The following is a 72,089-nucleotide window of genomic DNA, read 5'->3' on the forward strand; positions in this document are numbered from 1 at the left end:
GGAGTGTAATGCTGTATGTTCCGGAGGAAATGGGAAATATTCAGCAGAGTCCTGGTATTTCTGGGAGAAGAGGTCTGATGTGGGGGGGGGAAGGTGATGTATCTGTGAGAAAGCTGGTGTTTCTGGGAGAAAATGCCAGGTATTGGTGAGGAAACAGATGCTAGAGAGGGAAAAGGCCATCCCTTTGGGAGAGAAGTGGTATTTCTGGGAGAAAATGCCCCAAATCGGGGAGTAAGTGTCATCCTGAGGCGTGTCATGGAGTAGATTTGGGAGGAAATGGAGGTGTTTCACAGAGTAGCGGCACTTCTGGGAGAAAATGTCCTCAGTGGGAAAGACAATGTCCTCTTGAGGGAAGAAAACGGGTCTTTCTTACAGCAAATGTCATCCAATTGGGAGAAAATCTCCTCTCTTGGGGAGAAAAGTGGTCTTTCTGAGAGAAGGTGTCCTCTTCTTGGCTGCAAGTGTCCCATTTGGCATTGTCATGGAGGCTTTTTGGGGAGAAAGCGTGTGGCAGTTGTAAGAGAAGGGGTATTTCTGGGAGCAAATCTCCTCTTTTTGGAAGAGAAGGTGAAATTTCCAAGGGAAAAGTGGCATTTCTGGGAGGAAATGACATAGCTGGGGGAGAAAAGTGGGAACCGGTGGGAAAGAAGATCTTGTACTGGAGAGCAACGGTGGTCTTTTTGGTGTGCCAAGTGGTCTCTTGGGGAGACAACGTGGTAAATAGGGGAGACAATGTCCTCTGGAGGAGTGTCAAGTAGTATTTGGGAGAGCAAACGTCAGGTATTTCTCGGAAACCGGCTGTTTCTGGGAGATAGTAGCAGACTTGGTTGGAAAATGACAGGTGTTTGTGAGAAAGCTGGTATTTTGGGGAAAAAAGGCCGTTTTTTAAAGAATAAGCTGGCATTTCTGGGAGAATATGTCCCATCTTTGGGAGAAAACGGGTGTATGTGGGAGAAAATGTCGTGTATTTGGGAGAAAGCTGGTGTATGTGGGAGAAAAGGCCATTGTGATGGGAGTCAGTGTGATCTTGAGGAGTGGAAAGCAGTATTCTTGAGATGAAACGTGAGGTATTTCTAAGAGTCCTGGTATTTCTGGGAGAAAATGTCTTGTTTTGGAGAGCCAAAGTCCCATTTTGGGGGCAGAAGCTGGTATTTCTGTGACACTGCCATCTTGATGGGGGTAAGTGTGATCTTGAGGAGTGTAAAGCAGCATTTTGGTTAGAAAATGGGAGCTCTTCCTAAGAGCAGTGCTATTTCTGGGAGAAAAGGAGCTCTACTGGGCATAAAAATGGTGTATCTGTGATAAAATGCCACATTTCTGAAAGAAACTGTCCTCTTGCGGAGTGTAATGCTGTATGTTCCGGAGGAAATGGGAAATATTCAGCAGAGTCCTGGTATTTCTGGGAGAAGAGGTCTGATGTGGGGGGGGGAAGGTGATGTATCTGTGAGAAAGCTGGTGTTTCTGGGAGAAAATGCCAGGTATTGGTGAGGAAACAGATGCTAGAGAGGGAAAAGGCCATCCCTTTGGGAGAGAAGTGGTATTTCTGGGAGAAAATGCCCCAAATCGGGGAGTAAGTGTCATCCTGAGGCGTGTCATGGAGTAGATTTGGGAGGAAATGGAGGTGTTTCACAGAGTAGCGGCACTTCTGGGAGAAAATGTCCTCAGTGGGAAAGACAATGTCCTCTTGAGGGAAGAAAACGGGTCTTTCTTACAGCAAATGTCATCCAATTGGGAGAAAATCTCCTCTCTTGGGGAGAAAAGTGGTCTTTCTGAGAGAAGGTGTCCTCTTCTTGGCTGCAAGTGTCCCATTTGGCATTGTCATGGAGGCTTTTTGGGGAGAAAGCGTGTGGCAGTTGTAAGAGAAGGGGTATTTCTGGGAGCAAATCTCCTCTTTTTGGAAGAGAAGGTGAAATTTCCAAGGGAAAAGTGGCATTTCTGGGAGGAAATGACATAGCTGGGGGAGAAAAGTGGGAACCGGTGGGAAAGAAGATCTTGTACTGGAGAGCAACGGTGGTCTTTTTGGTGTGCCAAGTGGTCTCTTGGGGAGACAACGTGGTAAATAGGGGAGACAATGTCCTCTGGAGGAGTGTCAAGTAGTATTTGGGAGAGCAAACGTCAGGTATTTCTCGGAAACCGGCTGTTTCTGGGAGATAGTAGCAGACTTGGTTGGAAAATGACAGGTGTTTGTGAGAAAGCTGGTATTTTGGGGAAAAAAGGCCGTTTTTTAAAGAATAAGCTGGCATTTCTGGGAGAATATGTCCCATCTTTGGGAGAAAACGGGTGTATGTGGGAGAAAATGTCGTGTATTCGGGAGAAAGCTGGTGTATGTGGGAGAAAAGGCCATTGTGATGGGAGTCAGTGTGATCTTGAGGAGTGGAAAGCAGTATTCTTGAGATGAAACGTGAGGTATTTCTAAGAGTCCTGGTATTTCTGGGAGAAAATGTCTTGTTTTGGAGAGCCAAAGTCCCATTTTGGGGGCAGAAGCTGGTATTTCTGTGACACTGCCATCTTGATGGGGGTAAGTGTGATCTTGAGGAGTGTAAAGCAGCATTTTGGTTAGAAAATGGGAGCTCTTCCTAAGAGCAGTGCTATTTCTGGGAGAAAAGGAGCTCTACTGGGCATAAAAATGGTGTATCTGTGATAAAATGCCACATTTCTGAAAGAAACTGTCCTCTTGCGGAGTGTAATGCTGTATGTTCCGGAGGAAATGGGAAATATTCAGCAGAGTCCTGGTATTTCTGGGAGAAGAGGTCTGATGTGGGGGGGGGAAGGTGATGTATCTGTGAGAAAGCTGGTGTTTCTGGGAGAAAATGCCAGGTATTGGTGAGGAAACAGATGCTAGAGAGGGAAAAGGCCATCCCTTTGGGAGAGAAGTGGTATTTCTGGGAGAAAATGCCCCAAATCGGGGAGTAAGTGTCATCCTGAGGCGTGTCATGGAGTAGATTTGGGAGGAAATGGAGGTGTTTCACAGAGTAGCGGCACTTCTGGGAGAAAATGTCCTCAGTGGGAAAGACAATGTCCTCTTGAGGGAAGAAAACGGGTCTTTCTTACAGCAAATGTCATCCAATTGGGAGAAAATCTCCTCTCTTGGGGAGAAAAGTGGTCTTTCTGAGAGAAGGTGTCCTCTTCTTGGCTGCAAGTGTCCCATTTGGCATTGTCATGGAGGCTTTTTGGGGAGAAAGCGTGTGGCAGTTGTAAGAGAAGGGGTATTTCTGGGAGCAAATCTCCTCTTTTTGGAAGAGAAGGTGAAATTTCCAAGGGAAAAGTGGCATTTCTGGGAGGAAATGACATAGCTGGGGGAGAAAAGTGGGAACCGGTGGGAAAGAAGATCTTGTACTGGAGAGCAACGGTGGTCTTTTTGGTGTGCCAAGTGGTCTCTTGGGGAGACAACGTGGTAAATAGGGGAGACAATGTCCTCTGGAGGAGTGTCAAGTAGTATTTGGGAGAGCAAACGTCAGGTATTTCTCGGAAACCGGCTGTTTCTGGGAGATAGTAGCAGACTTGGTTGGAAAATGACAGGTGTTTGTGAGAAAGCTGGTATTTTGGGAAAAAAAGGCCGTTTTTTAAAGAATAAGCTGGCATTTCTGGGAGAATATGTCCCATCTTTGGGAGAAAACGGGTGTATGTGGGAGAAAATGTCGTGTATTCGGGAGAAAGCTGGTGTATGTGGGAGAAAAGGCCATTGTGATGGGAGTCAGTGTGATCTTGAGGAGTGGAAAGCAGTATTCTTGAGATGAAACGTGAGGTATTTCTAAGAGTCCTGGTATTTCTGGGAGAAAATGTCTTGTTTTGGAGAGCCAAAGTCCCATTTTGGGGGCAGAAGCTGGTATTTCTGTGACACTGCCATCTTGATGGGGGTAAGTGTGATCTTGAGGAGTGTAAAGCAGCATTTTGGTTAGAAAATGGGAGCTCTTCCTAAGAGCAGTGCTATTTCTGGGAGAAAAGGAGCTCTACTGGGCATAAAAATGGTGTATCTGTGATAAAATGCCACATTTCTGAAAGAAACTGTCCTCTTGCGGAGTGTAATGCTGTATGTTCCGGAGGAAATGGGAAATATTCAGCAGAGTCCTGGTATTTCTGGGAGAAGAGGTCTGATGTGGGGGGGGGAAGGTGATGTATCTGTGAGAAAGCTGGTGTTTCTGGGAGAAAATGCCAGGTATTGGTGAGGAAACAGATGCTAGAGAGGGAAAAGGCCATCCCTTTGGGAGAGAAGTGGTATTTCTGGGAGAAAATGCCCCAAATCGGGGAGTAAGTGTCATCCTGAGGCGTGTCATGGAGTAGATTTGGGAGGAAATGGAGGTGTTTCACAGAGTAGCGGCACTTCTGGGAGAAAATGTCCTCAGTGGGAAAGACAATGTCCTCTTGAGGGAAGAAAACGGGTCTTTCTTACAGCAAATGTCATCCAATGGGGAGAAAATCTCCTCTCTTGGGGAGAAAAGTGGTCTTTCTGAGAGAAGGTGTCCTCTTCTTGGCTGCAAGTGTCCCATTTGGCATTGTCATGGAGGCTTTTTGGGGAGAAAGCGTGTGGCAGTTGTAAGAGAAGGGGTATTTCTGGGAGCAAATCTCCTCTTTTTGGAAGAGAAGGTGAAATTTCCAAGGGAAAAGTGGCATTTCTGGGAGGAAATGACATAGCTGGGGGAGAAAAGTGGGAACCGGTGGGAAAGAAGATCTTGTACTGGAGAGCAACGGTGGTCTTTTTGGTGTGCCAAGTGGTCTCTTGGGGAGACAACGTGGTAAATAGGGGAGACAATGTCCTCTGGAGGAGTGTCAAGTAGTATTTGGGAGAGCAAACGTCAGGTATTTCTCGGAAACCGGCTGTTTCTGGGAGATAGTAGCAGACTTGGTTGGAAAATGACAGGTGTTTGTGAGAAAGCTGGTATTTTGGGAAAAAAAGGCCGTTTTTTAAAGAATAAGCTGGCATTTCTGGGAGAATATGTCCCATCTTTGGGAGAAAACGGGTGTATGTGGGAGAAAATGTCGTGTATTCGGGAGAAAGCTGGTGTATGTGGGAGAAAAGGCCATTGTGATGGGAGTCAGTGTGATCTTGAGGAGTGGAAAGCAGTATTCTTGAGATGAAACGTGAGGTATTTCTAAGAGTCCTGGTATTTCTGGGAGAAAATGTCTTGTTTTGGAGAGCCAAAGTCCCATTTTGGGGGCAGAAGCTGGTATTTCTGTGACACTGCCATCTTGATGGGGGTAAGTGTGATCTTGAGGAGTGTAAAGCAGCATTTTGGTTAGAAAATGGGAGCTCTTCCTAAGAGCAGTGCTATTTCTGGGAGAAAAGGAGCTCTACTGGGCATAAAAATGGTGTATCTGTGATAAAATGCCACATTTCTGAAAGAAACTGTCCTCTTGCGGAGTGTAATGCTGTATGTTCCGGAGGAAATGGGAAATATTCAGCAGAGTCCTGGTATTTCTGGGAGAAGAGGTCTGATGTGGGGGGGGGAAGGTGATGTATCTGTGAGAAAGCTGGTGTTTCTGGGAGAAAATGCCAGGTATTGGTGAGGAAACAGATGCTAGAGAGGGAAAAGGCCATCCCTTTGGGAGAGAAGTGGTATTTCTGGGAGAAAATGCCCCAAATCGGAGAGTAAGTGTCATCCTGAGGCGTGTCATGGAGTAGATTTGGGAGGAAATGGAGGTGTTTCACAGAGTAGCGGCACTTCTGGGAGAAAATGTCCTCAGTGGGAAAGACAATGTCCTCTTGAGGGAAGAAAACAGGTCTTTCTTACAGCAAATGTCATCCAATTGGGAGAAAATCTCCTCTCTTGGGGAGAAAAGTGGTCTTTCTGAGAGAAGGTGTCCTCTTCTTGGCTGCAAGTGTCCCATTTGGCATTGTCATGGAGGCTTTTTGGGGAGAAAGCGTGTGGCAGTTGTAAGAGAAGGGGTATTTCTGGGAGCAAATCTCCTCTTTTTGGAAGAGAAGGTGAAATTTCCAAGGGAAAAGTGGCATTTCTGGGAGGAAATGACATAGCTGGGGGAGAAAAGTGGGAACCGGTGGGAAAGAAGATCTTGTACTGGAGAGCAACGGTGGTCTTTTTGGTGTGCCAAGTGGTCTCTTGGGGAGACAACGTGGTAAATAGGGGAGACAATGTCCTCTGGAGGAGTGTCAAGTAGTATTTGGGAGAGCAAACGTCAGGTATTTCTCGGAAACCGGCTGTTTCTGGGAGATAGTAGCAGACTTGGTTGGAAAATGACAGGTGTTTGTGAGAAAGCTGGTATTTTGGGAAAAAAAGGCCGTTTTTTAAAGAATAAGCTGGCATTTCTGGGAGAATATGTCCCATCTTTGGGAGAAAACGGGTGTATGTGGGAGAAAATGTCGTGTATTTGGGAGAAAGCTGGTGTATGTGGGAGAAAAGGCCATTGTGATGGGAGTCAGTGTGATCTTGAGGAGTGGAAAGCAGTATTCTTGAGATGAAACGTGAGGTATTTCTAAGAGTCCTGGTATTTCTGGGAGAAAATGTCTTGTTTTGGAGAGCCAAAGTCCCATTTTGGGGGCAGAAGCTGGTATTTCTGTGACACTGCCATCTTGATGGGGGTAAGTGTGATCTTGAGGAGTGTAAAGCAGCATTTTGGTTAGAAAATGGGAGCTCTTCCTAAGAGCAGTGCTATTTCTGGGAGAAAAGGAGCTCTACTGGGCATAAAAATGGTGTATCTGTGATAAAATGCCACATTTCTGAAAGAAACTGTCCTCTTGCGGAGTGTAATGCTGTATGTTCCGGAGGAAATGGGAAATATTCAGCAGAGTCCTGGTATTTCTGGGAGAAGAGGTCTGATGTGGGGGGGGGAAGGTGATGTATCTGTGAGAAAGCTGGTGTTTCTGGGAGAAAATGCCAGGTATTGGTGAGGAAACAGATGCTAGAGAGGGAAAAGGCCATCCCTTTGGGAGAGAAGTGGTATTTCTGGGAGAAAATGCCCCAAATCGGAGAGTAAGTGTCATCCTGAGGCGTGTCATGGAGTAGATTTGGGAGGAAATGGAGGTGTTTCACAGAGTAGCGGCACTTCTGGGAGAAAATGTCCTCAGTGGGAAAGACAATGTCCTCTTGAGGGAAGAAAACGGGTCTTTCTTACAGCAAATGTCATCCAATTGGGAGAAAATCTCCTCTCTTGGGGAGAAAAGTGGTCTTTCTGAGAGAAGGTGTCCTCTTCTTGGCTGCAAGTGTCCCATTTGGCATTGTCATGGAGGCTTTTTGGGGAGAAAGCGTGTGGCAGTTGTAAGAGAAGGGGTATTTCTGGGAGCAAATCTCCTCTTTTTGGAAGAGAAGGTGAAATTTCCAAGGGAAAAGTGGCATTTCTGGGAGGAAATGACAGAGCTGGGGGAGAAAAGTGGGAACCGGTGGGAAAGAAGATCTTGTACTGGAGAGCAACGGTGGTCTTTTTGGTGTGCCAAGTGGTCTCTTGGGGAGACAACGTGGTAAATAGGGGAGACAATGTCCTCTGGAGGAGTGTCAAGTAGTATTTGGGAGAGCAAACGTCAGGTATTTCTCGGAAACTGGCTGTTTCTGGGAGATAGTAGCAGACTTGGTTGGAAAATGACAGGTGTTTGTGAGAAAGCTGGTATTTTGGGGAAAAAAGGCCGTTTTTTAAAGAATAAGCTGGCATTTCTGGGAGAATATGTCCCATCTTTGGGAGAAAACGGGTGTATGTGGGAGAAAATGTCGTGTATTTGGGAGAAAGCTGGTGTATGTGGGAGAAAAGGCCATTGTGATGGGAGTCAGTGTGATCTTGAGGAGTGGAAAGCAGTATTCTTGAGATGAAACGTGAGGTATTTCTAAGAGTCCTGGTATTTCTGGGAGAAAATGTCTTGTTTTGGAGAGCCAAAGTCCCATTTTGGGGGCAGAAGCTGGTATTTCTGTGACACTGCCATCTTGATGGGGGTAAGTGTGATCTTGAGGAGTGTAAAGCAGCATTTTGGTTAGAAAATGGGAGCTCTTCCTAAGAGCAGTGCTATTTCTGGGAGAAAAGGAGCTCTACTGGGCATAAAAATGGTGTATCTGTGATAAAATGCCACATTTCTGAAAGAAACTGTCCTCTTGCGGAGTGTAATGCTGTATGTTCCGTAGGAAATGGGAAATATTCAGCAGAGTCCTGGTATTTCTGGGAGAAGAGGTCTGATGTGGGGGGGGGAAGGTGATGTATCTGTGAGAAAGCTGGTGTTTCTGGGAGAAAATGCCAGGTATTGGTGAGGAAACAGATGCTAGAGAGGGAAAAGGCCATCCCTTTGGGAGAGAAGTGGTATTTCTGGGAGAAAATGCCCCAAATCGGGGAGTAAGTGTCATCCTGAGGCGTGTCATGGAGTAGATTTGGGAGGAAATGGAGTCGTTTCACAGAGTAGCGGCACTTCTGGGAGAAAATGTCCTCAGTGGGAAAGACAATGTCCTCTTGAGGGAAGAAAACAGGTCTTTCTTACAGCAAATGTCATCCAATTGGGAGAAAATCTCCTCTCTTGGGGAGAAAAGTGGTCTTTCTGAGAGAAGGTGTCCTCTTCTTGGCTGCAAGTGTCCCATTTGGCATTGTCATGGAGGCTTTTTGGGGAGAAAGCGTGTGGCAGTTGTAAGAGAAGGGGTATTTCTGGGAGCAAATCTCCTCTTTTTGGAAGAGAAGGTGAAATTTCCAAGGGAAAAGTGGCATTTCTGGGAGGAAATGACATAGCTGGGGGAGAAAAGTGGGAACCGGTGGGAAAGAAGATCTTGTACTGGAGAGCAACGGTGGTCTTTTTGGTGTGCCAAGTGGTCTCTTGGGGAGACAACGTGGTAAATAGGGGAGACAATGTCCTCTGGAGGAGTGTCAAGTAGTATTTGGGAGAGCAAACGTCAGGTATTTCTCGGAAACCGGCTGTTTCTGGGAGATAGTAGCAGACTTGGTTGGAAAATGACAGGTGTTTGTGAGAAAGCTGGTATTTTGGGAAAAAAAGGCCGTTTTTTAAAGAATAAGCTGGCATTTCTGGGAGAATATGTCCCATCTTTGGGAGAAAACGGGTGTATGTGGGAGAAAATGTCGTGTATTTGGGAGAAAGCTGGTGTATGTGGGAGAAAAGGCCATTGTGATGGGAGTCAGTGTGATCTTGAGGAGTGGAAAGCAGTATTCTTGAGATGAAACGTGAGGTATTTCTAAGAGTCCTGGTATTTCTGGGAGAAAATGTCTTGTTTTGGAGAGCCAAAGTCCCATTTTGGGGGCAGAAGCTGGTATTTCTGTGACACTGCCATCTTGATGGGGGTAAGTGTGATCTTGAGGAGTGTAAAGCAGCATTTTGGTTAGAAAATGGGAGCTCTTCCTAAGAGCAGTGCTATTTCTGGGAGAAAAGGAGCTCTACTGGGCATAAAAATGGTGTATCTGTGATAAAATGCCACATTTCTGAAAGAAACTGTCCTCTTGCGGAGTGTAATGCAAGTATTATGTCCTAAATGGAGTCTAGGTCCCCAGCACTATTTCTCTCTCTATTTGATCCCTAAAAACAACTGTTCTCTTGCCAAAGATTTTGCATCGTTAAATCTCCTTTCTGAAACAATGAATATTGTGTAGTTGCAGGCCACTTTTTCAAACCTGTGGACATTCCCTTTGCTTCTACTTCTTTAAGCAACCTGCAGTTGCAATACACTTTTGCAGTACAGTCTTGAACCTCTTTATTCCCTGTTTTTCAGTCACCATGGGCTGTGTCTGTGCTGTCTTTGTAACCAGGACCAGGGAATGACCTCTTTTCTCCCAGTCAGTTTTCTCAACACATCTACTGGTGTGGATGAAGCAAGCAAAGGCAACAAGAAAAGCAAATACAATTATACTAGCAAGCAGGAGTATCATTTATTATAGATGATAATCACATGTTGGTTTGTCACTAGGTGTGTTTAATCAACAACTTTCTTTTTGAAATAAGAGTGAAGATAAAAGAAAAGTTCAAATAGGATTCCTACATGTCTCGTTTTCATTAAAGATTAGATCTGCTACAACACGATGAACTGAGGATAATATAATGTAACGTCCAAACACTTTTTTTCAAGTAATGTTAACACTGAATGAAAGGTATACAGGCTTCAATGAAATTAGGCAGCTGAGGCCTAGTTGAATGCTATTTGTTGTTGAATGGTATTTGTGACAGTGTTGAAAGAAATGGCTGATGTTATTGTAAAGTTACTGTCTGTCATCTATGAAAAACGGTGTTCTGCACAGGTCTGTGAGTGTTAGAAATGGGCTTTCTTGAAGAGCTGTCTTTATGGAAAAGGAGGCATTGCTTGCAAACTGGTAAATTGGGGAAAAAAAAAAAAAAAAAAAAGTAACATTTCTGATTTCCAATTTAGTTATTAGAAAATCCCCATCATCTCTCTTTATATTATATGAATACTCCATGGTGTCCTTGGGATGACAAGATGCCTGTACTGCTATTTAGATATGCACAAATACAACAAATCCATGGGCAGATCTTTCCCCTACTGCATTTTTTTAATGTATTTCTTTATTGCTAAACTAAAAGGAAAATAATAGTAGAAAAAATTCAATCACCTTAATCAGCACATGCAAGTCTTAAAAATCTTTTTCTTGCTCTGTAATACTGAAAAGACCTGATGGGAAATGTTACCTTCCAAATTTTGCTCTGTGTATATGCATTTCCTATTTAAACCCTCACTCAGCAAGAGAAGGAAAAACACTTCTCAGTTTCAGTGTAAGTGCCCCATGGAATTTTCTACAGGAAAAATATCACTTTAGATCTGTCAGACAATAACATTTTATTACCTCAAGGATGTTATCTGAACCTGAGGTCTAATATCTAAATGAACTGCAGTTCAGATTATTTGAGATTTAGCAGAAAGACAGAGGGATGGAAAGTTTCATAGAAAGATTCTATGGGGAGAAGTCTCATTCATTTATTGTGGATAAATATGATGAAAAGGTATTCATATACCAAGTTTTAATAACTGTATGGTTAACAGGAGGAACAGTAGACAGCTTTGAGCAGTAGCTGACATACAGAACAGGAGAGTTGGAAGAGTAATATTTCCAAGAAGATTAATTTAATTTAAAGGCAGAATGTTTTTTGGCTATTGGAAAGTTCTCTGTTGTGTTGAGCAAAAGGATAGATATACTGGCTGAAAATAAACCTGTAAAAGTGAGGTAATGCATTTACTAAAACAACAATAATTGCTATATCAGGATGGATCATATATTAAAGGCAATAAAACTCTGATTAATAGCTGTCAGGTTATTTCTTTATTTTCTCAAATATTTATTTGAGCGCAACATACTATAAATACTTTAAAGAAAATGTTTATCTTATATTTGTACATGATTGCACTCAGTAATACATGGAAGAGCAGCCACTGAAGTGGGAGGATCATAAGCCCAATGTATGTGAAGAGAGAGAGCAATAAATTTGATTCTTCTCAGCATTTTTCTGTTACAGGTTTTGAGAAACTTGTTAGATTTTAGTACCTGCAAATGTAAATGAAACCAACATAAAATACCATACATAACCTTATTACTTTAAATAACATAGAAAATATGGATTGGAAGACTCGTGTGCATGTTCTTTTTTTCTGTCTTAGACCTGAATAAAGCTGTAAAGAAGAAATTAATGCTCTAGTAAGTCACTGTCAACTCTTGCAAGTCCATTTGGGAGAAAATTTGACACTCCATTTTTTTTTTCTTGTTGTCCTTCTATCTCCTACTCTCCTTTCTGTGTATGTTTATTATTTGCCTCATTTCTGTGAAAACAAATCAGGCTCCATTAATAAAAGCAAAAACTGTTTAAGGCCATCCATCTTACTCTTTCTCCTCAAAGGTTTGCTGCCACTTGTTCTATCACAGAGGACTGCAAAACTTTTTTGCTCCACATTGTTACCCTCTAAAGATAAAATGAATAAATTGCTTAAGAAGATGTTGAAAGACTCTTAATGGTGCATTTATGATCATAACATACGTATTTGTGAGACCTAAGGATTTTTATTCATTCTATTTTTGTTCAATGTAAAATCAAGATTAACTTCTTAGATTTTCTGGACATCCTCGTTGTATAAATTTAATTTTTTACTCCTTTTCCTTGTACAACTTCTGAAATCTGACAGTAAGAACATTTTTATTTTTGTCTCAAACCTCTTTTTTATTCTTTGTCCATCTATTTTTTTTTTCCCCCTATGATGCTTCTTATAACTTTACCAATTACTTTGTGTTCCATTTCATTACGTTATTTATTTTTGCTTTTTCTTTAGGGCAGGATATGTCTACTGCTATGCATCTGCACAGTTCCTACAATGGAGCTTTGATCCTGGCTGGATTGCTTAAGTGCCATTAACATAAACGTGGTTAACAAAAATAGTAGTTTCAGCTTAGTATTTTTCATGCTAAATCAGGTTCAAAACTAGAAGAATAAAAGTTTTTTTGTAAGAAACATAAACATCCATGTTGATTTCATAAGTGAAACTGATTCTGTTTTTGAAGAGCGGAAGAAATTTAAATAATTCATCTGAAAGCAAAGTTCACTTCTGTTTTTATATTCTCAGAAGTGAATCATCAGATTAAACTAGCATGCCACAGTTTAGTGGTAAACCTCTAACACTACCAAATCTACATATGTAGATTTTGCTTTAATGTCACAGTCAACAGAATGTAATCAACTAACAAACAAAACAAGCAAACAGAAAATTCACATCCAAATAAACCAGAAAGAGGAGTTTATAGACACTCTACAGAACTGTTAGCTGTGCTATGCTTTTCAAAAGCTGGAATTTGTCCTACAGACATCTCAGAAGTTGCACATCTGTCCAAGAAGAATCATTGCACTTTATTTCTACTGTACATGTTTATCTTATATCTTATTCTTCATTACTGTTATGTACTATGCAAAATACATAAAGAAAAAAAGCAGTAATCAAACTATACATACTGTGAGCAGGGCTTTGTGAAGGCTGCAGTACTGTACAGAAGAAAGCCTTGAACAGATCTATCTCAAATTCAGGGTAATAATACATTTATTTCCTACCCACATTGCTCATGTAATCCACCAACTATTTTAGGAACGCCTAGATTCTTAAAAATACAGAAATTAAAGTGATTTCCTGATCAACCCTTACAGAAAGACACAAGTTTAAACATGAAAGCAACTATGAATGCTTTGGAGAGAAAAAAATAGAATGTAATGTTAATAATCCCTGTAATGTTAATAAGCTAAATAACAGTTTCAAAGTTTAGTATCTTGATGCTTTACGGAGCTCCCATAAAATGGCTCTGAGCCTTCCCTTTCTAATGATTTTGCACACCCACGCAACTTGCTCTGTGGGGATGGAAGATAACAGGATTTAGATCCTTGACACACTGCAATTGATTTAACAATAAATATTGTCCATCCTAGTTTTGGGTTACTATAAGATGAAAGCAAAAATGTATATACTGATCTACTGGTTTTCTTTTAAAAAACATTCATCTGATGCTGAAGGCTAATTCTGTAAAGCTGAAACTTAAATCCCAGCAGAAACAGGTTCCCAGATATTAAAAACAAACAAACAAACAAACAAACAAAAAATCATAAAAGTATGTATAATGAAATCTTTAGGCATGTGACAAACTTTGTTTTATATATTATATGATTTCAGAACATCTGTCACACACACTCACAAACTTTCCTTAGAAGGAGAAGCAGAAGTTTAGATGATGATAAAGTTATGTTCTTACCACATTAGAAGGTTCCAATTTCTTCCTTCTAGCAAGGTCAGTGATATTATTGCCATTGTAGTTGATGCTCTCCATACAGCCTTTGAAATTTTTTTCTGCTGTTAGAACTTGGCTTCCCAGAAAAAGGCATGCCTCCAAAGGTTATCTTTGAATGTATCAGAAAATGAAAGACAGTTACTGGAGGACAAGGGCTTAGAATTTTTGCTTACTAGAAAAAGAAAGTATCAAACAAGTACTGGAAAAGTAGGAAAAAGTTAAGTTTCAAGGACATTTCCATCAGAAAGAATGGAAATGAAGAAAGAACGGAGCCCCCAGGCTGGTTGTTGAGTGAGAATTACTGCTTACCCAGCATCCGTTTGCTTCATCAAATGTCCCCCATCTGCTCACAGAAACCTCTCTAAGATGCTTTTCTGAAGAATATTTGGCAGCATGTTTCCCAGGGCTGATGCCTAGAGGAGAGGGTTACATGGAGACTTGCTGTCTATCTTGATGGCAAACCCCTCCTAAGTAGGAATCCAGAGCTGGTGACTCACTTTGTAGTCTTGTATAGGTCTGGGGCAAGACAACATTATGGCAGTGGGGAGATATTCATGGTCAGGCTGGACAGGCCTCTGAGGTCTCTGACCTCTGTGGGTGTCCCTGTTCATTACTGGGGAACTGGACTCAATGGTCTGTAAGAGTCCCTTCCAACTCAAAAAAAAATTCTAGTTTTGGGTTACTATAAGATGAAAGCAAAAATGTATATACTGATCTACTGGTTTTCTTTTAAAAAACATTCATCTGATGCTGAAGGCTAATTCTGTAAGGCTGAAACTTAAATCCCAGCAGAAACAGGTTCCCAGATATTAAAAACAAACAAACAAACAAACAAAAAAAAATCATAAAAGTATGTATAATGAAATCTTTAGGCATGTGACAAACTTTGTTTTATATATTATATGATTTCAGAACATCTGTCACACACACTCACAAACTTTCCTTAGAAGGAGAAGCAGAAGTTTAGATGATGATAAAGTTATGTTCTTACCACATTAGAAGGTTCCAATTTCTTCCTTCTAGCAAGGTCAGTGATATTATTGCCATTGTAGTTGATGCTCTCCATACAGCCTTTGAAATTTTTTTCTGCTGTTAGAACTTGGCTTCCCAGAAAAAGGCATGCCTCCAAAGGTTATCTTTGAATGTATCAGAAAATGAAAGACAGTTACTGGAGGACAAGGGCTTAGAATTTTTGCTTACTAGAAAAAGAAAGTATCAAACAAGTACTGGAAAAGTAGGAAAAAGTTAAGTTTCAAGGACATTTCCATCAGAAAGAATGGAAATGAAGAAAGAACGGAGCCCCCAGGCTGGTTGTTGAGTGAGAATTACTGCTTACCCAGCATCCGTTTGCTTCATCAAATGTCCCCCATCTGCTCACAGAAACCTCTCTAAGATGCTTTTCTGAAGAATATTTGGCAGCATGTTTCCCAGGGCTGATGCCTAGAGGAGAGGGTTACATGGAGACTTGCTGTCTATCTTGATGGCAAACCCCTCCTAAGTAGGAATCCAGAGCTGGTGACTCACTTTGTAGTCTTGTATAGGTCTGGGGCAAGACAACATTATGGCAGTGGGGAGATATTCATGGTCAGGCTGGACAGGCCTCTGAGGTCTCTGACCTCTGTGGGTGTCCCTGTTCATTACTGGGGAACTGGACTCAATGGTCTGTAAGAGTCCCTTCCAACTCAAAAAAAAATTCTAGTTTTGGGTTACTATAAGATGAAAGCAAAAATGTATATACTGATCTACTGGTTTTCTTTTAAAAAACATTCATCTGATGCTGAAGGCTAATTCTGTAAGGCTGAAACTTAAATCCCAGCAGAAACAGGTTCCCAGATATTAAAAACAAACAAACAAACAAACAAAAAAAAATCATAAAAGTATGTATAATGAAATCTTTAGGCATGTGACAAACTTTGTTTTATATATTATATGATTTCAGAACATCTGTCACACACACTCACAAACTTTCCTTAGAAGGAGAAGCAGAAGTTTAGATGATGATAAAGTTATGTTCTTACCACATTAGAAGGTTCCAATTTCTTCCTTCTAGCAAGGTCAGTGATATTATTGCCATTGTAGTTGATGCTCTCCATACAGCCTTTGAAATTTTTTTCTGCTGTTAGAACTTGGCTTCCCAGAAAAAGGCATGCCTCCAAAGGTTATCTTTGAATGTATCAGAAAATGAAAGACAGTTACTGGAGGACAAGGGCTTAGAATTTTTGCTTACTAGAAAAAGAAAGTATCAAACAAGTACTGGAAAAGTAGGAAAAAGTTAAGTTTCAAGGACATTTCCATCAGAAAGAATGGAAATGAAGAAAGAACGGAGCCCCCAGGCTGGTTGTTGAGTGAGAATTACTGCTTACCCAGCATCCGTTTGCTTCATCAAATGTCCCCCATCTGCTCACAGAAACCTCTCTAAGATGCTTTTCTGAAGAATATTTGGCAGCATGTTTCCCAGGGCTGATGCCTAGAGGAGAGGGTTACATGGAGACTTGCTGTCTATCTTGATGGCAAACCCCTCCTAAGTAGGAATCCAGAGCTGGTGACTCACTTTGTAGTCTTGTATAGGTCTGGGGCAAGACAACATTATGGCAGTGGGGAGATATTCATGGTCAGGCTGGACAGGCCTCTGAGGTCTCTGACCTCTGTGGGTGTCCCTGTTCATTACTGGGGAACTGGACTCAATGGTCTGTAAGAGTCCCTTCCAACTCAAAAAAAAATTCTAGTTTTGGGTTACTATAAGATGAAAGCAAAAATGTATATACTGATCTACTGGTTTTCTTTTAAAAAACATTCATCTGATGCTGAAGGCTAATTCTGTAAAGCTGAAACTTAAATCCCAGCAGAAACAGGTTCCCAGATATTAAAAACAAACAAACAAACAAACAAACAAAAAATCATAAAAGTATGTATAATGAAATCTTTAGGCATGTGACAAACTTTGTTTTATATATTATATGATTTCAGAACATCTGTCACACACACTCACAAACTTTCCTTAGAAGGAGAAGCAGAAGTTTAGATGATGATAAAGTTATGTTCTTACCACATTAGAAGGTTCCAATTTCTTCCTTCTAGCAAGGTCAGTGATATTATTGCCATTGTAGTTGATGCTCTCCATACAGCCTTTGAAATTTTTTTCTGCTGTTAGAACTTGGCTTCCCAGAAAAAGGCATGCCTCCAAAGGTTATCTTTGAATGTATCAGAAAATGAAAGACAGTTACTGGAGGACAAGGGCTTAGAATTTTTGCTTACTAGAAAAAGAAAGTATCAAACAAGTACTGGAAAAGTAGGAAAAAGTTAAGTTTCAAGGACATTTCCATCAGAAAGAATGGAAATGAAGAAAGAACGGAGCCCCCAGGCTGGTTGTTGAGTGAGAATTACTGCTTACCCAGCATCCGTTTGCTTCATCAAATGTCCCCCATCTGCTCACAGAAACCTCTCTAAGATGCTTTTCTGAAGAATATTTGGCAGCATGTTTCCCAGGGCTGATGCCTAGAGGAGAGGGTTACATGGAGACTTGCTGTCTATCTTGATGGCAAACCCCTCCTAAGTAGGAATCCAGAGCTGGTGACTCACTTTGTAGTCTTGTATAGGTCTGGGGCAAGACAACATTATGGCAGTGGGGAGATATTCATGGTCAGGCTGGACAGGCCTCTGAGGTCTCTGACCTCTGTGGGTGTCCCTGTTCATTACTGGGGAACTGGACTCAATGGTCTGTAAGAGTCCCTTCCAACTCAAAAAAAAATTCTAGTTTTGGGTTACTATAAGATGAAAGCAAAAATGTATATACTGATCTACTGGTTTTCTTTTAAAAAACATTCATCTGATGCTGAAGGCTAATTCTGTAAAGCTGAAACTTAAATCCCAGCAGAAACAGGTTCCCAGATATTAAAAACAAACAAACAAACAAACAAACAAAAAATCATAAAAGTATGTATAATGAAATCTTTAGGCATGTGACAAACTTTGTTTTATATATTATATGATTTCAGAACATCTGTCACACACACTCACAAACTTTCCTTAGAAGGAGAAGCAGAAGTTTAGATGATGATAAAGTTATGTTCTTACCACATTAGAAGGTTCCAATTTCTTCCTTCTAGCAAGATCAGTGATATTATTGCCATTGTAGTTGATGCTCTCCATACAGCCTTTGAAATTTTTTTCTGCTGTTAGAACTTGGCTTCCCAGAAAAAGGCATGCCTCCAAAGGTTATCTTTGAATGTATCAGAAAATGAAAGACAGTTACTGGAGGACAAGGGCTTAGAATTTTTGCTTACTAGAAAAAGAAAGTATCAAACAAGTACTGGAAAAGTAGGAAAAAGTTAAGTTTCAAGGACATTTCCATCAGAAAGAATGGAAATGAAGAAAGAACGGAGCCCCCAGGCTGGTTGTTGAGTGAGAATTACTGCTTACCCAGCATCCGTTTGCTTCATCAAATGTCCCCCATCTGCTCACAGAAACCTCTCTAAGATGCTTTTCTGAAGAATATTTGGCAGCATGTTTCCCAGGGCTGATGCCTAGAGGAGAGGGTTACATGGAGACTTGCTGTCTATCTTGATGGCAAACCCCTCCTAAGTAGGAATCCAGAGCTGGTGACTCACTTTGTAGTCTTGTATAGGTCTGGGGCAAGACAACATTATGGCAGTGGGGAGATATTCATGGTCAGGCTGGACAGGCCTCTGAGGTCTCTGACCTCTGTGGGTGTCCCTGTTCATTACTGGGGAACTGGACTCAATGGTCTGTAAGAGTCCCTTCCAACTCAAAAAAAAATTCTAGTTTTGGGTTACTATAAGATGAAAGCAAAAATGTATATACTGATCTACTGGTTTTCTTTTAAAAAACATTCATCTGATGCTGAAGGCTAATTCTGTAAAGCTGAAACTTAAATCCCAGCAGAAACAGGTTCCCAGATATTAAAAACAAACAAACAAACAAACAAACAAAAAATCATAAAAGTATGTATAATGAAATCTTTAGGCATGTGACAAACTTTGTTTTATATATTATATGATTTCAGAACATCTGTCACACACACTCACAAACTTTCCTTAGAAGGAGAAGCAGAAGTTTAGATGATGATAAAGTTATGTTCTTACCACATTAGAAGGTTCCAATTTCTTCCTTCTAGCAAGGTCAGTGATATTATTGCCATTGTAGTTGATGCTCTCCATACAGCCTTTGAAATTTTTTTCTGCTGTTAGAACTTGGCTTCCCAGAAAAAGGCATGCCTCCAAAGGTTATCTTTGAATGTATCAGAAAATGAAAGACAGTTACTGGAGGACAAGGGCTTAGAATTTTTGCTTACTAGAAAAAGAAAGTATCAAACAAGTACTGGAAAAGTAGGAAAAAGTTAAGTTTCAAGGACATTTCCATCAGAAAGAATGGAAATGAAGAAAGAACGGAGCCCCCAGGCTGGTTGTTGAGTGAGAATTACTGCTTACCCAGCATCCGTTTGCTTCATCAAATGTCCCCCATCTGCTCACAGAAACCTCTCTAAGATGCTTTTCTGAAGAATATTTGGCAGCATGTTTCCCAGGGCTGATGCCTAGAGGAGAGGGTTACATGGAGACTTGCTGTCTATCTTGATGGCAAACCCCTCCTAAGTAGGAATCCAGAGCTGGTGACTCACTTTGTAGTCTTGTATAGGTCTGGGGCAAGACAACATTATGGCAGTGGGGAGATATTCATGGTCAGGCTGGACAGGCCTCTGAGGTCTCTGACCTCTGTGGGTGTCCCTGTTCATTACTGGGGAACTGGACTCAATGGTCTGTAAGAGTCCCTTCCAACTCAAAAAAAAATTCTATGATTCTATGATTCTATGAATATTCCTGGTTTTATTACAAGTACAAATACTGATAAAGCCTACATTCAAATTGTTTATTCCTTGCTTTTGGAGAAGCTAAAACACTAGCACTAAGAGTTTTAATCAACGTAGATAATAGCTTGTCAGTTGTTATGCACAGTGGTACGTGCACCCAGTTTGAAATTTCAGTGCCATTAATGTTTTTAATTTTTTAAGTGATATGACACAGTACATGCAATCAACAATAATGAACATACCATGGTTCAGGACCCCTGATCTCTCAGCTAGTAATTTAAAATATTTTCACGTGTAGAGACAAGACAAGTATTATGTCCTAAATGGAGTCTAGGTCCCCAGCACTATTTCTCTCTCTATTTGATCCCTAAAAACAACTGTTTTCTTGCCAAAGATTTTGCATCGTTAAATCTCCTTTCTGAAACAATGAATATTGTGTAGTTGCAGGCCACTTTTTCAAACCTGTGGACATTCCCTTTGCTTCTACTTCTTTAAGCAACCTGCAGTTGCAATACACTTTTGCAGTACAGTCTTGAACCTCTTTATTCCTTGTTTTTCAGTCACCATGGGCTGTGTCTGTGCTGTCTTTGTAACCAGGACCAGGGAATGACCTCTTTTCTCCCAGTCAGTTTTCTCAACACATCTACTGGTGTGGATGAAGCAAGCAAAGGCAACAAGAAAAGCAAATACAATTATACTAGCAAGCAGGAGTATCATTTATTATAGATGATAATCACATGTTGGTTTGTCACTAGGTGTGTTTAATCAACAACTTTCTTTTTGAAATAAGAGTGAAGATAAAAGAAAAGTTCAAATAGGATTCCTACATGTCTCGTTTTCATTAAAGATTAGATCTGCTACAACACGATGAACTGAGGATAATATAATGTAACGTCCAAACACTTTTTTTCAAGTAATGTTAACACTGAATGAAAGGTATACAGGCTTCAATGAAATTAGGCAGTTGAGGCCTAGTTGAATGCTATTTGTTGTTGAATGGTATTTGTGACAGTGTTGAAAGAAATGGCTGATGTTATTGTAAAGTTACTGTCTGTCATCTATGAAAAACGGTGTTCTGCACAGGTCTGTGAGTGTTAGAAATGGGCTTTCTTGAAGAGCTGTCTTTATGGAAAAGGAGGCATTGCTTGCAAACTGGTAAATTGGGGAAAAAAAAAAAAAAAAAAAAAGTAACATTTCTGATTTCCAATTTAGTTATTAGAAAATCCCCATCATCTCTCTTTATATTATATGAATACTCCATGGTGTCCTTGGGATGACAAGATGCCTGTACTGCTATTTAGATATGCACAAATACAACAAATCCATGGGCAGATCTTTCCCCTACTGCATTTTTTTAATGTATTTCTTTATTGCTAAACTAAAAGGAAAATAATAGTAGAAAAAATTCAATCACCTTAATCAGCACATGCAAGTCTTAAAAATCTTTTTCTTGCTCTGTAATACTGAAAAGACCTGATGGGAAATGTTACCTTCCAAATTTTGCTCTGTGTATATGCATTTCCTATTTAAACCCTCACTCAGCAAGAGAAGGAAAAACACTTCTCAGTTTCAGTGTAAGTGCCCCATGGAATTTTCTACAGGAAAAATATCACTTTAGATCTGTCAGACAATAACATTTTATTACCTCAAGGATGTTATCTGAACCTGAGGTCTAATATCTAAATGAACTGCAGTTCAGATTATTTGAGATTTAGCAGAAAGACAGAGGGATGGAAAGTTTCATAGAAAGATTCTATGGGGAGAAGTCTCATTCATTTATTGTGGATAAATATGATGAAAAGGTATTCATATACCAAGTTTTAATAACTGTATGGTTAACAGGAGGAACAGTAGACAGCTTTGAGCAGTAGCTGACATACAGAACAGGAGAGTTGGAAGAGTAATATTTCCAAGAAGATTAATTTAATTTAAAGGCAGAATGTTTTTTGGCTATTGGAAAGTTCTCTGTTGTGTTGAGCAAAAGGATAGATATACTGGCTGAAAATAAACCTGTAAAAGTGAGGTAATGCATTTACTAAAACAACAATAATTGCTATATCAGGATGGATCATATATTAAAGGCAATAAAACTCTGATTAATAGCTGTCAGGTTATTTCTTTATTTTCTCAAATATTTATTTGAGCGCAACATACTATAAATACTTTAAAGAAAATGTTTATCTTATATTTGTACATGATTGCACTCAGTAATACATGGAAGAGCAGCCACTGAAGTGGGAGGATCATAAGCCCAATGTATGTGAAGAGAGAGAGCAATAAATTTGATTCTTCTCAGCATTTTTCTGTTACAGGTTTTGAGAAACTTGTTAGATTTTAGTACCTGCAAATGTAAATGAAACCAACATAAAATACCATACATAACCTTATTACTTTAAATAACATAGAAAATATGGATTGGAAGACTCGTGTGCATGTTCTTTTTTTCTGTCTTAGACCTGAATAAAGCTGTAAAGAAGAAATTAATGCTCTAGTAAGTCACTGTCAACTCTTGCAAGTCCATTTGGGAGAAAATTTGACACTCCATTTTTTTTTTCTTGTTGTCCTTCTATCTCCTACTCTCCTTTCTGTGTATGTTTATTATTTGCCTCATTTCTGTGAAAACAAATCAGGCTCCATTAATAAAAGCAAAAACTGTTTAAGGCCATCCATCTTACTCTTTCTCCTCAAAGGTTTGCTGCCACTTGTTCTATCACAGAGGACTGCAAAACTTTTTTGCTCCACATTGTTACCCTCTAAAGATAAAATGAATAAATTGCTTAAGAAGATGTTGAAAGACTCTTAATGGTGCATTTATGATCATAACATACGTATTTGTGAGACCTAAGGATTTTTATTCATTCTATTTTTGTTCAATGTAAAATCAAGATTAACTTCTTAGATTTTCTGGACATCCTCGTTGTATAAATTTAATTTTTTACTCCTTTTCCTTGTACAACTTCTGAAATCTGACAGTAAGAACATTTTTATTTTTGTCTCAAACCTCTTTTTTATTCTTTGTCCATCTATTTTTTTTTTCCCCCTATGATGCTTCTTATAACTTTACCAATTACTTTGTGTTCCATTTCATTACGTTATTTATTTTTGCTTTTTCTTTAGGGCAGGATATGTCTACTGCTATGCATCTGCACAGTTCCTACAATGGAGCTTTGATCCTGGTTGGATTGCTTAAGTGCCATTAACATAAACGTGGTTAACAAAAATAGTAGTTTCAGCTTAGTATTTTTCATGCTAAATCAGGTTCAAAACTAGAAGAATAAAAGTTTTTTTGTAAGAAACATAAACATCCATGTTGATTTCATAAGTGAAACTGATTCTGTTTTTGAAGAGCGGAAGAAATTTAAATAATTCATCTGAAAGCAAAGTTCACTTCTGTTTTTATATTCTCAGAAGTGAATCATCAGATTAAACTAGCATGCCACAGTTTAGTGGTAAACCTCTAACACTACCAAATCTACATATGTAGATTTTGCTTTAATGTCACAGGCAACAGAATGTAATCAACTAACAAACAAAACAAGCAAACAGAAAATTCACATCCAAATAAACCAGAAAGAGGAGTTTATAGACACTCTACAGAACTGTTAGCTGTGCTATGCTTTTCAAAAGCTGGAATTTGTCCTACAGACATCTCAGAAGTTGCACATCTGTCCAAGAAGAATCATTGCACTTTATTTCTACTGTACATGTTTATCTTATATCTTATTCTTCATTACTGTTATGTACTATGCAAAATACATAAAGAAAAAAAGCAGTAATCAAACTATACATACTGTGAGCAGGGCTTTGTGAAGGCTGCAGTACTGTACAGAAGAAAGCCTTGAACAGATCTATCTCAAATTCAGGGTAATAATACATTTATTTCCTACCCACATTGCTCATGTAATCCACCAACTATTTTAGGAACGCCTAGATTCTTAAAAATACAGAAATTAAAGTGATTTCCTGATCAACCCTTACAGAAAGACACAAGTTTAAACATGAAAGCAACTATGAATGCTTTGGAGAGAAAAAAATAGAATGTAATGTTAATAATCCCTGTAATGTTAATAAGCTAAATAACAGTTTCAAAGTTTAGTATCTTGATGCTTTACGGAGCTCCCATAAAATGGCTCTGAGCCTTCCCTTTCTAATGATTTTGCACACCCACGCAACTTGCTCTGTGGGGATGGAAGATAACAGGATTTAGATCCTTGACACACTGCAATTGATTTAACAATAAATATTGTCCATCCTAGTTTTGGGTTACTATAAGATGAAAGCAAAAATGTATATACTGATCTACTGGTTTTCTTTTAAAAAACATTCATCTGATGCTGAAGGCTAATTCTGTAAAGCTGAAACTTAAATCCCAGCAGAAACAGGTTCCCAGATATTAAAAACAAACAAACAAACAAACAAACAAAAAATCATAAAAGTATGTATAATGAAATCTTTAGGCATGTGACAAACTTTGTTTTATATATTATATGATTTCAGAACATCTGTCACACACACTCACAAACTTTCCTTAGAAGGAGAAGCAGAAGTTTAGATGATGATAAAGTTATGTTCTTACCACATTAGAAGGTTCCAATTTCTTCCTTCTAGCAAGGTCAGTGATATTATTGCCATTGTAGTTGATGCTCTCCATACAGCCTTTGAAATTTTTTTCTGCTGTTAGAACTTGGCTTCCCAGAAAAAGGCATGCCTCCAAAGGTTATCTTTGAATGTATCAGAAAATGAAAGACAGTTACTGGAGGACAAGGGCTTAGAATTTTTGCTTACTAGAAAAAGAAAGTATCAAACAAGTACTGGAAAAGTAGGAAAAAGTTAAGTTTCAAGGACATTTCCATCAGAAAGAATGGAAATGAAGAAAGAACGGAGCCCCCAGGCTGGTTGTTGAGTGAGAATTACTGCTTACCCAGCATCCGTTTGCTTCATCAAATGTCCCCCATCTGCTCACAGAAACCTCTCTAAGATGCTTTTCTGAAGAATATTTGGCAGCATGTTTCCCAGGGCTGATGCCTAGAGGAGAGGGTTACATGGAGACTTGCTGTCTATCTTGATGGCAAACCCCTCCTAAGTAGGAATCCAGAGCTGGTGACTCACTTTGTAGTCTTGTATAGGTCTGGGGCAAGACAACATTATGGCAGTGGGGAGATATTCATGGTCAGGCTGGACAGGCCTCTGAGGTCTCTGACCTCTGTGGGTGTCCCTGTTCATTACTGGGGAACTGGACTCAATGGTCTGTAAGAGTCCCTTCCAACTCAAAAAAAAATTCTAGTTTTGGGTTACTATAAGATGAAAGCAAAAATGTATATACTGATCTACTGGTTTTCTTTTAAAAAACATTCATCTGATGCTGAAGGCTAATTCTGTAAAGCTGAAACTTAAATCCCAGCAGAAACAGGTTCCCAGATATTAAAAACAAACAAACAAACAAACAAACAAAAAATCATAAAAGTATGTATAATGAAATCTTTAGGCATGTGACAAACTTTGTTTTATATATTATATGATTTCAGAACATCTGTCACACACACTCACAAACTTTCCTTAGAAGGAGAAGCAGAAGTTTAGATGATGATAAAGTTATGTTCTTACCACATTAGAAGGTTCCAATTTCTTCCTTCTAGCAAGGTCAGTGATATTATTGCCATTGTAGTTGATGCTCTCCATACAGCCTTTGAAATTTTTTTCTGCTGTTAGAACTTGGCTTCCCAGAAAAAGGCATGCCTCCAAAGGTTATCTTTGAATGTATCAGAAAATGAAAGACAGTTACTGGAGGACAAGGGCTTAGAATTTTTGCTTACTAGAAAAAGAAAGTATCAAACAAGTACTGGAAAAGTAGGAAAAAGTTAAGTTTCAAGGACATTTCCATCAGAAAGAATGGAAATGAAGAAAGAACGGAGCCCCCAGGCTGGTTGTTGAGTGAGAATTACTGCTTACCCAGCATCCGTTTGCTTCATCAAATGTCCCCCATCTGCTCACAGAAACCTCTCTAAGATGCTTTTCTGAAGAATATTTGGCAGCATGTTTCCCAGGGCTGATGCCTAGAGGAGAGGGTTACATGGAGACTTGCTGTCTATCTTGATGGCAAACCCCTCCTAAGTAGGAATCCAGAGCTGGTGACTCACTTTGTAGTCTTGTATAGGTCTGGGGCAAGACAACATTATGGCAGTGGGGAGATATTCATGGTCAGGCTGGACAGGCCTCTGAGGTCTCTGACCTCTGTGGGTGTCCCTGTTCATTACTGGGGAACTGGACTCAATGGTCTGTAAGAGTCCCTTCCAACTCAAAAAAAAATTCTATGATTCTATGATTCTATGAATATTCCTGGTTTTATTACAAGTACAAATACTGATAAAGCCTACATTCAAATTGTTTATTCCTTGCTTTTGGAGAAGCTAAAACACTAGCACTAAGAGTTTTAATCAACGTAGATAATAGCTTGTCAGTTGTTATGCACAGTGGTACGTGCACCCAGTTTGAAATTTCAGTGCCATTAATGTTTTTAATTTTTTAAGTGATATGACACAGTACATGCAATCAACAATAATGAACATACCATGGTTCAGGACCCCTGATCTCTCAGCTAGTAATTTAAAATATTTTCACGTGTAGAGACAAGACAAGTATTATGTCCTAAATGGAGTCTAGGTCCCCAGCACTATTTCTCTCTCTATTTGATCCCTAAAAACAACTGTTCTCTTGCCAAAGATTTTGCATCGTTAAATCTCCTTTCTGAAACAATGAATATTGTGTAGTTGCAGGCCACTTTTTCAAACCTGTGGACATTCCCTTTGCTTCTACTTCTTTAAGCAACCTGCAGTTGCAATACACTTTTGCAGTACAGTCTTGAACCTTTTTATTCCTTGTTTTTCAGTCACCATGGGCTGTGTCTGTGCTGTCTTTGTAACCAGGACCAGGGAATGACCTCTTTTCTCCCAGTCAGTTTTCTCAACACATCTACTGGTGTGGATGAAGCAAGCAAAGGCAACAAGAAAAGCAAATACAATTATACTAGCAAGCAGGAGTATCATTTATTATAGATGATAATCACATGTTGGTTTGTCACTAGGTGTGTTTAATCAACAACTTTCTTTTTGAAATAAGAGTGAAGATAAAAGAAAAGTTCAAATAGGATTCCTACATGTCTCGTTTTCATTAAAGATTAGATCTGCTACAACACGATGAACTGAGGATAATATAATGTAACGTCCAAACACTTTTTTTCAAGTAATGTTAACACTGAATGAAAGGTATACAGGCTTCAATGAAATTAGGCAGTTGAGGCCTAGTTGAATGCTATTTGTTGTTGAATGGTATTTGTGACAGTGTTGAAAGAAATGGCTGATGTTATTGTAAAGTTACTGTCTGTCATCTATGAAAAACGGTGTTCTGCACAGGTCTGTGAGTGTTAGAAATGGGCTTTCTTGAAGAGCTGTCTTTATGGAAAAGGAGGCATTGCTTGCAAACTGGTAAATTGGGGAAAAAAAAAAAAAAAAAAAGTAACATTTCTGATTTCCAATTTAGTTATTAGAAAATCCCCATCATCTCTCTTTATATTATATGAATACTCCATGGTGTCCTTGGGATGACAAGATGCCTGTACTGCTATTTAGATATGCACAAATACAACAAATCCATGGGCAGATCTTTCCCCTACTGCATTTTTTTAATGTATTTCTTTATTGCTAAACTGAAAGGAAAATAATAGTAGAAAAAATTCAATCACCTTAATCAGCACATGCAAGTCTTAAAAATCTTTTTCTTGCTCTGTAATACTGAAAAGACCTGATGGGAAATGTTACCTTCCAAGTTTTGCTCTGTGTATATGCATTTCCTATTTAAACCCTCACTCAGCAAGAGAAGGAAAAACACTTCTCAGTTTCAGTGTAAGTGCCCCATGGAATTTTCTACAGGAAAAATATCACTTTAGATCTGTCAGACAATAACATTTTATTACCTCAAGGATGTTATCTGAACCTGAGGTCTAATATCTAAATGAACTGCAGTTCAGATTATTTGAGATTTAGCAGAAAGACAGAGGGATGGAAAGTTTCATAGAAAGATTCTATGGGGAGAAGTCTCATTCATTTATTGTGGATAAATATGATGAAAAGGTATTCATATACCAAGTTTTAATAACTGTATGGTTAACAGGAGGAACAGTAGACAGCTTTGAGCAGTAGCTGACATACAGAACAGGAGAGTTGGAAGAGTAATATTTCCAAGAAGATTAATTTAATTTAAAGGCAGAATGTTTTTTGGCTATTGGAAAGTTCTCTGTTGTGTTGAGCAAAAGGATAGATATACTGGCTGAAAATAAACCTGTAAAAGTGAGGTAATGCATTTACTAAAACAACAATAATTGCTATATCAGGATGGATCATATATTAAAGGCAATAAAACTCTGATTAATAGCTGTCAGGTTATTTCTTTATTTTCTCAAATATTTATTTGAGCGCAACATACTATAAATACTTTAAAGAAAATGTTTATCTTATATTTGTACATGATTGCACTCAGTAATACATGGAAGAGCAGCCACTGAAGTGGGAGGATCATAAGCCCAATGTATGTGAAGAGAGAGAGCAATAAATTTGATTCTTCTCAGCATTTTTCTGTTACAGGTTTTGAGAAACTTGTTAGATTTTAGTACCTGCAAATGTAAATGAAACCAACATAAAATACCATACATAACCTTATTACTTTAAATAACATAGAAAATATGGATTGGAAGACTCGTGTGCATGTTCTTTTTTTCTGTCTTAGACCTGAATAAAGCTGTAAAGAAGAAATTAATGCTCTAGTAAGTCACTGTCAACTCTTGCAAGTCCATTTGGGAGAAAATTTGACACTCCATTTTTTTTTTCTTGTTGTCCTTCTATCTCCTACTCTCCTTTCTGTGTATGTTTATTATTTGCCTCATTTCTGTGAAAACAAATCAGGCTCCATTAATAAAAGCAAAAACTGTTTAAGGCCATCCATCTTACTCTTTCTCCTCAAAGGTTTGCTGCCACTTGTTCTATCACAGAGGACTGCAAAACTTTTTTGCTCCACATTGTTACCCTCTAAAGATAAAATGAATAAATTGCTTAAGAAGATGTTGAAAGACTCTTAATGGTGCATTTATGATCATAACATACGTATTTGTGAGACCTAAGGATTTTTATTCATTCTATTTTTGTTCAATGTAAAATCAAGATTAACTTCTTAGATTTTCTGGACATCCTCGTTGTATAAATTTAATTTTTTACTCCTTTTCCTTGTACAACTTCTGAAATCTGACAGTAAGAACATTTTTATTTTTGTCTCAAACCTCTTTTTTATTCTTTGTCCATCTATTTTTTTTTTCCCCCTATGATGCTTCTTATAACTTTACCAATTACTTTGTGTTCCATTTCATTACGTTATTTATTTTTGCTTTTTCTTTAGGGCAGGATATGTCTACTGCTATGCATCTGCACAGTTCCTACAATGGAGCTTTGATCCTGGTTGGATTGCTTAAGTGCCATTAACATAAACGTGGTTAACAAAAATAGTAGTTTCAGCTTAGTATTTTTCATGCTAAATCAGGTTCAAAACTAGAAGAATAAAAGTTTTTTTGTAAGAAACATAAACATCCATGTTGATTTCATAAGTGAAACTGATTCTGTTTTTGAAGAGCGGAAGAAATTTAAATAATTCATCTGAAAGCAAAGTTCACTTCTGTTTTTATATTCTCAGAAGTGAATCATCAGATTAAACTAGCATGCCACAGTTTAGTGGTAAACCTCTAACACTACCAAATCTACATATGTAGATTTTGCTTTAATGTCACAGGCAACAGAATGTAATCAACTAACAAACAAAACAAGCAAACAGAAAATTCACATCCAAATAAACCAGAAAGAGGAGTTTATAGACACTCTACAGAACTGTTAGCTGTGCTATGCTTTTCAAAAGCTGGAATTTGTCCTACAGACATCTCAGAAGTTGCACATCTGTCCAAGAAGAATCATTGCACTTTATTTCTACTGTACATGTTTATCTTATATCTTATTCTTCATTACTGTTATGTACTATGCAAAATACATAAAGAAAAAAAGCAGTAATCAAACTATACATACTGTGAGCAGGGCTTTGTGAAGGCTGCAGTACTGTACAGAAGAAAGCCTTGAACAGATCTATCTCAAATTCAGGGTAATAATACATTTATTTCCTACCCACATTGCTCATGTAATCCACCAACTATTTTAGGAACGCCTAGATTCTTAAAAATACAGAAATTAAAGTGATTTCCTGATCAACCCTTACAGAAAGACACAAGTTTAAACATGAAAGCAACTATGAATGCTTTGGAGAGAAAAAAATAGAATGTAATGTTAATAATCCCTGTAATGTTAATAAGCTAACACCATGGGAGTGCTACAGATATCTAGGGGATATATGTATATAAGCTGCTCATTCAGTTTACGTGTTTGTCTTTTTCTTGGATGAGAAATAGTTGCTGTTTATTATTTCCTTAAATGCAACACAAGCATTTACTCATAATATCCAATCTGAGAACACCGTTCTTGTAACTGCTTATGAAAATCATAGATACAGAAATCAAAAGAAACTGTTTCAATCTGCTTGCATTTAAGGAAATAGGAAGTCTCTTTCCACCCTTGCGCATATTTAAGACTGTTTTCTGACAAACTGCTAGCTAAAGGCTTCAGTCTTTCTTTTTGTGCTTACTCCCTCAATGGAATAGCTGAGCTTTTGTAACTGTCCCTACTTTGAAGTTTTCTAGTGGATCCAGGTTGGTTTAAGTATCCTCTATTCCTCACTTCTGTCTTTTCTACCATTTTCTTCAAAAAGGAGCATGTTAAGAACATAAATTTCTATTCTGTTAAGAGTCTTCTCCTGCAGTTAGCTGGTTAGTAAATAATACTTTGCTCACTCACCTCACTCAACCTGCTGGCCACATTCTTTTTAATGCATCCCAGGATACCATTGGCCTTCTCGACCACAAGGCCACATTGCTGGTTTGTGGTCACCCTGCTGTCTACAGGGTCACCCAGGCCCTGTTTGTAAGAGAATGTGATTGACTTCACTTCTTCCAGCAAAAAAAGAGAAGCAGGTCTAAGACATCTGTTTATCTCCAATTTAAACAACTTAATTTAGGTAGAATTATGTGTTTTACAGCTATTCACGTTGCTGTGAAAAGAAGCGCGGCTATACAAATAAGAAATCGCGCGGCTCTGCCCTCGCAACTCCCCCCGCCCCGCGCACGGAGGCGGCCCCCAGCCGCAGCCCCCAGCCGCAGCCCCCAGCCGCAGCCCCCAGCCGCTCCCCCCCTCGCGTAGCGCCACTCCGAGGTGCCGCCTGCCGCAGCGACGGCGGCGGGGAGCCCTCGCGCCCAGAGGCGGCCTTCCCGGGGTCTGCCCTCTCCGCCCCCCTCCCACCTACCTGAGGGCAGCCGGCATCCGTCCGCGCAGCGGCGCACAGCCGGTGGCACCGCGCGCACAGCCTGCCTGCCTGCCTGCCGCCCTCCCTCGGACGAGGGTCCCCTTAGACGAAAGCACAGCCCCAGCCCGGCCGCTACCGCGAGGGACCGCGCCCGCGGCCGGAGCCCGGGGGCCGCGAGGAGGGAGGGCTGAGCGCCCGGTGACAGGTGAGGACGGCCCCCGCGCCGCTCCCTACCTCGCGCCGCTCTCCTCGCAGCCGGCGGCTCGCTTACCCTCGACCGCCGCCGCCCCCTCGCTCCGTTCCCCCGCCCTAACGCGGAGTTCAACGCGACCCCGCTAGCCGCGAGGCCCCGCCCCCCGCCCCGCACTGACGGCTCTCTCCGCCAATAGCGAAGAAGACGGCCGTCCTCGAGCTCCGCCCTCACCTCCTTCGACCAATAGGAGCTATCCGTGGTGCTGCCCCTCCGCCTTCCCGGCAGGCTCGGTTGGCTCGCAGCTGCCGAGCAACGGGCGCGGGGCTGCGGGTGGGGCCGCTGAGGGCGGTGGCCGGGCCCCCGCTGCGGGCCGGGGTTGGTGCCGCGGGATTGTGCCCGGGGCTCCTCGTTCGGGAGCTTTCGCCTCATAGATGGACGTTTTTTGTTCCCCTCCCCTTTTTCCCTCTTGGCTCAGCCATCAGGAGGATGGAAATATCTCCCGCACTCTCAAAGCTGTAATCTCGGCTTGCAGAAATGATAACTGGTATGTGAAGATGTTTCTAATTTTTTTGTTTCTTCACTTGTTTGTGAACCTAGGGTAGGGAGAAAGAACTGAAGTAACCTGCAGTGAGATTCTATCACTTTTGTAACTCCTTAAGCATAGTCAAGAATGTATGTTTGTGAACTACTTTATTAAGATAGTCCTGGTGGAGTATACTTTATATCACTGGGAGTCCAGGATTTTCTGAACAGTTCTTAAATCAGAGTCTATTACTTACAGGGCCTGCCTTACAGCATAAGATCACATGGCAGTGCCTTCTGCTTTCAGTATTTTACCAGTGCTGTGGTACAACTGGGTCTGGTTAATACCTGTTCAGATACAAGACAGAGTAAGGAAAATGTGTTTATTATTTCAGATCAGCCCTTTTTTACAAGCTTGTTATTATCTTCAAGAGAACAGATTGATGCTTTTGTTTTCTGTAGCAGAAACGTTACGTATAGAAGAAAACAGCACTTCCAAAGAGCATTGCTTTTCTGAGGACTCTATGGATTCTGCACTTAATTCAGTAAATCTGTCAAGCCCAGCCCGTCAAAATTCCACTGAATATCGTACTTCGGGGAGTGCAGCATATTACAGGAATTCCTTTCAGCCAGTGACTGCTACCTCAAATTCAGCCCCGATCCTGCGCCGGCTGTCATTGAGCTCTGCTGGGAACAGCAGTTACTATGAAGTCAGTAGGAATCGAATACAGAGGAGGATTGAAGGTATGCCTGAACTTTCCAAAGTATGTAACAGCTTTTATGAACATGCAAAGTCCGTGAGTTATGAACAAAACAAAAGCATCAATCTGTTCAAAACGATGTTCAAAACGATGGGCTTTGTAGCTTTGTTATTTAATTCCTTGCTATGTTCTCTTGAAGATAATAACAAGCTCCAAGCCTGTTAACAAGTCTCCTGTGAGACAAGACTTACTGAAGAATAGTCATTCTCAAGTAATCACTGGTCCTTTACTACATTAAAAAATTTCCAGTAAAATGTCTAATAGACAAGTTTGAGACAGTCTTCCATAAATCATCTCAGCTGTATATGTTAAATATTATGAGCAGGATGTGGACATAAGGTTTGATTTTTTTTTTTCATTGTCTGATATTAGCATTAACACATATGCAATCTCAGTCAAGCATTTTCATTATCTTTCTTAATGGTTATCTTCTGAGAATTTGTTTAGGAGTGCATTATGTTTCTATTTTTTATAAATATAAAAAGAATTTTTTAACATAAAAAAGCCTCTCATGTTAACTAGCAAATGTTTAATTTGTTCTACACAGTAGAGGGAGTCTCTAACTTCATATGCAAGAGGACAATTATCATCTGTAGATCTCCATATGTTCGGAGACAATAGCCATCACAAAAAACTGAAGAGACTACATGCAGAGCTGCAGAAGGCTGTAAATCCTAGACTCACATGCACACTAACACAATACAGTCTGATCACAATGCTGCAACTACGAGTCGTTAAACATCAGTGGGAACACCACTCCATTCTCTCATCATTGTATGTTCTCAGCTCCACTTGCACTAGGCCAACATCTAGCCTGAGGAAGAAGTTGGAAGCCTGATGCAAAAATCTGCATGAAACAAATGCTGCTTTGGCAAGAGACTTAAGAGCTGGAAAATATAGCTAACAGGTTCACAGAAGTGTAAACTCCACATTACCATCTTGAAAATTACTCTATGAAAGTTATAAAACATATGCTAGTGGAGCAGCATATTCTTGGGGGTAACTGGTACAATCTGTGAAACAAGTTCCTAGAATATGGTCTTTATTACTCTTCTTATATGACAACTTCCAATAATTTCTTGGGAAAATTCCAGAATTAAATAAAGGAAGAGTATTTTCCACAAACAAACAAACAACAGCAACAAAAAACACACAGAGAGCTTTTTAAGCACGTTTAACTTGTTCTATTAGCAATTACGTTCTCTCTCCTGAAGTCTGTATAAAACTGGAGTTTAGTGAAGAACTTGAGGTGTATTTCACAGTTATGATCTTCAGGCAACATTATCCCAAAGTGGAACAAAGACACCCAGAGAACCGGTTCCCTACTTAGTGAATTCAGTAAAGCAAGACATGCAATCCACCATAACATCTTCTATTAAACACAACACTTGTGGCAAAAAGAAGCTTTTAAGTCCACAAGCCCTTCTCTTTCAAGTACACAATCCTCAAGACAATAATGATAAACTTTCTAGTTTGATCTGTATCAAAAAAGCAAAGCAGTGGCTACTGAGGTTTTCGGAGAAAGCAAACTTTTATTTGTCGGCTTGAAGTAGCTGCAGCAACTTGCTAAAAGGAAAGCAATAGCCAGCTTTCTCACAGATACATCACCTTCCCCCCCCCACATCAGACCTCTTCTCCCAGAAATACCAGGACTCTGCTGAATATTTCCCATTTCCTCCGGAACATACAGCATTACACTCCGCAAGAGGACAGTTTCTTTCAGAAATGTGGCATTTTATCACAGATACACTATTTTTATGCCCAGTAGAGCTCCTTTTCTCCCAGAAATAGCACTGCTCTTAGGAAGAGCTCCCATTTTCTAACCAAAATGCTGCTTTACACTCCTCAAGATCACACTTACCCCCATCAAGATGGCAGTGTCACAGAAATACCAGCTTCTGCCCCCAAAATGGGACTTTGGCTCTCCAAAACAAGACATTTTCTCCCAGAAATACCAGGACTCTTAGAAATACCTCACGTTTCATCTCAAGAATACTGCTTTCCACTCCTCAAGATCACACTGACTCCCATCACAATGGCCTTTTCTCCCACATACACCAGCTTTCTCCCAAATACACGACATTTTCTCCCACATACACCCGTTTTCTCCCAAAGATGGGACATATTCTCCCAGAAATGCCAGCTTATTCTTTAAAAAACGGCCTTTTTTTCCCAAAATACCAGCTTTCTCACAAACACCTGTCATTTTCCAACCAAGTCTGCTACTATCTCCCAGAAACAGCCGGTTTCCGAGAAATACCTGACGTTTGCTCTCCCAAATACTACTTGACACTCCTCCAGAGGACATTGTCTCCCCTATTTACCACGTTGTCTCCCCAAGAGACCACTTGGCACACCAAAAAGACCACCGTTGCTCTCCAGTACAAGATCTTCTTTCCCACCGGTTCCCACTTTTCTCCCCCAGCTATGTCATTTCCTCCCAGAAATGCCACTTTTCCCTTGGAAATTTCACCTTCTCTTCCAAAAAGAGGAGATTTGCTCCCAGAAATACCCCTTCTCTTACAACTGCCACACGCTTTCTCCCCAAAAAGCCTCCATGACAATGCCAAATGGGACACTTGCAGCCAAGAAGAGGACACCTTCTCTCAGAAAGACCACTTTTCTCCCCAAGAGAGGAGATTTTCTCCCAATTGGATGACATTTGCTGTAAGAAAGACCCGTTTTCTTCCCTCAAGAGGACATTGTCTTTCCCACTGAGGACATTTTCTCCCAGAAGTGCCGCTACTCTGTGAAACACCTCCATTTCCTCCCAAATCTACTCCATGACACGCCTCAGGATGACCCTTACTCCCCGATTTGGGGCATTTTCTCCCAGAAATACCACTTCTCTCCCAAAGGGATGGCCTTTTCCCTCTCTAGCATCTGTTTCCTCACCAATACCTGGCATTTTCTCCCAGAAACACCAGCTTTCTCACAGATACATCACCTTCCCCCCCCCACATCAGACCTCTTCTCCCAGAAATACCAGGACTCTGCTGAATATTTCCCATTTCCTCCGGAACATACAGCATTACACTCCGCAAGAGGACAGTTTCTTTCAGAAATGTGGCATTTTATCACAGATACACCATTTTTATGCCCAGTAGAGCTCCTTTTCTCCCAGAAATAGCACTGCTCTTAGGAAGAGCTCCCATTTTCTAACCAAAATGCTGCTTTACACTCCTCAAGATCACACTTACCCCCATCAAGATGGCAGTGTCACAGAAATACCAGCTTCTGCCCCCAAAATGGGACTTTGGCTCTCCAAAACAAGACATTTTCTCCCAGAAATACCAGGACTCTTAGAAATACCTCACGTTTCATCTCAAGAATACTGCTTTCCACTCCTCAAGATCACACTGACTCCCATCACAATGGCCTTTTCTCCCACATACACCAGCTTTCTCCCAAATACACGACATTTTCTCCCACATACACCCGTTTTCTCCCAAAGATGGGACATATTCTCCCAGAAATGCCAGCTTATTCTTTAAAAAACGGCCTTTTTTCCCCAAAATACCAGCTTTCTCACAAACACCTGTCATTTTCCAACCAAGTCTGCTACTATCTCCCAGAAACAGCCGGTTTCCGAGAAATACCTGATGTTTGCTCTCCCAAATACTACTTGACACTCCTCCAGAGGACATTGTCTCCCCTATTTACCACGTTGTCTCCCCAAGAGACCACTTGGCACACCAAAAAGACCACCGTTGCTCTCCAGTACAAGATCTTCTTTCCCACCGGTTCCCACTTTTCTCCCCCAGCTATGTCATTTCCTCCCAGAAATGCCACTTTTCCCTTGGAAATTTCACCTTCTCTTCCAAAAAGAGGAGATTTGCTCCCAGAAATACCCCTTCTCTTACAACTGCCACACGCTTTCTCCCCAAAAAGCCTCCATGACAATGCCAAATGGGACACTTGCAGCCAAGAAGAGGACACCTTCTCTCAGAAAGACCACTTTTCTCCCCAAGAGAGGAGATTTTCTCCCAATTGGATGACATTTGCTGTAAGAAAGACCTGTTTTCTTCCCTCAAGAGGACATTGTCTTTCCCACTGAGGACATTTTCTCCCAGAAGTGCCGCTACTCTGTGAAACACCTCCATTTCCTCCCAAATCTACTCCATGACACGCCTCAGGATGACACTTACTCCCCGATTTGGGGCATTTTCTCCCAGAAATACCACTTCTCTCCCAAAGGGATGGCCTTTTCCCTCTCTAGCATCTGTTTCCTCACCAATACCTGGCATTTTCTCCCAGAAACACCAGCTTTCTCACAGATACATCACCTTCCCCCCCCCACATCAGACCTCTTCTCCCAGAAATACCAGGACTCTGCTGAATATTTCCCATTTCCTCCGGAACATACAGCATTACACTCCGCAAGAGGACAGTTTCTTTCAGAAATGTGGCATTTTATCACAGATACACCATTTTTATGCCCAGTAGAGCTCCTTTTCTCCCAGAAATAGCACTGCTCTTAGGAAGAGCTCCCATTTTCTAACCAAAATGCTGCTTTACACTCCTCAAGATCACACTTACCCCCATCAAGATGGCAGTGTCACAGAAATACCAGCTTCTGCCCCCAAAATGGGACTTTGGCTCTCCAAAACAAGACATTTTCTCCCAGAAATACCAGGACTCTTAGAAATACCTCACGTTTCATCTCAAGAATACTGCTTTCCACTCCTCAAGATCACACTGACTCCCATCACAATGGCCTTTTCTCCCACATACACCAGCTTTCTCCCAAATACACGACATTTTCTCCCACATACACCCGTTTTCTCCCAAAGATGGGACATATTCTCCCAGAAATGCCAGCTTATTCTTTAAAAAACGGCCTTTTTTCCCCAAAATACCAGCTTTCTCACAAACACCTGTCATTTTCCAACCAAGTCTGCTACTATCTCCCAGAAACAGCCGGTTTCCGAGAAATACCTGACGTTTGCTCTCCCAAATACTACTTGACACTCCTCCAGAGGACATTGTCTCCCCTATTTACCACGTTGTCTCCCCAAGAGACCACTTGGCACACCAAAAAGACCACCGTTGCTCTCCAGTACAAGATCTTCTTTCCCACCGGTTCCCACTTTTCTCCCCCAGCTATGTCATTTCCTCCCAGAAATGCCACTTTTCCCTTGGAAATTTCACCTTCTCTTCCAAAAAGAGATTTGCTCCCAGAAATACCCCTTCTCTTACAACTGCCACACGCTTTCTCCCCAAAAAGCCTCCATGACAATGCCAAATGGGACACTTGCAGCCAAGAAGAGGACACCTTCTCTCAGAAAGACCACTTTTCTCCCCAAGAGAGGAGATTTTCTCCCAATTGGATGACATTTGCTGTAAGAAAGACCTGTTTTCTTCCCTCAAGAGGACATTGTCTTTCCCACTGAGGACATTTTCTCCCAGAAGTGCCGCTACTCTGTGAAACACCTCCATTTCCTCCCAAATCTACTCCATGACACGCCTCAGGATGACACTTACTCCCCGATTTGGGGCATTTTCTCCCAGAAATACCACTTCTCTCCCAAAGGGATGGCCTTTTCCCTCTCTAGCATCTGTTTCCTCACCAATACCTGGCATTTTCTCCCAGAAACACCAGCTTTCTCACAGATACATCACCTTCCCCCCCCCACATCAGACCTCTTCTCCCAGAAATGCCAGGACTCTGCTGAATATTTCCCATTTCCTCCGGAACATACAGCATTACACTCCGCAAGAGGACAGTTTCTTTCAGAAATGTGGCATTTTATCACAGATACACCATTTTTATGCCCAGTAGAGCTCCTTTTCTCCCAGAAATAGCACTGCTCTTAGGAAGAGCTCCCATTTTCTAACCAAAATGCTGCTTTACACTCCTCAAGATCACACTTACCCCCATCAAGATGGCAGTGTCACAGAAATACCAGCTTCTGCCCCCAAAATGGGACTTTGGCTCTCCAAAACAAGACATTTTCTCCCAGAAATACCAGGACTCTTAGAAATACCTCACGTTTCATCTCAAGAATACTGCTTTCCACTCCTCAAGATCACACTGACTCCCATCACAATGGCCTTTTCTCCCACATACACCAGCTTTCTCCCAAATACACGACATTTTCTCCCACATACACCCGTTTTCTCCCAAAGATGGGACATATTCTCCCAGAAATGCCAGCTTATTCTTTAAAAAACGGCCTTTTTTCCCCAAAATACCAGCTTTCTCACAAACACCTGTCATTTTCCAACCAAGTCTGCTACTATCTCCCAGAAACAGCCGGTTTCCGAGAAATACCTGACGTTTGCTCTCCCAAATACTACTTGACACTCCTCCAGAGGACATTGTCTCCCCTATTTACCACGTTGTCTCCCCAAGAGACCACTTGGCACACCAAAAAGACCACCGTTGCTCTCCAGTACAAGATCTTCTTTCCCACCGGTTCCCACTTTTCTCCCCCAGCTCTGTCATTTCCTCCCAGAAATGCCACTTTTCCCTTGGAAATTTCACCTTCTCTTCCAAAAAGAGGAGATTTGCTCCCAGAAATACCCCTTCTCTTACAACTGCCACACGCTTTCTCCCCAAAAAGCCTCCATGACAATGCCAAATGGGACACTTGCAGCCAAGAAGAGGACACCTTCTCTCAGAAAGACCACTTTTCTCCCCAAGAGAGGAGATTTTCTCCCAATTGGATGACATTTGCTGTAAGAAAGACCTGTTTTCTTCCCTCAAGAGGACATTGTCTTTCCCACTGAGGACATTTTCTCCCAGAAGTGCCGCTACTCTGTGAAACACCTCCATTTCCTCCCAAATCTACTCCATGACACGCCTCAGGATGACACTTACTCCCCGATTTGGGGCATTTTCTCCCAGAAATACCACTTCTCTCCCAAAGGGATGGCCTTTTCCCTCTCTAGCATCTGTTTCCTCACCAATACCTGGCATTTTCTCCCAGAAACACCAGCTTTCTCACAGATACATCACCTTCCCCCCCCCACATCAGACCTCTTCTCCCAGAAATACCAGGACTCTGCTGAATATTTCCCATTTCCTCCGGAACATACAGCATTACACTCCGCAAGAGGACAGTTTCTTTCAGAAATGTGGCATTTTATCACAGATACACCATTTTTATGCCCAGTAGAGCTCCTTTTCTCCCAGAAATAGCACTGCTCTTAGGAAGAGCTCCCATTTTCTAACCAAAATGCTGCTTTACACTCCTCAAGATCACACTTACCCCCATCAAGATGGCAGTGTCACAGAAATACCAGCTTCTGCCCCCAAAATGGGACTTTGGCTCTCCAAAACAAGACATTTTCTCCCAGAAATACCAGGACTCTTAGAAATACCTCACGTTTCATCTCAAGAATACTGCTTTCCACTCCTCAAGATCACACTGACTCCCATCACAATGGCCTTTTCTCCCACATACACCAGCTTTCTCCCAAATACACGACATTTTCTCCCACATACACCCGTTTTCTCCCAAAGATGGGACATATTCTCCCAGAAATGCCAGCTTATTCTTTAAAAAACGGCCTTTTTTCCCCAAAATACCAGCTTTCTCACAAACACCTGTCATTTTCCAACCAAGTCTGCTACTATCTCCCAGAAACAGCCGGTTTCCGAGAAATACCTGACGTTTGCTCTCCCAAATACTACTTGACACTCCTCCAGAGGACATTGTCTCCCCTATTTACCACGTTGTCTCCCCAAGAGACCACTTGGCACACCAAAAAGACCACCGTTGCTCTCCAGTACAAGATCTTCTTTCCCACCGGTTCCCACTTTTCTCCCCCAGCTATGTCATTTCCTCCCAGAAATGCCACTTTTCCCTTGGAAATTTCACCTTCTCTTCCAAAAAGAGGAGATTTGCTCCCAGAAATACCCCTTCTCTTACAACTGCCACACGCTTTCTCCCCAAAAAGCCTCCATGACAATGCCAAATGGGACACTTGCAGCCAAGAAGAGGACACCTTCTCTCAGAAAGACCACTTTTCTCCCCAAGAGAGGAGATTTTCTCCCAATTGGATGACATTTGCTGTAAGAAAGACCTGTTTTCTTCCCTCAAGAGGACATTGTCTTTCCCACTGAGGACATTTTCTCCCAGAAGTGCCGCTACTCTGTGAAACGACTCCATTTCCTCCCAAATCTACTCCATGACACGCCTCAGGATGACACTTACTCCCCGATTTGGGGCATTTTCTCCCAGAAATACCACTTCTCTCCCAAAGGGATGGCCTTTTCCCTCTCTAGCATCTGTTTCCTCACCAATACCTGGCATTTTCTCCCAGAAACACCAGCTTTCTCACAGATACATCACCTTCCCCCCCCCACATCAGACCTCTTCTCCCAGAAATACCAGGACTCTGCTGAATATTTCCCATTTCCTCCGGAACATACAGCATTACACTCCGCAAGAGGACAGTTTCTTTCAGAAATGTGGCATTTTATCACAGATACACCATTTTTATGCCCAGTAGAGCTCCTTTTCTCCCAGAAATAGCACTGCTCTTAGGAAGAGCTCCCATTTTCTAACCAAAATGCTGCTTTACACTCCTCAAGATCACACTTACCCCCATCAAGATGGCAGTGTCACAGAAATACCAGCTTCTGCCCCCAAAATGGGACTTTGGCTCTCCAAAACAAGACATTTTCTCCCAGAAATACCAGGACTCTTAGAAATACCTCACGTTTCATCTCAAGAATACTGCTTTCCACTCCTCAAGATCACACTGACTCCCATCACAATGGCCTTTTCTCCCACATACACCAGCTTTCTCCCAAATACACGACATTTTCTCCCACATACACCCGTTTTCTCCCAAAGATGGGACATATTCTCCCAGAAATGCCAGCTTATTCTTTAAAAAACGGCCTTTTTTCCCCAAAATACCAGCTTTCTCACAAACACCTGTCATTTTCCAACCAAGTCTGCTACTATCTCCCAGAAACAGCCAGTTTCCGAGAAATACCTGACGTTTGCTCTCCCAAATACTACTTGACACTCCTCCAGAGGACATTGTCTCCCCTATTTACCACGTTGTCTCCCCAAGAGACCACTTGGCACACCAAAAAGACCACCGTTGCTCTCCAGTACAAGATCTTCTTTCCCACCGGTTCCCACTTTTCTCCCCCAGCTCTGTCATTTCCTCCCAGAAATGCCACTTTTCCCTTGGAAATTTCACCTTCTCTTCCAAAAAGAGGAGATTTGCTCCCAGAAATACCCCTTCTCTTACAACTGCCACACGCTTTCTCCCCAAAAAGCCTCCATGACAATGCCAAATGGGACACTTGCAGCCAAGAAGAGGACACCTTCTCTCAGAAAGACCACTTTTCTCCCCAAGAGAGGAGATTTTCTCCCAATTGGATGACATTTGCTGTAAGAAAGACCTGTTTTCTTCCCTCAAGAGGACATTGTCTTTCCCACTGAGGACATTTTCTCCCAGAAGTGCCGCTACTCTGTGAAACACCTCCATTTCCTCCCAAATCTACTCCATGACACGCCTCAGGATGACACTTACCCTCCGATTTGGGGCATTTTCTCCCAGAAATACCACTTCTCTCCCAAAGGGATGGCCTTTTCCCTCTCTAGCATCTGTTTCCTCACCAATACCTGGCATTTTCTCCCAGAAACACCAGCTTTCTCACAGATACATCACCTTCCCCCCCCCACATCAGACCTCTTCTCCCAGAAATACCAGGACTCTGCTGAATATTTCCCATTTCCTCCGGAACATACAGCATTACACTCCGCAAGAGGACAGTTTCTTTCAGAAATGTGGCATTTTATCACAGATACACCATTTTTATGCCCAGTAGAGCTCCTTTTCTCCCAGAAATAGCACTGCTCTTAGGAAGAGCTCCCATTTTCTAACCAAAATGCTGCTTTACACTCCTCAAGATCACACTTACCCCCATCAAGATGGCAGTGTCACAGAAATACCAGCTTCTGCCCCCAAAATGGGACTTTGGCTCTCCAAAACAAGACATTTTCTCCCAGAAATACCAGGACTCTTAGAAATACCTCACGTTTCATCTCAAGAATACTGCTTTCCACTCCTCAAGATCACACTGACTCCCATCACAATGGCCTTTTCTCCCACATACACCAGCTTTCTCCCAAATACACGACATTTTCTCCCACATACACCCGTTTTCTCCCAAAGATGGGACATATTCTCCCAGAAATGCCAGCTTATTCTTTAAAAAACGGCCTTTTTTTCCCAAAATACCAGCTTTCTCACAAACACCTGTCATTTTCCAACCAAGTCTGCTACTATCTCCCAGAAACAGCCGGTTTCCGAGAAATACCTGACGTTTGCTCTCCCAAATACTACTTGACACTCCTCCAGAGGACATTGTCTCCCCTATTTACCACGTTGTCTCCCCAAGAGACCACTTGGCACACCAAAAAGACCACCGTTGCTCTCCAGTACAAGATCTTCTTTCCCACCGGTTCCCACTTTTCTCCCCCAGCTATGTCATTTCCTCCCAGAAATGCCACTTTTCCCTTGGAAATTTCACCTTCTCTTCCAAAAAGAGGAGATTTGCTCCCAGAAATACCCCTTCTCTTACAACTGCCACACGCTTTCTCCCCAAAAAGCCTCCATGACAATGCCAAATGGGACACTTGCAGCCAAGAAGAGGACACCTTCTCTCAGAAAGACCACTTTTCTCCCCAAGAGAGGAGATTTTCTCCCAATTGGATGACATTTGCTGTAAGAAAGACCTGTTTTCTTCCCTCAAGAGGACATTGTCTTTCCCACTGAGGACATTTTCTCCCAGAAGTGCCGCTACTCTGTGAAACACCTCCATTTCCTCCCAAATCTACTCCATGACACGCCTCAGGATGACACTTACTCCCCGATTTGGGGCATTTTCTCCCAGAAATACCACTTCTCTCCCAAAGGGATGGCCTTTTCCCTCTCTAGCATCTGTTTCCTCACCAATACCTGGCATTTTCTCCCAGAAACACCAGCTTTCTCACAGATACATCACCTTCCCCCCCCCACATCAGACCTCTTCTCCCAGAAATACCAGGACTCTGCTGAATATTTCCCATTTCCTCCGGAACATACAGCATTACACTCCGCAAGAGGACAGTTTCTTTCAGAAATGTGGCATTTTATCACAGATACACCATTTTTATGCCCAGTAGAGCTCCTTTTCTCCCAGAAATAGCACTGCTCTTAGGAAGAGCTCCCATTTTCTAACCAAAATGCTGCTTTACACTCCTCAAGATCACACTTACCCCCATCAAGATGGCAGTGTCACAGAAATACCAGCTTCTGCCCCCAAAATGGGACTTTGGCTCTCCAAAACAAGACATTTTCTCCCAGAAATACCAGGACTCTTAGAAATACCTCACGTTTCATCTCAAGAATACTGCTTTCCACTCCTCAAGATCACACTGACTCCCATCACAATGGCCTTTTCTCCCACATACACCAGCTTTCTCCCAAATACACGACATTTTCTCCCACATACACCCGTTTTCTCCCAAAGATGGGACATATTCTCCCAGAAATGCCAGCTTATTCTTTAAAAAACGGCCTTTTTTCCCCAAAATACCAGCTTTCTCACAAACACCTGTCATTTTCCAACCAAGTCTGCTACTATCTCCCAGAAACAGCCGGTTTCCGAGAAATACCTGACGTTTGCTCTCCCAAATACTACTTGACACTCCTCCAGAGGACATTGTCTCCCCTATTTACCACGTTGTCTCCCCAAGAGACCACTTGGCACACCAAAAAGACCACCGTTGCTCTCCAGTACAAGATCTTCTTTCCCACCGGTTCCCACTTTTCTCCCCCAGCTATGTCATTTCCTCCCAGAAATGCCACTTTTCCCTTGGAAATTTCACCTTCTCTTCCAAAAAGAGGAGATTTGCTCCCAGAAATACCCCTTCTCTTACAACTGCCACACGCTTTCTCCCCAAAAAGCCTCCATGACAATGCCAAATGGGACACTTGCAGCCAAGAAGAGGACACCTTCTCTCAGAAAGACCACTTTTCTCCCCAAGAGAGGAGATTTTCTCCCAATTGGATGACATTTGCTGTAAGAAAGACCTGTTTTCTTCCCTCAAGAGGACATTGTCTTTCCCACTGAGGACATTTTCTCCCAGAAGTGCCGCTACTCTGTGAAACGACTCCATTTCCTCCCAAATCTACTCCATGACACGCCTCAGGATGACCCTTACTCCCCGATTTGGGGCATTTTCTCCCAGAAATACCACTTCTCTCCCAAAGGGATGGCCTTTTCCCTCTCTAGCATCTGTTTCCTCACCAATACCTGGCATTTTCTCCCAGAAACACCAGCTTTCTCACAGATACATCACCTTCCCCCCCCCACATCAGACCTCTTCTCCCAGAAATACCAGGACTCTGCTGAATATTTCCCATTTCCTCCGGAACATACAGCATTACACTCCGCAAGAGGACAGTTTCTTTCAGAAATGTGGCATTTTATCACAGATACACCATTTTTATGCCCAGTAGAGCTCCTTTTCTCCCAGAAATAGCACTGCTCTTAGGAAGAGCTCCCATTTTCTAACCAAAATGCTGCTTTACACTCCTCAAGATCACACTTACCCCCATCAAGATGGCAGTGTCACAGAAATACCAGCTTCTGCCCCCAAAATGGGACTTTGGCTCTCCAAAACAAGACATTTTCTCCCAGAAATACCAGGACTCTTAGAAATACCTCACGTTTCATCTCAAGAATACTGCTTTCCACTCCTCAAGATCACACTGACTCCCATCACAATGGCCTTTTCTCCCACATACACCAGCTTTCTCCCAAATACACGACATTTTCTCCCACATACACCCGTTTTCTCCCAAAGATGGGACATATTCTCCCAGAAATGCCAGCTTATTCTTTAAAAAACGGCCTTTTTTCCCCAAAATACCAGCTTTCTCACAAACACCTGTCATTTTCCAACCAAGTCTGCTACTATCTCCCAGAAACAGCCGGTTTCCGAGAAATACCTGACGTTTGCTCTCCCAAATACTACTTGACACTCCTCCAGAGGACATTGTCTCCCCTATTTACCACGTTGTCTCCCCAAGAGACCACTTGGCACACCAAAAAGACCACCGTTGCTCTCCAGTACAAGATCTTCTTTCCCACCGGTTCCCACTTTTCTCCCCCAGCTCTGTCATTTCCTCCCAGAAATGCCACTTTTCCCTTGGAAATTTCACCTTCTCTTCCAAAAAGAGGAGATTTGCTCCCAGAAATACCCCTTCTCTTACAACTGCCACACGCTTTCTCCCCAAAAAGCCTCCATGACAATGCCAAATGGGACACTTGCAGCCAAGAAGAGGACACCTTCTCTCAGAAAGACCACTTTTCTCCCCAAGAGAGGAGATTTTCTCCCAATTGGATGACATTTGCTGTAAGAAAGACCTGTTTTCTTCCCTCAAGAGGACATTGTCTTTCCCACTGAGGACATTTTCTCCCAGAAGTGCCGCTACTCTGTGAAACACCTCCATTTCCTCCCAAATCTACTCCATGACACGCCTCAGGATGACACTTACTCCCCGATTTGGGGCATTTTCTCCCAGAAATACCACTTCTCTCCCAAAGGGATGGCCTTTTCCCTCTCTAGCATCTGTTTCCTCACCAATACCTGGCATTTTCTCCCAGAAACACCAGCTTTCTCACAGATACATCACCTTCCCCCCCCCACATCAGACCTCTTCTCCCAGAAATACCAGGACTCTGCTGAATATTTCCCATTTCCTCCGGAACATACAGCATTACACTCCGCAAGAGGACAGTTTCTTTCAGAAATGTGGCATTTTATCACAGATACACCATTTTTATGCCCAGTAGAGCTCCTTTTCTCCCAGAAATAGCACTGCTCTTAGGAAGAGCTCCCATTTTCTAACCAAAATGCTGCTTTACACTCCTCAAGATCACACTTACCCCCATCAAGATGGCAGTGTCACAGAAATACCAGCTTCTGCCCCCAAAATGGGACTTTGGCTCTCCAAAACAAGACATTTTCTCCCAGAAATACCAGGACTCTTAGAAATACCTCACGTTTCATCTCAAGAATACTGCTTTCCACTCCTCAAGATCACACTGACTCCCATCACAATGGCCTTTTCTCCCACATACACCAGCTTTCTCCCAAATACACGACATTTTCTCCCACATACACCCGTTTTCTCCCAAAGATGGGACATATTCTCCCAGAAATGCCAGCTTATTCTTTAAAAAACGGCCTTTTTTCCCCAAAATACCAGCTTTCTCACAAACACCTGTCATTTTCCAACCAAGTCTGCTACTATCTCCCAGAAACAGCCGGTTTCCGAGAAATACCTGACGTTTGCTCTCCCAAATACTACTTGACACTCCTCCAGAGGACATTGTCTCCCCTATTTACCACGTTGTCTCCCCAAGAGACCACTTGGCACACCAAAAAGACCACCGTTGCTCTCCAGTACAAGATCTTCTTTCCCACCGGTTCCCACTTTTCTCCCCCAGCTATGTCATTTCCTCCCAGAAATGCCACTTTTCCCTTGGAAATTTCACCTTCTCTTCCAAAAAGAGGAGATTTGCTCCCAGAAATACCCCTTCTCTTACAACTGCCACACGCTTTCTCCCCAAAAAGCCTCCATGACAATGCCAAATGGGACACTTGCAGCCAAGAAGAGGACACCTTCTCTCAGAAAGACCACTTTTCTCCCCAAGAGAGGAGATTTTCTCCCAATTGGATGACATTTGCTGTAAGAAAGACCTGTTTTCTTCCCTCAAGAGGACATTGTCTTTCCCACTGAGGACATTTTCTCCCAGAAGTGCCGCTACTCTGTGAAACGACTCCATTTCCTCCCAAATCTACTCCATGACACGCCTCAGGATGACACTTACTCCCCGATTTGGGGCATTTTCTCCCAGAAATACCACTTCTCTCCCAAAGGGATGGCCTTTTCCCTCTCTAGCATCTGTTTCCTCACCAATACCTGGCATTTTCTCCCAGAAACACCAGCTTTCTCACAGATACATCACCTTCCCCCCCCCACATCAGACCTCTTCTCCCAGAAATACCAGGACTCTGCTGAATATTTCCCATTTCCTCCGGAACATACAGCATTACACTCCGCAAGAGGACAGTTTCTTTCAGAAATGTGGCATTTTATCACAGATACACCATTTTTATGCCCAGTAGAGCTCCTTTTCTCCCAGAAATAGCACTGCTCTTAGGAAGAGCTCCCATTTTCTAACCAAAATGCTGCTTTACACTCCTCAAGATCACACTTACCCCCATCAAGATGGCAGTGTCACAGAAATACCAGCTTCTGCCCCCAAAATGGGACTTTGGCTCTCCAAAACAAGACATTTTCTCCCAGAAATACCAGGACTCTTAGAAATACCTCACGTTTCATCTCAAGAATACTGCTTTCCACTCCTCAAGATCACACTGACTCCCATCACAATGGCCTTTTCTCCCACATACACCAGCTTTCTCCCAAATACACGACATTTTCTCCCACATACACCCGTTTTCTCCCAAAGATGGGACATATTCTCCCAGAAATGCCAGCTTATTCTTTAAAAAACGGCCTTTTTTCCCCAAAATACCAGCTTTCTCACAAACACCTGTCATTTTCCAACCAAGTCTGCTACTATCTCCCAGAAACAGCCGGTTTCCGAGAAATACCTGACGTTTGCTCTCCCAAATACTACTTGACACTCCTCCAGAGGACATTGTCTCCCCTATTTACCACGTTGTCTCCCCAAGAGACCACTTGGCACACCAAAAAGACCACCGTTGCTCTCCAGTACAAGATCTTCTTTCCCACCGGTTCCCACTTTTCTCCCCCAGCTATGTCATTTCCTCCCAGAAATGCCACTTTTCCCTTGGAAATTTCACCTTCTCTTCCAAAAAGAGGAGATTTGCTCCCAGAAATACCCCTTCTCTTACAACTGCCACACGCTTTCTCCCCAAAAAGCCTCCATGACAATGCCAAATGGGACACTTGCAGCCAAGAAGAGGACACCTTCTCTCAGAAAGACCACTTTTCTCCCCAAGAGAGGAGATTTTCTCCCAATTGGATGACATTTGCTGTAAGAAAGACCTGTTTTCTTCCCTCAAGAGGACATTGTCTTTCCCACTGAGGACATTTTCTCCCAGAAGTGCTGCTACTCTGTGAAACACCTCCATTTCCTCCCAAATCTACTCCATGACACGCCTCAGGATGACACTTACTCCCCGATTTGGGGCATTTTCTCCCAGAAATACCACTTCTCTCCCAAAGGGATGGCCTTTTCCCTCTCTAGCATCTGTTTCCTCACCAATACCTGGCATTTTCTCCCAGAAACACCAGCTTTCTCACAGATACATCACCTTCCCCCCCCCACATCAGACCTCTTCTCCCAGAAATACCAGGACTCTGCTGAATATTTCCCATTTCCTCCGGAACATACAGCATTACACTCCGCAAGAGGACAGTTTCTTTCAGAAATGTGGCATTTTATCACAGATACACCATTTTTATGCCCAGTAGAGCTCCTTTTCTCCCAGAAATAGCACTGCTCTTAGGAAGAGCTCCCATTTTCTAACCAAAATGCTGCTTTACACTCCTCAAGATCACACTTACCCCCATCAAGATGGCAGTGTCACAGAAATACCAGCTTCTGCCCCCAAAATGGGACTTTGGCTCTCCAAAACAAGACATTTTCTCCCAGAAATACCAGGACTCTTAGAAATACCTCACGTTTCATCTCAAGAATACTGCTTTCCACTCCTCAAGATCACACTGACTCCCATCACAATGGCCTTTTCTCCCACATACACCAGCTTTCTCCCAAATACACGACATTTTCTCCCACATACACCCGTTTTCTCCCAAAGATGGGACATATTCTCCCAGAAATGCCAGCTTATTCTTTAAAAAACGGCCTTTTTTCCCCAAAATACCAGCTTTCTCACAAACACCTGTCATTTTCCAACCAAGTCTGCTACTATCTCCCAGAAACAGCCGGTTTCCGAGAAATACCTGACGTTTGCTCTCCCAAATACTACTTGACACTCCTCCAGAGGACATTGTCTCCCCTATTTACCACGTTGTCTCCCCAAGAGACCACTTGGCACACCAAAAAGACCACCGTTGCTCTCCAGTACAAGATCTTCTTTCCCACCGGTTCCCACTTTTCTCCCCCAGCTCTGTCATTTCCTCCCAGAAATGCCACTTTTCCCTTGGAAATTTCACCTTCTCTTCCAAAAAGAGGAGATTTGCTCCCAGAAATACCCCTTCTCTTACAACTGCCACACGCTTTCTCCCCAAAAAGCCTCCATGACAATGCCAAATGGGACACTTGCAGCCAAGAAGAGGACACCTTCTCTCAGAAAGACCACTTTTCTCCCCAAGAGAGGAGATTTTCTCCCAATTGGATGACATTTGCTGTAAGAAAGACCTGTTTTCTTCCCTCAAGAGGACATTGTCTTTCCCACTGAGGACATTTTCTCCCAGAAGTGCCGCTACTCTGTGAAACGACTCCATTTCCTCCCAAATCTACTCCATGACACGCCTCAGGATGACACTTACTCCCCGATTTGGGGCATTTTCTCCCAGAAATACCACTTCTCTCCCAAAGGGATGGCCTTTTCCCTCTCTAGCATCTGTTTCCTCACCAATACCTGGCATTTTCTCCCAGAAACACCAGCTTTCTCACAGATACATCACCTTCCCCCCCCCACATCAGACCTCTTCTCCCAGAAATACCAGGACTCTGCTGAATATTTCCCATTTCCTCCGGAACATACAGCATTACACTCCGCAAGAGGACAGTTTCTTTCAGAAATGTGGCATTTTATCACAGATACACCATTTTTATGCCCAGTAGAGCTCCTTTTCTCCCAGAAATAGCACTGCTCTTAGGAAGAGCTCCCATTTTCTAACCAAAATGCTGCTTTACACTCCTCAAGATCACACTTACCCCCATCAAGATGGCAGTGTCACAGAAATACCAGCTTCTGCCCCCAAAATGGGACTTTGGCTCTCCAAAACAAGACATTTTCTCCCAGAAATACCAGGACTCTTAGAAATACCTCACGTTTCATCTCAAGAATACTGCTTTCCACTCCTCAAGATCACACTGACTCCCATCACAATGGCCTTTTCTCCCACATACACCAGCTTTCTCCCAAATACACGACATTTTCTCCCACATACACCCGTTTTCTCCCAAAGATGGGACATATTCTCCCAGAAATGCCAGCTTATTCTTTAAAAAACGGCCTTTTTTCCCCAAAATACCAGCTTTCTCACAAACACCTGTCATTTTCCAACCAAGTCTGCTACTATCTCCCAGAAACAGCCGGTTTCCGAGAAATACCTGACGTTTGCTCTCCCAAATACTACTTGACACTCCTCCAGAGGACATTGTCTCCCCTATTTACCACGTTGTCTCCCCAAGAGACCACTTGGCACACCAAAAAGACCACCGTTGCTCTCCAGTACAAGATCTTCTTTCCCACCGGTTCCCACTTTTCTCCCCCAGCTCTGTCATTTCCTCCCAGAAATGCCACTTTTCCCTTGGAAATTTCACCTTCTCTTCCAAAAAGAGGAGATTTGCTCCCAGAAATACCCCTTCTCTTACAACTGCCACACGCTTTCTCCCCAAAAAGCCTCCATGACAATGCCAAATGGGACACTTGCAGCCAAGAAGAGGACACCTTCTCTCAGAAAGACCACTTTTCTCCCCAAGAGAGGAGATTTTCTCCCAATTGGATGACATTTGCTGTAAGAAAGACCTGTTTTCTTCCCTCAAGAGGACATTGTCTTTCCCACTGAGGACATTTTCTCCCAGAAGTGCCGCTACTCTGTGAAACGACTCCATTTCCTCCCAAATCTACTCCATGACACGCCTCAGGATGACACTTACTCCCCGATTTGGGGCATTTTCTCCCAGAAATACCACTTCTCTCCCAAAGGGATGGCCTTTTCCCTCTCTAGCATCTGTTTCCTCACCAATACCTGGCATTTTCTCCCAGAAACACCAGCTTTCTCACAGATACATCACCTTCCCCCCCCACATCAGACCTCTTCTCCCAGAAATACCAGGACTCTGCTGAATATTTCCCATTTCCTCCGGAACATACAGCATTACACTCCGCAAGAGGACAGTTTCTTTCAGAAATGTGGCATTTTATCACAGATACACCATTTTTATGCCCAGTAGAGCTCCTTTTCTCCCAGAAATAGCACTGCTCTTAGGAAGAGCTCCCATTTTCTAACCAAAATGCTGCTTTACACTCCTCAAGATCACACTTACCCCCATCAAGATGGCAGTGTCACAGAAATACCAGCTTCTGCCCCCAAAATGGGACTTTGGCTCTCCAAAACAAGACATTTTCTCCCAGAAATACCAGGACTCTTAGAAATACCTCACGTTTCATCTCAAGAATACTGCTTTCCACTCCTCAAGATCACACTGACTCCCATCACAATGGCCTTTTCTCCCACATACACCAGCTTTCTCCCAAATACACGACATTTTCTCCCACATACACCCGTTTTCTCCCAAAGATGGGACATATTCTCCCAGAAATGCCAGCTTATTCTTTAAAAAACGGCCTTTTTTCCCCAAAATACCAGCTTTCTCACAAACACCTGTCATTTTCCAACCAAGTCTGCTACTATCTCCCAGAAACAGCCGGTTTCCGAGAAATACCTGACGTTTGCTCTCCCAAATACTACTTGACACTCCTCCAGAGGACATTGTCTCCCCTATTTACCACGTTGTCTCCCCAAGAGACCACTTGGCACACCAAAAAGACCACCGTTGCTCTCCAGTACAAGATCTTCTTTCCCACCGGTTCCCACTTTTCTCCCCCAGCTATGTCATTTCCTCCCAGAAATGCCACTTTTCCCTTGGAAATTTCACCTTCTCTTCCAAAAAGAGGAGATTTGCTCCCAGAAATACCCCTTCTCTTACAACTGCCACACGCTTTCTCCCCAAAAAGCCTCCATGACAATGCCAAATGGGACACTTGCAGCCAAGAAGAGGACACCTTCTCTCAGAAAGACCACTTTTCTCCCCAAGAGAGGAGATTTTCTCCCAATTGGATGACATTTGCTGTAAGAAAGACCTGTTTTCTTCCCTCAAGAGGACATTGTCTTTCCCACTGAGGACATTTTCTCCCAGAAGTGCCGCTACTCTGTGAAACACCTCCATTTCCTCCCAAATCTACTCCATGACACGCCTCAGGATGACACTTACTCCCCGATTTGGGGCATTTTCTCCCAGAAATACCACTTCTCTCCCAAAGGGATGGCCTTTTCCCTCTCTAGCATCTGTTTCCTCACCAATACCTGGCATTTTCTCCCAGAAACACCAGCTTTCTCACAGATACATCACCTTCCCCCCCCCACATCAGACCTCTTCTCCCAGAAATACCAGGACTCTGCTGAATATTTCCCATTTCCTCCGGAACATACAGCATTACACTCCGCAAGAGGACAGTTTCTTTCAGAAATGTGGCATTTTATCACAGATACACCATTTTTATGCCCAGTAGAGCTCCTTTTCTCCCAGAAATAGCACTGCTCTTAGGAAGAGCTCCCATTTTCTAACCAAAATGCTGCTTTACACTCCTCAAGATCACACTTACCCCCATCAAGATGGCAGTGTCACAGAAATACCAGCTTCTGCCCCCAAAATGGGACTTTGGCTCTCCAAAACAAGACATTTTCTCCCAGAAATACCAGGACTCTTAGAAATACCTCACGTTTCATCTCAAGAATACTGCTTTCCACTCCTCAAGATCACACTGACTCCCATCACAATGGCCTTTTCTCCCACATACACCAGCTTTCTCCCAAATACACGACATTTTCTCCCACATACACCCGTTTTCTCCCAAAGATGGGACATATTCTCCCAGAAATGCCAGCTTATTCTTTAAAAAACGGCCTTTTTTCCCCAAAATACCAGCTTTCTCACAAACACCTGTCATTTTCCAACCAAGTCTGCTACTATCTCCCAGAAACAGCCGGTTTCCGAGAAATACCTGACGTTTGCTCTCCCAAATACTACTTGACACTCCTCCAGAGGACATTGTCTCCCCTATTTACCACGTTGTCTCCCCAAGAGACCACTTGGCACACCAAAAAGACCACCGTTGCTCTCCAGTACAAGATCTTCTTTCCCACCGGTTCCCACTTTTCTCCCCCAGCTATGTCATTTCCTCCCAGAAATGCCACTTTTCCCTTGGAAATTTCACCTTCTCTTCCAAAAAGAGGAGATTTGCTCCCAGAAATACCCCTTCTCTTACAACTGCCACACGCTTTCTCCCCAAAAAGCCTCCATGACAATGCCAAATGGGACACTTGCAGCCAAGAAGAGGACACCTTCTCTCAGAAAGACCACTTTTCTCCCCAAGAGAGGAGATTTTCTCCCAATTGGATGACATTTGCTGTAAGAAAGACCTGTTTTCTTCCCTCAAGAGGACATTGTCTTTCCCACTGAGGACATTTTCTCCCAGAAGTGCCGCTACTCTGTGAAACGACTCCATTTCCTCCCAAATCTACTCCATGACACGCCTCAGGATGACACTTACTCCCCGATTTGGGGCATTTTCTCCCAGAAATACCACTTCTCTCCCAAAGGGATGGCCTTTTCCCTCTCTAGCATCTGTTTCCTCACCAATACCTGGCATTTTCTCCCAGAAACACCAGCTTTCTCACAGATACATCACCTTCCCCCCCCCACATCAGACCTCTTCTCCCAGAAATACCAGGACTCTGCTGAATATTTCCCATTTCCTCCGGAACATACAGCATTACACTCCGCAAGAGGACAGTTTCTTTCAGAAATGTGGCATTTTATCACAGATACACCATTTTTATGCCCAGTAGAGCTCCTTTTCTCCCAGAAATAGCACTGCTCTTAGGAAGAGCTCCCATTTTCTAACCAAAATGCTGCTTTACACTCCTCAAGATCACACTTACCCCCATCAAGATGGCAGTGTCACAGAAATACCAGCTTCTGCCCCCAAAATGGGACTTTGGCTCTCCAAAACAAGACATTTTCTCCCAGAAATACCAGGACTCTTAGAAATACCTCACGTTTCATCTCAAGAATACTGCTTTCCACTCCTCAAGATCACACTGACTCCCATCACAATGGCCTTTTCTCCCACATACACCAGCTTTCTCCCAAATACACGACATTTTCTCCCACATACACCCGTTTTCTCCCAAAGATGGGACATATTCTCCCAGAAATGCCAGCTTATTCTTTAAAAAACGGCCTTTTTTCCCCAAAATACCAGCTTTCTCACAAACACCTGTCATTTTCCAACCAAGTCTGCTACTATCTCCCAGAAACAGCCAGTTTCCGAGAAATACCTGACGTTTGCTCTCCCAAATACTACTTGACACTCCTCCAGAGGACATTGTCTCCCCTATTTACCACGTTGTCTCCCCAAGAGACCACTTGGCACACCAAAAAGACCACCGTTGCTCTCCAGTACAAGATCTTCTTTCCCACCGGTTCCCACTTTTCTCCCCCAGCTCTGTCATTTCCTCCCAGAAATGCCACTTTTCCCTTGGAAATTTCACCTTCTCTTCCAAAAAGAGGAGATTTGCTCCCAGAAATACCCCTTCTCTTACAACTGCCACACGCTTTCTCCCCAAAAAGCCTCCATGACAATGCCAAATGGGACACTTGCAGCCAAGAAGAGGACACCTTCTCTCAGAAAGACCACTTTTCTCCCCAAGAGAGGAGATTTTCTCCCCATTGGATGACATTTGCTGTAAGAAAGACCTGTTTTCTTCCCTCAAGAGGACATTGTCTTTCCCACTGAGGACATTTTCTCCCAGAAGTGCCGCTACTCTGTGAAACACCTCCATTTCCTCCCAAATCTACTCCATGACACGCCTCAGGATGACACTTACTCCCCGATTTGGGGCATTTTCTCCCAGAAATACCACTTCTCTCCCAAAGGGATGGCCTTTTCCCTCTCTAGCATCTGTTTCCTCACCAATACCTGGCATTTTCTCCCAGAAACACCAGCTTTCTCACAGATACATCACCTTCCCCCCCCCACATCAGACCTCTTCTCCCAGAAATACCAGGACTCTGCTGAATATTTCCCATTTCCTCCGGAACATACAGCATTACACTCCGCAAGAGGACAGTTTCTTTCAGAAATGTGGCATTTTATCACAGATACACCATTTTTATGCCCAGTAGAGCTCCTTTTCTCCCAGAAATAGCACTGCTCTTAGGAAGAGCTCCCATTTTCTAACCAAAATGCTGCTTTACACTCCTCAAGATCACACTTACCCCCATCAAGATGGCAGTGTCACAGAAATACCAGCTTCTGCCCCCAAAATGGGACTTTGGCTCTCCAAAACAAGACATTTTCTCCCAGAAATACCAGGACTCTTAGAAATACCTCACGTTTCATCTCAAGAATACTGCTTTCCACTCCTCAAGATCACACTGACTCCCATCACAATGGCCTTTTCTCCCACATACACCAGCTTTCTCCCAAATACACGACATTTTCTCCCACATACACCCGTTTTCTCCCAAAGATGGGACATATTCTCCCAGAAATGCCAGCTTATTCTTTAAAAAACGGCCTTTTTTCCCCAAAATACCAGCTTTCTCACAAACACCTGTCATTTTCCAACCAAGTCTGCTACTATCTCCCAGAAACAGCCGGTTTCCGAGAAATACCTGACGTTTGCTCTCCCAAATACTACTTGACACTCCTCCAGAGGACATTGTCTCCCCTATTTACCACGTTGTCTCCCCAAGAGACCACTTGGCACACCAAAAAGACCACCGTTGCTCTCCAGTACAAGATCTTCTTTCCCACCGGTTCCCACTTTTCTCCCCCAGCTATGTCATTTCCTCCCAGAAATGCCACTTTTCCCTTGGAAATTTCACCTTCTCTTCCAAAAAGAGGAGATTTGCTCCCAGAAATACCCCTTCTCTTACAACTGCCACACGCTTTCTCCCCAAAAAGCCTCCATGACAATGCCAAATGGGACACTTGCAGCCAAGAAGAGGACACCTTCTCTCAGAAAGACCACTTTTCTCCCCAAGAGAGGAGATTTTCTCCCCATTGGATGACATTTGCTGTAAGAAAGACCTGTTTTCTTCCCTCAAGAGGACATTGTCTTTCCCACTGAGGACATTTTCTCCCAGAAGTGCCGCTACTCTGTGTAACGACTCCATTTCCTCCCAAATCTACTCCATGACACGCCTCAGGATGACACTTACTCCCCGATTTGGGGCATTTTCTCCCAGAAATACCACTTCTCTCCCAAAGGGATGGCCTTTTCCCTCTCTAGCATCTGTTTCCTCACCAATACCTGGCATTTTCTCCCAGAAACACCAGCTTTCTCACAGATACATCACCTTCCCCCCCCACATCAGACCTCTTCTCCCAGAAATACCAGGACTCTGCTGAATATTTCCCATTTCCTCCGGAACATACAGCATTACACTCCGCAAGAGGACAGTTTCTTTCAGAAATGTGGCATTTTATCACAGATACACCATTTTTATGCCCAGTAGAGCTCCTTTTCTCCCAGAAATAGCACTGCTCTTAGGAAGAGCTCCCATTTTCTAACCAAAATGCTGCTTTACACTCCTCAAGATCACACTTACCCCCATCAAGATGGCAGTGTCACAGAAATACCAGCTTCTGCCCCCAAAATGGGACTTTGGCTCTCCAAAACAAGACATTTTCTCCCAGAAATACCAGGACTCTTAGAAATACCTCACGTTTCATCTCAAGAATACTGCTTTCCACTCCTCAAGATCACACTGACTCCCATCACAATGGCCTTTTCTCCCACATACACCAGCTTTCTCCCAAATACACGACATTTTCTCCCACATACACCCGTTTTCTCCCAAAGATGGGACATATTCTCCCAGAAATGCCAGCTTATTCTTTAAAAAATGGCCTTTTTTTCCCAAAATACCAGCTTTCTCACAAACACCTGTCATTTTCCAACCAAGTCTGCTACTATCTCCCAGAAACAGCCGGTTTCCGAGAAATACCTGACGTTTGCTCTCCCAAATACTACTTGACACTCCTCCAGAGGACATTGTCTCCCCTATTTACCACGTTGTCTCCCCAAGAGACCACTTGGCACACCAAAAAGACCACCGTTGCTCTCCAGTACAAGATCTTCTTTCCCACCGGTTCCCACTTTTCTCCCCCAGCTCTGTCATTTCCTCCCAGAAATGCCACTTTTCCCTTGGAAATTTCACCTTCTCTTCCAAAAAGAGGAGATTTGCTCCCAGAAATACCCCTTCTCTTACAACTGCCACACGCTTTCTCCCCAAAAAGCCTCCATGACAATGCCAAATGGGACACTTGCAGCCAAGAAGAGGACACCTTCTCTCAGAAAGACCACTTTTCTCCCCAAGAGAGGAGATTTTCTCCCAATTGGATGACATTTGCTGTAAGAAAGACCCGTTTTCTTCCCTCAAGAGGACATTGTCTTTCCCACTGAGGACATTTTCTCCCAGAAGTGCCGCTACTCTGTGAAACGACTCCATTTCCTCCCAAATCTACTCCATGACACGCCTCAGGATGACACTTACTCCCCGATTTGGGGCATTTTCTCCCAGAAATACCACTTCTCTCCCAAAGGGATGGCCTTTTCCCTCTCTAGCATCTGTTTCCTCACCAATACCTGGCATTTTCTCCCAGAAACACCAGCTTTCTCACAGATACATCACCTTCCCCCCCCCACATCAGACCTCTTCTCCCAGAAATACCAGGACTCTGCTGAATATTTCCCATTTCCTCCGGAACATACAGCATTACACTCCGCAAGAGGACAGTTTCTTTCAGAAATGTGGCATTTTATCACAGATACACCATTTTTATGCCCAGTAGAGCTCCTTTTCTCCCAGAAATAGCACTGCTCTTAGGAAGAGCTCCCATTTTCTAACCAAAATGCTGCTTTACACTCCTCAAGATCACACTTACCCCCATCAAGATGGCAGTGTCACAGAAATACCAGCTTCTGCCCCCAAAATGGGACTTTGGCTCTCCAAAACAAGACATTTTCTCCCAGAAATACCAGGACTCTTAGAAATACCTCACGTTTCATCTCAAGAATACTGCTTTCCACTCCTCAAGATCACACTGACTCCCATCACAATGGCCTTTTCTCCCACATACACCAGCTTTCTCCCAAATACACGACATTTTCTCCCACATACACCCGTTTTCTCCCAAAGATGGGACATATTCTCCCAGAAATGCCAGCTTATTCTTTAAAAAACGGCCTTTTTTCCCCAAAATACCAGCTTTCTCACAAACACCTGTCATTTTCCAACCAAGTCTGCTACTATCTCCCAGAAACAGCCGGTTTCCGAGAAATACCTGACGTTTGCTCTCCCAAATACTACTTGACACTCCTCCAGAGGACATTGTCTCCCCTATTTACCACGTTGTCTCCCCAAGAGACCACTTGGCACACCAAAAAGACCACCGTTGCTCTCCAGTACAAGATCTTCTTTCCCACCGGTTCCCACTTTTCTCCCCCAGCTCTGTCATTTCCTCCCAGAAATGCCACTTTTCCCTTGGAAATTTCACCTTCTCTTCCAAAAAGAGGAGATTTGCTCCCAGAAATACCCCTTCTCTTACAACTGCCACACGCTTTCTCCCCAAAAAAGCCTCCATGACAATGCCAAATGGGACACTTGCAGCCAAGAAGAGGACACCTTCTCTCAGAAAGACCACTTTTCTCCCCAAGAGAGGAGATTTTCTCCCCATTGGATGACATTTGCTGTAAGAAAGACCCGTTTTCTTCCCTCAAGAGGACATTGTCTTTCCCACTGAGGACATTTTCTCCCAGAGGTTCCGCTACTCTGTGAAACGCCTCCATTTCCTCCCAAATCTACTCCATGACACGCCTCAGGATGACACTTACTCCCCGATTTGGGGCATTTTCTCCCAGAAATACCACTTCTCTCCCAAAGGGATGGCCTTTTCCCTCTCTAGCATCTGTTTCCTCACCAATACCTGGCATTTTCTCCCAGAAACACCAGCTTTCTCACAGATACATCACCTTCCCCCCCCCACATCAGACCTCTTCTCCCAGAAATACCAGGACTCTGCTGAATATTTCCCATTTCCTCCGGAACATACAGCATTACACTCCGCAAGAGGACAGTTTCTTTCAGAAATGTGGCATTTTATCACAGATACACCATTTTTATGCCCAGTAGAGCTCCTTTTCTCCCAGAAATAGCACTGCTCTTAGGAAGAGCTCCCATTTTCTAACCAAAATGCTGCTTTACACTCCTCAAGATCACACTTACCCCCATCAAGATGGCAGTGTCACAGAAATACCAGCTTCTGCCCCCAAAATGGGACTTTGGCTCTCCAAAACAAGACATTTTCTCCCAGAAATACCAGGACTCTTAGAAATACCTCACGTTTCATCTCAAGAATACTGCTTTCCACTCCTCAAGATCACACTGACTCCCATCACAATGGCCTTTTCTCCCACATACACCAGCTTTCTCCCAAATACACGACATTTTCTCCCACATACACCCGTTTTCTCCCAAAGATGGGACATATTCTCCCAGAAATGCCAGCTTATTCTTTAAAAAACGGCCTTTTTTCCCCAAAATACCAGCTTTCTCACAAACACCTGTCATTTTCCAACCAAGTCTGCTACTATCTCCCAGAAACAGCCGGTTTCCGAGAAATACCTGACGTTTGCTCTCCCAAATACTACTTGACACTCCTCCAGAGGACATTGTCTCCCCTATTTACCACGTTGTCTCCCCAAGAGACCACTTGGCACACCAAAAAGACCACCGTTGCTCTCCAGTACAAGATCTTCTTTCCCACCGGTTCCCACTTTTCTCCCCCAGCTCTGTCATTTCCTCCCAGAAATGCCACTTTTCCCTTGGAAATTTCACCTTCTCTTCCAAAAAGAGGAGATTTGCTCCCAGAAATACCCCTTCTCTTACAACTGCCACACGCTTTCTCCCCAAAAAGCCTCCATGACAATGCCAAATGGGACACTTGCAGCCAAGAAGAGGACACCTTCTCTCAGAAAGACCACTTTTCTCCCCAAGAGAGGAGATTTTCTCCCCATTGGATGACATTTGCTGTAAGAAAGACCCGTTTTCTTCCCTCAAGAGGACATTGTCTTTCCCACTGAGGACATTTTCTCCCAGAGGTTCCGCTACTCTGTGAAACGCCTCCATTTCCTCCCAAATCTACTCCATGACACGCCTCAGGATGACACTTACTCCCCGATTTGGGGCATTTTCTCCCAGAAATACCACTTCTCTCCCAAAGGGATGGCCTTTTCCCTCTCTAGCATCTGTTTCCTCACCAATACCTGGCATTTTCTCCCAGAAACACCAGCTTTCTCACAGATACATCACCTTCCCCCCCCCACATCAGACCTCTTCTCCCAGAAATACCAGGACTCTGCTGAATATTTCCCATTTCCTCCGGAACATACAGCATTACACTCCGCAAGAGGACAGTTTCTTTCAGAAATGTGGCATTTTATCACAGATACACCATTTTTATGCCCAGTAGAGCTCCTTTTCTCCCAGAAATAGCACTGCTCTTAGGAAGAGCTCCCATTTTCTAACCAAAATGCTGCTTTACACTCCTCAAGATCACACTTACCCCCATCAAGATGGCAGTGTCACAGAAATACCAGCTTCTGCCCCCAAAATGGGACTTTGGCTCTCCAAAACAAGACATTTTCTCCCAGAAATACCAGGACTCTTAGAAATACCTCACGTTTCATCTCAAGAATACTGCTTTCCACTCCTCAAGATCACACTGACTCCCATCACAATGGCCTTTTCTCCCACATACACCAGCTTTCTCCCAAATACACGACATTTTCTCCCACATACACCCGTTTTCTCCCAAAGATGGGACATATTCTCCCAGAAATGCCAGCTTATTCTTTAAAAAACGGCCTTTTTTCCCCAAAATACCAGCTTTCTCACAAACACCTGTCATTTTCCAACCAAGTCTGCTACTATCTCCCAGAAACAGCCGGTTTCCGAGAAATACCTGACGTTTGCTCTCCCAAATACTACTTGACACTCCTCCAGAGGACATTGTCTCCCCTATTTACCACGTTGTCTCCCCAAGAGACCACTTGGCACACCAAAAAGACCACCGTTGCTCTCCAGTACAAGATCTTCTTTCCCACCGGTTCCCACTTTTCTCCCCCAGCTCTGTCATTTCCTCCCAGAAATGCCACTTTTCCCTTGGAAATTTCACCTTCTCTTCCAAAAAGAGGAGATTTGCTCCCAGAAATACCCCTTCTCTTACAACTGCCACACGCTTTCTCCCCAAAAAGCCTCCATGACAATGCCAAATGGGACACTTGCAGCCAAGAAGAGGACACCTTCTCTCAGAAAGACCACTTTTCTCCCCAAGAGAGGAGATTTTCTCCCAATTGGATGACATTTGCTGTAAGAAAGACCCGTTTTCTTCCCTCAAGAGGACATTGTCTTTCCCACTGAGGACATTTTCTCCCAGAAGTGCCGCTACTCTGTGAAACACCTCCATTTCCTCCCAAATCTACTCCATGACACGCCTCAGGATGACACTTACTCCCCGATTTGGGGCATTTTCTCCCAGAAATACCACTTCTCTCCCAAAGGGATGGCCTTTTCCCTCTCTAGCATCTGTTTCCTCACCAATACCTGGCATTTTCTCCCAGAAACACCAGCTTTCTCACAGATACATCACCTTCCCCCCCCCACATCAGACCTCTTCTCCCAGAAATACCAGGACTCTGCTGAATATTTCCCATTTCCTCCGGAACATACAGCATTACACTCCGCAAGAGGACAGTTTCTTTCAGAAATGTGGCATTTTATCACAGATACACCATTTTTATGCCCAGTAGAGCTCCTTTTCTCCCAGAAATAGCACTGCTCTTAGGAAGAGCTCCCATTTTCTAACCAAAATGCTGCTTTACACTCCTCAAGATCACACTTACCCCCATCAAGATGGCAGTGTCACAGAAATACCAGCTTCTGCCCCCAAAATGGGACTTTGGCTCTCCAAAACAAGACATTTTCTCCCAGAAATACCAGGACTCTTAGAAATACCTCACGTTTCATCTCAAGAATACTGCTTTCCACTCCTCAAGATCACACTGACTCCCATCACAATGGCCTTTTCTCCCACATACACCAGCTTTCTCCCAAATACACGACATTTTCTCCCACATACACCCGTTTTCTCCCAAAGATGGGACATATTCTCCCAGAAATGCCAGCTTATTCTTTAAAAAACGGCCTTTTTTCCCCAAAATACCAGCTTTCTCACAAACACCTGTCATTTTCCAACCAAGTCTGCTACTATCTCCCAGAAACAGCCGGTTTCCGAGAAATACCTGACGTTTGCTCTCCCAAATACTACTTGACACTCCTCCAGAGGACATTGTCTCCCCTATTTACCACGTTGTCTCCCCAAGAGACCACTTGGCACACCAAAAAGACCACCGTTGCTCTCCAGTACAAGATCTTCTTTCCCACCGGTTCCCACTTTTCTCCCCCAGCTATGTCATTTCCTCCCAGAAATGCCACTTTTCCCTTGGAAATTTCACCTTCTCTTCCAAAAAGAGGAGATTTGCTCCCAGAAATACCCCTTCTCTTACAACTGCCACACGCTTTCTCCCCAAAAAGCCTCCATGACAATGCCAAATGGGACACTTGCAGCCAAGAAGAGGACACCTTCTCTCAGAAAGACCACTTTTCTCCCCAAGAGAGGAGATTTTCTCCCCATTGGATGACATTTGCTGTAAGAAAGACCCGTTTTCTTCCCTCAAGAGGACATTGTCTTTCCCACTGAGGACATTTTCTCCCAGAGGTTCCGCTACTCTGTGAAACGCCTCCATTTCCTCCCAAATCTACTCCATGACACGCCTCAGGATGACACTTACTCCCCGATTTGGGGCATTTTCTCCCAGAAATACCACTTCTCTCCCAAAGGGATGGCCTTTTCCCTCTCTAGCATCTGTTTCCTCACCAATACCTGGCATTTTCTCCCAGAAACACCAGCTTTCTCACAGATACATCACCTTCCCCCCCCCACATCAGACCTCTTCTCCCAGAAATACCAGGACTCTGCTGAATATTTCCCATTTCCTCCGGAACATACAGCATTACACTCCGCAAGAGGACAGTTTCTTTCAGAAATGTGGCATTTTATCACAGATACACCATTTTTATGCCCAGTAGAGCTCCTTTTCTCCCAGAAATAGCACTGCTCTTAGGAAGAGCTCCCATTTTCTAACCAAAATGCTGCTTTACACTCCTCAAGATCACACTTACCCCCATCAAGATGGCAGTGTCACAGAAATACCAGCTTCTGCCCCCAAAATGGGACTTTGGCTCTCCAAAACAAGACATTTTCTCCCAGAAATACCAGGACTCTTAGAAATACCTCACGTTTCATCTCAAGAATACTGCTTTCCACTCCTCAAGATCACACTGACTCCCATCACAATGGCCTTTTCTCCCACATACACCAGCTTTCTCCCAAATACACGACATTTTCTCCCACATACACCCGTTTTCTCCCAAAGATGGGACATATTCTCCCAGAAATGCCAGCTTATTCTTTAAAAAACGGCCTTTTTTCCCCAAAATACCAGCTTTCTCACAAACACCTGTCATTTTCCAACCAAGTCTGCTACTATCTCCCAGAAACAGCCGGTTTCCGAGAAATACCTGACGTTTGCTCTCCCAAATACTACTTGACACTCCTCCAGAGGACATTGTCTCCCCTATTTACCACGTTGTCTCCCCAAGAGACCACTTGGCACACCAAAAAGACCACCGTTGCTCTCCAGTACAAGATCTTCTTTCCCACCGGTTCCCACTTTTCTCCCCCAGCTATGTCATTTCCTCCCAGAAATGCCACTTTTCCCTTGGAAATTTCACCTTCTCTTCCAAAAAGAGGAGATTTGCTCCCAGAAATACCCCTTCTCTTACAACTGCCACACGCTTTCTCCCCAAAAAGCCTCCATGACAATGCCAAATGGGACACTTGCAGCCAAGAAGAGGACACCTTCTCTCAGAAAGACCACTTTTCTCCCCAAGAGAGGAGATTTTCTCCCCATTGGATGACATTTGCTGTAAGAAAGACCCGTTTTCTTCCCTCAAGAGGACATTGTCTTTCCCACTGAGGACATTTTCTCCCAGAGGTGCCGCTACTCTGTGAAACGCCTCCATTTCCTCCCAAATCTACTCCATGACACGCCTCAGGATGACACTTACTCCCCGATTTGGGGCATTTTCTCCCAGAAATACCACTTCTCTCCCAAAGGGATGGCCTTTTCCCTCTCTAGCATCTGTTTCCTCACCAATACCTGGCATTTTCTCCCAGAAACACCAGCTTTCTCACAGATACATCACCTTCCCCCCCCCACATCAGACCTCTTCTCCCAGAAATACCAGGACTCTGCTGAATATTTCCCATTTCCTCCGGAACATACAGCATTACACTCCGCAAGAGGACAGTTTCTTTCAGAAATGTGGCATTTTATCACAGATACACCATTTTTATGCCCAGTAGAGCTCCTTTTCTCCCAGAAATAGCACTGCTCTTAGGAAGAGCTCCCATTTTCTAACCAAAATGCTGCTTTACACTCCTCAAGATCACACTTACCCCCATCAAGATGGCAGTGTCACAGAAATACCAGCTTCTGCCCCCAAAATGGGACTTTGGCTCTCCAAAACAAGACATTTTCTCCCAGAAATACCAGGACTCTTAGAAATACCTCACGTTTCATCTCAAGAATACTGCTTTCCACTCCTCAAGATCACACTGACTCCCATCACAATGGCCTTGTCTCCCACATACACCAGCTTTCTCCCAAATACACGACATTTTCTCCCACATACACCCGTTTTCTCCCAAAGATGGGACATATTCTCCCAGAAATGCCAGCTTATTCTTTAAAAAACGGCCTTTTTTCCCCAAAATACCAGCTTTCTCACAAACACCTGTCATTTTCCAACCAAGTCTGCTACTATCTCCCAGAAACAGCCGGTTTCCGAGAAATACCTGACGTTTGCTCTCCCAAATACTACTTGACACTCCTCCAGAGGACATTGTCTCCCCTATTTACCACGTTGTCTCCCCAAGAGACCACTTGGCACACCAAAAAGACCACCGTTGCTCTCCAGTACAAGATCTTCTTTCCCACCGGTTCCCACTTTTCTCCCCCAGCTATGTCATTTCCTCCCAGAAATGCCACTTTTCCCTTGGAAATTTCACCTTCTCTTCCAAAAAGAGGAGATTTGCTCCCAGAAATACCCCTTCTCTTACAACTGCCACACGCTTTCTCCCCAAAAAGCCTCCATGACAATGCCAAATGGGACACTTGCAGCCAAGAAGAGGACACCTTCTCTCAGAAAGACCACTTTTCTCCCCAAGAGAGGAGATTTTCTCCCCATTGGATGACATTTGCTGTAAGAAAGACCCGTTTTCTTCCCTCAAGAGGACATTGTCTTTCCCACTGAGGACATTTTCTCCCAGAGGTGCCGCTACTCTGTGAAACGCCTCCATTTCCTCCCAAATCTACTCCATGACACGCCTCAGGATGACACTTACTCCCCGATTTGGGGCATTTTCTCCCAGAAATACCACTTCTCTCCCAAAGGGATGGCCTTTTCCCTCTCTAGCATCTGTTTCCTCACCAATACCTGGCATTTTCTCCCAGAAACACCAGCTTTCTCACAGATACATCACCTTCCCCCCCCCACATCAGACCTCTTCTCCCAGAAATACCAGGACTCTGCTGAATATTTCCCATTTCCTCCGGAACATACAGCATTACACTCCGCAAGAGGACAGTTTCTTTCAGAAATGTGGCATTTTATCACAGATACACCATTTTTATGCCCAGTAGAGCTCCTTTTCTCCCAGAAATAGCACTGCTCTTAGGAAGAGCTCCCATTTTCTAACCAAAATGCTGCTTTACACTCCTCAAGATCACACTTACCCCCATCAAGATGGCAGTGTCACAGAAATACCAGCTTCTGCCCCCAAAATGGGACTTTGGCTCTCCAAAACAAGACATTTTCTCCCAGAAATACCAGGACTCTTAGAAATACCTCACGTTTCATCTCAAGAATACTGCTTTCCACTCCTCAAGATCACACTGACTCCCATCACAATGGCCTTGTCTCCCACATACACCAGCTTTCTCCCAAATACACGACATTTTCTCCCACATACACCCGTTTTCTCCCAAAGATGGGACATATTCTCCCAGAAATGCCAGCTTATTCTTTAAAAAACGGCCTTTTTTCCCCAAAATACCAGCTTTCTCACAAACACCTGTCATTTTCCAACCAAGTCTGCTACTATCTCCCAGAAACAGCCGGTTTCCGAGAAATACCTGACGTTTGCTCTCCCAAATACTACTTGACACTCCTCCAGAGGACATTGTCTCCCCTATTTACCACGTTGTCTCCCCAAGAGACCACTTGGCACACCAAAAAGACCACCGTTGCTCTCCAGTACAAGATCTTCTTTCCCACCGGTTCCCACTTTTCTCCCCCAGCTATGTCATTTCCTCCCAGAAATGCCACTTTTCCCTTGGAAATTTCACCTTCTCTTCCAAAAAGAGGAGATTTGCTCCCAGAAATACCCCTTCTCTTACAACTGCCACTCGCTTTCTCCCCAAAAAGCCTCCATGACAATGCCAAATGGGACACTTGCAGCCAAGAAGAGGACACCTTCTCTCAGAAAGACCACTTTTCTCCCCAAGAGAGGAGATTTTCTCCCAATTGGATGACATTTGCTGTAAGAAAGACCCGTTTTCTTCCCTCAAGAGGACATTGTCTTTCCCACTGAGGACATTTTCTCCCAGAAGTGCCGCTACTCTGTGAAACACCTCCATTTCCTCCCAAATCTACTCCATGACACGCCTCAGGATGACACTTACTCCCCGATTTGGGGCATTTTCTCCCAGAAATACCACTTCTCTCCCAAAGGGATGGCCTTTTCCCTCTCTAGCATCTGTTTCCTCACCAATACCTGGCATTTTCTCCCAGAAACACCAGCTTTCTCACAGATACATCACCTTCCCCCCCCCACATCAGACCTCTTCTCCCAGAAATACCAGGACTCTGCTGAATATTTCCCATTTCCTCCGGAACATACAGCATTACACTCCGCAAGAGGACAGTTTCTTTCAGAAACGTGGCATTTTATCACGGATACACCATTTTTATGCCCAGTAGAGCTCCTTTTCTCCCAGAAATAGCACTGCTCTTAGGAAGAGCTCCCATTTTCTAACCAAAATGCTGCTTTACACTCCTCAAGATCACACTTACCCCCATCAAGATGGCAGTGTCACAGAAATACCAGCTTCTGCCCCCAAAATGGGACTTTGGCTCTCCAAAACAAGACATTTTCTCCCAGAAATACCAGGACTCTTAGAAATACCTCACGTTTCATCTCAAGAATACTGCTTTCCACTCCTCAAGATCACACTGACTCCCATCACAATGGCCTTTTCTCCCACATACACCAGCTTTCTCCCAAATACACGACATTTTCTCCCACATACACCCGTTTTCTCCCAAAGATGGGACATATTCTCCCAGAAATGCCAGCTTATTCTTTAAAAAACGGCCTTTTTTCCCCAAAATACCAGCTTTCTCACAAACACCTGTCATTTTCCAACCAAGTCTGCTACTATCTCCCAGAAACAGCCGGTTTCCGAGAAATACCTGACGTTTGCTCTCCCAAATACTACTTGACACTCCTCCAGAGGACATTGTCTCCCCTATTTACCACGTTGTCTCCCCAAGAGACCACTTGGCACACCAAAAAGACCACCGTTGCTCTCCAGTACAAGATCTTCTTTCCCACCGGTTCCCACTTTTCTCCCCCAGCTCTGTCATTTCCTCCCAGAAATGCCACTTTTCCCTTGGAAATTTCACCTTCTCTTCCAAAAAGAGGAGATTTGCTCCCAGAAATACCCCTTCTCTTACAACTGCCACACGCTTTCTCCCCAAAAAGCCTCCATGACAATGCCAAATGGGACACTTGCAGCCAAGAAGAGGACACCTTCTCTCAGAAAGACCACTTTTCTCCCCAAGAGAGGAGATTTTCTCCCCATTGGATGACATTTGCTGTAAGAAAGACCCGTTTTCTTCCCTCAAGAGGACATTGTCTTTCCCACTGAGGACATTTTCTCCCAGAGGTGCCGCTACTCTGTGAAACGCCTCCATTTCCTCCCAAATCTACTCCATGACACGCCTCAGGATGACACTTACTCCCCGATTTGGGGCATTTTCTCCCAGAAATACCACTTCTCTCCCAAAGGGATGGCCTTTTCCCTCTCTAGCATCTGTTTCCTCACCAATACCTGGCATTTTCTCCCAGAAACACCAGCTTTCTCACAGATACATCACCTTCCCCCCCCCACATCAGACCTCTTCTCCCAGAAATACCAGGACTCTGCTGAATATTTCCCATTTCCTCCGGAACATACAGCATTACACTCCGCAAGAGGACAGTTTCTTTCAGAAATGTGGCATTTTATCACGGATACACCATTTTTATGCCCAGTAGAGCTCCTTTTCTCCCAGAAATAGCACTGCTCTTAGGAAGAGCTCCCATTTTCTAACCAAAATGCTGCTTTACACTCCTCAAGATCACACTTACCCCCATCAAGATGGCAGTGTCACAGAAATACCAGCTTCTGCCCCCAAAATGGGACTTTGGCTCTCCAAAACAAGACATTTTCTCCCAGAAATACCAGGACTCTTAGAAATACCTCACGTTTCATCTCAAGAATACTGCTTTCCACTCCTCAAGATCACACTGACTCCCATCACAATGGCCTTTTCTCCCACATACACCAGCTTTCTCCCAAATACACGACATTTTCTCCCACATACACCCGTTTTCTCCCAAAGATGGGACATATTCTCCCAGAAATGCCAGCTTATTCTTTAAAAAACGGCCTTTTTTCCCCAAAATACCAGCTTTCTCACAAACACCTGTCATTTTCCAACCAAGTCTGCTACTATCTCCCAGAAACAGCCGGTTTCCGAGAAATACCTGACGTTTGCTCTCCCAAATACTACTTGACACTCCTCCAGAGGACATTGTCTCCCCTATTTACCACGTTGTCTCCCCAAGAGACCACTTGGCACACCAAAAAGACCACCGTTGCTCTCCAGTACAAGATCTTCTTTCCCACCGGTTCCCACTTTTCTCCCCCAGCTATGTCGTTTCCTCCCAGAAATGCCACTTTTCCCTTGGAAATTTCACCTTCTCTTCCAAAAAGAGGAGATTTGCTCCCAGAAATACCCCTTCTCTTACAACTGCCACACGCTTTCTCCCCAAAAAGCCTCCATGACAATGCCAAATGGGACACTTGCAGCCAAGAAGAGGACACCTTCTCTCAGAAAGACCACTTTTCTCCCCAAGAGAGGAGATTTTCTCCCCATTGGATGACATTTGCTGTAAGAAAGACCCGTTTTCTTCCCTCAAGAGGACATTGTCTTTCCCACTGAGGACATTTTCTCCCAGAAGTGCCGCTACTCTGTGAAACACCTCCATTTCCTCCCAAATCTACTCCATGACACGCCTCAGGATGACACTTACTCCCCGATTTGGGGCATTTTCTCCCAGAAATACCACTTCTCTCCCAAAGGGATGGCCTTTTCCCTCTCTAGCATCTGTTTCCTCACCAATACCTGGCATTTTCTCCCAGAAACACCAGCTTTCTCACAGATACATCACCTTCCCCCCCCCACATCAGACCTCTTCTCCCAGAAATACCAGGACTCTGCTGAATATTTCCCATTTCCTCCGGAACATACAGCATTACACTCCGCAAGAGGACAGTTTCTTTCAGAAATGTGGCATTTTATCACAGATACACCATTTTTATGCCCAGTAGAGCTCCTTTTCTCCCAGAAATAGCACTGCTCTTAGGAAGAGCTCCCATTTTCTAACCAAAATGCTGCTTTACACTCCTCAAGATCACACTTACCCCCATCAAGATGGCAGTGTCACAGAAATACCAGCTTCTGCCCCCAAAATGGGACTTTGGCTCTCCAAAACAAGACATTTTCTCCCAGAAATACCAGGACTCTTAGAAATACCTCACGTTTCATCTCAAGAATACTGCTTTCCACTCCTCAAGATCACACTGACTCCCATCACAATGGCCTTTTCTCCCACATACACCAGCTTTCTCCCAAATACACGACATTTTCTCCCACATACACCCGTTTTCTCCCAAAGATGGGACATATTCTCCCAGAAATGCCAGCTTATTCTTTAAAAAACGGCCTTTTTTCCCCAAAATACCAGCTTTCTCACAAACACCTGTCATTTTCCAACCAAGTCTGCTACTATCTCCCAGAAACAGCCGGTTTCCGAGAAATACCTGACGTTTGCTCTCCCAAATACTACTTGACACTCCTCCAGAGGACATTGTCTCCCCTATTTACCACGTTGTCTCCCCAAGAGACCACTTGGCACACCAAAAAGACCACCGTTGCTCTCCAGTACAAGATCTTCTTTCCCACCGGTTCCCACTTTTCTCCCCCAGCTATGTCATTTCCTCCCAGAAATGCCACTTTTCCCTTGGAAATTTCACCTTCTCTTCCAAAAAGAGGAGATTTGCTCCCAGAAATACCCCTTCTCTTACAACTGCCACACGCTTTCTCCCCAAAAAGCCTCCATGACAATGCCAAATGGGACACTTGCAGCCAAGAAGAGGACACCTTCTCTCAGAAAGACCACTTTTCTCCCCAAGAGAGGAGATTTTCTCCCCATTGGATGACATTTGCTGTAAGAAAGACCCGTTTTCTTCCCTCAAGAGGACATTGTCTTTCCCACTGAGGACATTTTCTCCCAGAAGTGCCGCTACTCTGTGAAACACCTCCATTTCCTCCCAAATCTACTCCATGACACGCCTCAGGATGACACTTACTCCCCGATTTGGGGCATTTTCTCCCAGAAATACCACTTCTCTCCCAAAGGGATGGCCTTTTCCCTCTCTAGCATCTGTTTCCTCACCAATACCTGGCATTTTCTCCCAGAAACACCAGCTTTCTCACAGATACATCACCTTCCCCCCCCCACATCAGACCTCTTCTCCCAGAAATACCAGGACTCTGCTGAATATTTCCCATTTCCTCCGGAACATACAGCATTACACTCCGCAAGAGGACAGTTTCTTTCAGAAATGTGGCATTTTATCACAGATACACCATTTTTATGCCCAGTAGAGCTCCTTTTCTCCCAGAAATAGCACTGCTCTTAGGAAGAGCTCCCATTTTCTAACCAAAATGCTGCTTTACACTCCTCAAGATCACACTTACCCCCATCAAGATGGCAGTGTCACAGAAATACCAGCTTCTGCCCCCAAAATGGGACTTTGGCTCTCCAAAACAAGACATTTTCTCCCAGAAATACCAGGACTCTTAGAAATACCTCACGTTTCATCTCAAGAATACTGCTTTCCACTCCTCAAGATCACACTGACTCCCATCACAATGGCCTTTTCTCCCACATACACCAGCTTTCTCCCAAATACACGACATTTTCTCCCACATACACCCGTTTTCTCCCAAAGATGGGACATATTCTCCCAGAAATGCCAGCTTATTCTTTAAAAAACGGCCTTTTTTCCC

At 43.2% G+C, this 72,089-nt stretch overlaps 1 long non-coding RNA gene across 3 annotated transcripts; it reads right to left on the bottom strand.

Moving 5' to 3' along the window:
• Nucleotides 1-25,133: 25,133 nt before the first annotated feature.
• Nucleotides 25,134-31,297, bottom strand: LOC149915696 (uncharacterized). 3 transcript variants are annotated; one of them, XR_016471637.1, is made up of 3 exons: nucleotides 31,187-31,297; nucleotides 30,448-30,567; nucleotides 25,134-25,262 (listed from the first exon to the last, which is right to left on the bottom strand). It is a non-coding gene; the product is annotated as an uncharacterized LOC149915696 (long non-coding RNA). The 3 variants fall into 3 exon arrangements; XR_016471636.1 differs by lacking the exon at nucleotides 25,134-25,262 and adding an exon at nucleotides 25,465-25,566; XR_016471635.1 differs by lacking the exon at nucleotides 25,134-25,262 and adding an exon at nucleotides 27,995-28,178.
• Between the last annotated feature and the right edge of the window lie 40,792 nt (nucleotides 31,298-72,089).

This window comes from Phasianus colchicus, chromosome 16 (genome assembly GCF_987193195.1).
Source record: "Phasianus colchicus chromosome 16, bPhaCol1.hap1.1, whole genome shotgun sequence".
Classification (NCBI taxonomy): Eukaryota; Metazoa; Chordata; class Aves; order Galliformes; family Phasianidae; genus Phasianus; species Phasianus colchicus.